This window comes from Diadema setosum, chromosome 5, assembly GCF_964275005.1.
Source record: "Diadema setosum chromosome 5, eeDiaSeto1, whole genome shotgun sequence".
NCBI classification, from domain to species: domain Eukaryota; kingdom Metazoa; phylum Echinodermata; class Echinoidea; order Diadematoida; family Diadematidae; genus Diadema; species Diadema setosum.
In genome coordinates, this window is record NC_092689.1 from 14,801,928 (window position 1) to 14,861,392 (window position 59,465).

Genomic DNA, 59,465 nt, shown 5'->3' on the forward strand with positions numbered 1-59,465 from the left:
AATATTCATTTCTGATCAGTTTTTCTGTTTGCGTTTGTTAAAGAAAACATTACTCTGCCAGGTAGGCAAACTCAACAAATTTGAGTCAGTCAACCTAAATTATATACATGTATATATATATATATATATATTTTTTTTTTTTTTGCTCCATTACAGAGAATCCTAAAACTGTAACTTGTTGTGGGTTTTGAGCTGGGCGGTCACATATTAATTATTATGATATCCTACAGTGCCTACAAAGTATATTGGTGGACTGAGGAGGGGATGAGAGATGCTATCAACTTCCTCTTTTGAGATAACATGCGATCCTTTGGCAACGCAAACAAATATTGTGCAAAGAAACCCCAAAGCAATATTATACTTCAACACTGCACTCAAATATGACACCAAGGCAGTCTCTCAAGATTACAAACAAAACAAAGTAACTGTAGTGGCATCAAATGATGTTCCATAAGACTGCTGGATTTGCCTTGTTTTTGTTTGTTGTTGTTGTTTTGTTTTTGTTTTTTTTTTGTGTTTTTTTTTTTTGACAAATACCACTTACATAGGGGAAAGGCCTTTCTTCATAAAGACAGTAATTCATATGATAATGCATAAAATTCACAATAACTCAACAAATTGTCAGCTACAAACCAAAAGGGTGTCTGTAACACACAAAGCCCTTTCAGTTACGAAGCACAAATTGCAAAAAAGGGATTATTTTGGGGCAGAGACAATGCCTACTTTACACACACTGCTGACCAGGAACACACGCATGAATGAGTCTGAATCTTTGTCTTTTATATCTTAACGAATATAAAAAACAAAAAAAAAACAGAAAAAGATGGACACATCTATAAATTAAACAGACAGTCTCAGCAGATGGCTGAGATATACATTACTTAACCCGCTTGCACCTGAAATAGCCAAATCCAAAATATGGGGGGGAAGTTTTACTTCCTCACTGCTCTCCTTGTTGCAGACATTGCATCAATCACATCATATTACATTCATATGAAGCTTGTCTTTTTGTCATCAAATGTATCACATTCCACGACCTCCCTCATCCTAGAATAACCAGTGCAAGGGTGCATACAGCAGTTATCGGCACGCACATCCATCTCAAGTGCCAGGAATACTACCAGTATGTCTCATCACTTTAAAGGCATAATTTACCATTTGCAGATGAAACAAAAACCCAGCATTAGTGCTTTAAAATAGTTCTAAAATGTGAGTTAGGGATAGAAACAACCACTGTCAAAATTTGAATCCGTTAAGTGTTGTGAAATACACAAAATGTGAACAATAGTCATAATAAAAATGTTTCTAGACTAAACCGTATACAGTTACGGTTTATTGAGGAAAACCCTGATATTGCATTATATTTTAGGTTTTATTGCAAATATTTCATATGGTAGGATGTTTTATGATACAACAGACCTACACATATGCATCAAATGTGATATCTTGAACATTTTTTAAATCACTGCTCCCAAAGGTAAACTGGACCTTTAAAGGACAAGTTTACCTTCATTAACATAAGGATTGAGAGAATGTAGCAATATTAGTAGAACACATCATTGAAAGTTTGAGGAAAATCGGACAATCCGTTCAAAAGTTATGAATTTTTAATGTTTTTGTGCAGTCACCGCTGGATGAGAAGACTACTGTACTGTATGATGTCACATGCGTACAACAATATAAGGAAAATATAAAGAGAATTTCACAAAATTTCATCTTTTGAAAAAAGTACACATTCCCTTGACTCGTTACTGACATATGTTATGGGTAATATTATTCCCATTGCCTTTAGAAAGAGGTAAGTCAAGTGCTCTTTTATTATGCGAAAAAAGTGAAAATATGTTGAATTTTCTTTATATTTTCTTTATACTGTTGTACTCATATGACATCACGAGCTAGAGTAGTCTCCTCATCCAGCGGTTCCAACACAAAAATTTTAAAAATTCATAACTTTTGCATCGATAATCCAATTTTCCTCAAACTTTCACTGATGTGTTCTACTAATATTGCTGCATTCTCTCAATCCTTATGTTTATGATGGTGAACTTGTCCTTTAACATCTTCATAAAACAAAATCTAATTTGCCAGAAGAGCCTACCAGCCATAGCATATAATCCGGCAATAATGATGATCAAAAGCCTTACAGTCTTACCTAATCATACAATATCAGAGATGAAGGCCAACAACATGCTTCCATGTTCGAATTTAAAGTTTATATGTTACCCTGATTTTAAATTCCTGAATTTCAGCAGATTTTAGCTAAGCATCGGATCAAGACTTTTCCAGGTCATATCTCTCCACTGTATCTGATATGATGGACATTACCAATATACAACTACTTGGAAATGCTAATGCAACACCATGGTAGAGCTAGCCTCAAACTCTGCATTAGTTTTCACACAGATTTCTCACAAATATCTATTGATTTCACATCACTGCTTTCAAATAAAATACAGTGTCATATATGTATGAGATGTTCCCAATTTGATAGCATTAAGTGCTGTCAGATGTATGTGGTATCTTACATCTTACCTATTTCTGTGATGGTCCTCTGCTTTTCAACATGTTTATCAATTTCCATATGATAAAACAAAAAGAAACAATATTAAAATGTAGATGCTAAAAAAAATTTATGCACTCACAATCTTCACAATGAAATTCATCACAGTTATATTTTCTATTACTGTCTCAACTTGGAGTCCAATATACAATAATCAAACCTGAGCAAGTGTTGCATTATGTCCTAAAATCAGACAAAAACAATTTCAAACTTTAGTAATAGGCTTAAGAAACATGCATTCTTTGAGTAATAGTTCAAGGGAACAGAGGCTAAACCAAACATATTAACCATCATGCAAATACATTATGATATTCAATTCAGTCAAATGTTGAATTGTTTAGAGAGGTCATCTGAACTTGCCTCAAAGAATTGTATCATCAAAACTTGAAGAATCTGCAAACAAAATTTCATTCACATTGGACGTATCTGCTGGTAATGCTGATTCAAAACATAAAAGAATATTTACTACAACTCTTGATGCATTTCAGTTGCCTTTAGTTAATCAACATAAATAAATTGCTCAGAATTAATCATTCTATTAGCTCTGCAGTAGAGAATTACAGTTTGCAAATTCATTACAGCTAAGATTTCTGTTCTAGATTTAAAACTCAAAACAAGCAGCCTGGAACTACAGTTTAGTTACCAGTATAAAGCCTATGACAAGGAAAGGGTACACTCCAAAGTTCATGCAATTATTGTACATTACAACTAACCACAAACACACACATACTTACACACAACATATACATTGATGGCAATGACTCCACACTAATAATGTTTATATCTCATTTATACACAGATATCACAATAAAACATTGTATACCAAAGCAATACACATCAGGCAGGAAGCAGCACATTGCTTTGGTTTAGCAGGATTAGTGTAAAAATATTTGTTTTTTTCTCTCTTTGAAGTGTATCACACTAATTAAGCATCTTCCATATCTGATAAAACAATTTTCACAGACAACACAGATTAGCACTTTGAAAGAAAATTCATCCACGATCATCTAATAAATACACTATGAAGTTGATATGAGGTATGAGGTATGGGGGTGCTCTGGACAGTCATGAAGCAATGGGTTGCTGTCAAGAGCAGTAACTTATCAATTAGACTGATGGGGCCTGTTTTAAATATCTGCCATGTTAAATACAATGTCAAATATACCTTCATCTGCCTGATAAGCACCATGACAAAGCTTCAGTATTACATTTCAACAGAACTTTGAATATTGCATAATCTTTAACGCTAAAAAAAAAACGGTCAGGAATGTCAACAGATTATCCGTAGAAAAGCACTAAAATAGATCACACATTGCAATCATGCAACTGCTGAGATCTTCACAGCGAATTCCATACGCTTAGCCTTTTTCAGCTTCCATGGCAACTTCATTTCAAAGATGTGTATATTTCATTTCTAATAAGCATAGAACTAACTCTTATCCAATGGGATGCTCCTTGGTGATCACTTGCCAGAAAACAAGTCTATCTAACAAATATAATCTCTTCAACAGTTCATCACAGGATAATCAAAACTAGGGGAAAAAAGAGTATTTGGCAAATTTACCACATAAACATGCAACACATCTTACTATAACACATAAAGAAAACATTTGAATAATAATAATAATTATAAGATTCACTGCACTGAAATTATTCTGTTATTCTGGTTTCAAATTTACAGCCAGCCATTTGACCTAAAAATTTGCAATAAATGAATGCAAGGCTTTTCAATCTAATTAACATATAACATTATGCAATGTTACTGAATATATGAAATGACTTCACATCAAATATATTCACAGAGTAAGTCATTCATTTATCCCTCTAAAATTTTCAAACTAATTATAGTTGATTTCTATATCAAAATCTTATTACAGGGCTATGTTCAAACAAGAGCTCCTGATTTTTTTCTCTCCTGCTACAAAATACTATCACATACGAGGACAATATAATCTATAAATCTTCTGACCACTTAGTATTGTGAAACACCAGTAAATCTATGACATATCCACTCACATAAACTGAGGCGATACACATCAACACAAGGTGAATACTGGCCAAAATGCAACTTTGCATAAATCTAAGCATCATCTAGATCCACAGCATACGGAGTACATACGCACAATTTGGAAACCACAACGACACATTTTGAAAAAGCATTCATGCAAATACAAAATATAAAACACTCTCTCTCTCTCTCTCTCTCTCTCTCTCTCTTTCTCTAACCATCCTTCTCTCTTTCGCTATCTCTCTCTCTTTCTCTGTCACTCCCCTCTGAAACTATGAAGAGAGCTGAGGTTGCACCATCTTTGACAATATTTCAGCGTAGAACGGTCCAAAGACTGATCGATTGTGGACGACAAGGCGGATGAAAGCCTTGGCAATGTCCACCAGCTGGCTCTGCACAGTGGTCAGCCCCGGCGGAATGTTGGCTGCTGGGTCGAAGCGCGAGGGAGCAGTGATGGCCGATACCAGATACCCTTGAAGTCTGGAGTCTGGAGGATTGGGGAAGAATGAAGTAATGTAAGGTTACTAGTGTTTTTTTCTGAATTGACCCATTTAAAGGTAGCCCTCTTTTTGGTTTCCCTTCTCACTTCTTCTTCAACTAAATCCCTAGACTAAATCCCGTGAAAAGTGGGTAGACAGAGGCACAGGTTCAATTTTTTGGCAAAACTCCATTTTGCGAAAGGTTGTGAGAGATGAAGGCATTGCGATGATATATCTTTCAATCTTCTTTAAACACTTCTAGCATCTTCTAATCAGATAAGTGGTGACAAACATGAACATTCCCAAGTTCAAGTTTCTTCACAACCAAGAATCCAAGTTATCATCACATCTTTGTTGCACTCTGTTTTGAGACGTCAAACAGCACACATTGTACAGTCAGTCTTTTGAACAGTATAACTACTCAGGTTGCTCATTCAGAAGATATTTCAGCATGTTATCTGTAGTATGTTCTCACAATTACTTCCACAGGAGAAGCTCACACACACACACACAGAGGCAGGCTTCTGGTCTAAGCTTCTCCCGCTTCTCCATGGATCAAGACACTCACCTAGAATGCTGTAGATGTGATTTTCTTTGTTGGCAAGAGCGCAGATCTGACTCTTCATCGCTTCCATCCGCAGGGGCTCAAACTCGGCGAAGCCATGCTCCTTGAGGCATTCGTTCACTTCCTTGCACGCCTGCTCAGCGACATTGTCGATGGCAGCGGCAAAATCTCTGGAAAAGCATAGATTGGAGTAATGAAAAATTAACAAAAGAAATGTGCAGCAGTCTGTTTTTCTTGCTCTTTACACAGGGAGGTTATTAAAAAGAAAAATAACAACAACTTAAAAATATGAAAATCTTCGCCACATGATGCTTCCGGTGTTGAAGACATATCCCACTTTACACTTTGTTTACATACAATAGGCAAGTGTTCATATTTGCACAATATGGATTGCATGGCTGTTAATGAACTCTCCTGAGGCCCTGCACTAACACACAGCTCACAGCTGCCACTGAAACAAGCCCAGAATAGACCATCTCAATACGCTGCCTTGAGGCATACTTCTTCCAGTTCAAGCACTGCGATATGCCTACTTTCTGAACATAATTGGCATCTGTACTACAGAACATAAGTTGATCTGTTGTTGCTATTTTTTGTTACATCCATTCATATTCATTTTTGTTCTTGCCCTCACTAACAGTGTCACTAACCTAACTTGTAGTGAGTTTGTTCTATAACACTGCCATCCCGGGGCCCTTTAACACATTTCACGATAAATGTAACTTGTAATGGCAGAAGCAACCAGAGTGATGAGTGACAATAATCAACTGCAAGCATTTAAGTTGTTCCATGTCAACAGCAGCATGATAAATGTACTCTCCAGAGTGACAGGCAGGCAGGTGCCAATCACATATATACATGCATTATCATTGTTGCCATGACAACATGAGAATTCTGGTCATAGTAAGAAGGGGACACTATGTCCTGGCACTGACCTGACCCCATCGAGGAGCACGAATAGGTTGTGTTTGAGCTGGCTTGGGAAGCCCTGTATGCCGGCCAGCAGACTGCCTGTGTTGGTGTACGTCACCAGGAGCACCGAGCCCACTAGCACCAGCTTGCGCGCCTGGGACCCCATCTCATGAAACCTGCCCTGGTCCATCAGCACTGTCTGTGTGGAGAGAGATTTGATAAGAGATATGGTAACCAGTCTGCCATACGCATTGTAAAGAGACGAGGTCACTCCTGAATAGCTCAATGTTGGCTAGCAGAATCACGATGCATGAAATCTCACTTCTGTCATGCCTTTGAAATACTTAAAATTGTACGCTAATGATTATAATTACCATACAGAAAATTGAAATTACTCCTCATACAGCTGTTCAAAGCTTTACAACAGTCAAACCTGTACAGAAGGGTCACTCAATGGTCCTTACAGAGATTACCTTTCTGTTAAAGATTCATAACAGCAGTATACACCAGTATACTATTATGCCTGCGAGCCCGCCTCGACCGACCTCTTCCATCTAGGTCCGCATTCTCCATACATAGCCCGCCTCTTCTCCGATCACGCCTCACTTCTGACGAAGGACAGTCAACCTGCCCGAAACGTCAAGTTCCTCGGTTCTCCTAGTTATTCTTATAACTAGACTTCTTGCTCTACTTTTACCAGCGCCTTTACTCATTGTTTCATTTCTCTTTCCTCTCTCTCTCTCTCTCTTACACTTTTGTCTGTTTCTACACTACTTATCTTTTCTTTTCTGTTCTCTTCTTTTTTCTTCTTTTTCTTTTTATTTCTTCCTTCCATACAACCCAACGGTCCTTTTCAGGACCACTAGTTTTAATTTACACATTTCTTTACAGGTTATTTCTCTTGCCTTCTCTCCTCAGGTCTACACTTTAACTTTATTTTAATTTCTTATTTTTGCATTTCTCCCACAGGAACCTTTTCAGGATTTAACTGTCATCGATTTCGTCTCCAATTTTTTTTTTTTCTTCTTCTCCTCCGCAGCATTTAATTCTAGGATCCACACTAGCTGTTCGCCGACTTCGTTCTCCTCTTGGTTTCATGAATCTTCACTGCTCTCCCCTATCTCCATGATTCTCCAGCATTCAACTCCTTCCTCTTCCTCTTCCCCTCTATTTCATCTTTCCTCTTCTAACGATGTCCGAACATCTTACTTGATTCTCACACTATTCTTCCTTACCACTCTCTGTGTTCCTTTCTCTACTGTCTCCACTAGTGCAACTTCAACTTCTAGCCCATTACTGTCTCCCACTCTTCACTTTTTGCCCTCCTCACAACCCCCATATGTCGCTTCCCTCTTCGTTTCTCCTCTTTCTAGGCTCTTCTGCCAAACAACGATCCGGTTAAGGACTACATACACATGGTGTCACCGCAAATCTTTCTTCCTAATTAACTTCACCATGCAAACCTTCAAACAACACATAACCGAGCTCTACGGGGAGCAAACGCAACGATCTTCTCGCCTACTTCAACGGAACCTAGTCAAACAATCTAAACTCTCCAATCATCTCACCTTTCTGAAAAGATGCCGAGATCACAGTATCATCCCTCCTGGTCTACAGCTGAAATCAACCATACAAACTCCACGTGCTCGACGTATTCTTCACCAAGCAGGCCTCTCCCTCACCAGAGAACGCATAGCCCACACTCGACAAGAACTTCACACAATCGATCAACAAATCAACACCTCACAAACACACTTGTCACAAACACTACATCCTGCTGACCTCCAGAAGATACAGACCTTCAACTCTCACACAGCAAGGACCACATTTCTTCGCACCAGAGAGAAGCAGATACGGAAGTTCAACACACTACATAACAGCCACACCCATACATACACACGAGACAAGCCGCCCGCCGCCCGTAACACCGTTGTCAATTTAAGCCAGCACAACCTCACACAAGCCGAACACAACGTGTTATCCCTTGGGCTTAACTTCGCAACACCACCCAAGAAGATTCCTTTCACAGAAATCATACAACAAACGGAACCCAAGCTCAGATACCTGAACAAAGCCGCAGCCGACAACATTAGACTCCTTGTTACTCAAGCTCTCTCCACAGCCAAGCCACCGCAGCCCAACCTCAACAAAGAAGAACGAACAGCGGTGAAGACTCTACAAAGCAACGCATCCATCCATATCATTCAAGCAGACAAAGGCAACGCCACGGTCGTCATGGACAAAACACAATACGAACAAAAGATACAAGACATCCTTCACACCCCAACATACACCGAACTGAAACGTGACCCGACTCCTGCCACCGAGAGGAAACTCAACGCCAAGCTCCTCGAACTTCATCGATCTAATGCCCTTCCTCAACAGCTTTATTTCAGACTCCGTGCCTCCTCCAGCAGATGTCCCATCCTCTTCGGGCAACCCAAAATTCACAAGCCATCAGTCCCTCTCCGCCCCATCATTTCTACACGAGGTTCCCCTTGCTACGAAACAGCCAAACACCTGTCAGACATTCTACAGCCACTCGTTGGCAACACAGAACACCACATTAACAATTCCAAACACTTCATTGACATTCTCTCTCAAACTACTATCAAGCCTACAGACACCCTCGTCAGCTTTGATGTAGAATCACTCTTCACCAGCGTTCCTGTCAACGAAGCCTGTGACATCATCAAACAACGTCTCATCGATGACCCTTCTCTTTCTTCCAGAACACAACTCACACCACAACAGATACACGACCTCCTCCTCACATGTCTCAATTCTACCTCCTTCCGATGGAGAGACACACACTACAAACAGCAACAAGGCGCAGCCATGGGCTCCCCCCTCTCACCGATCATTGCCAACATTTACATGGAACATTTCGAAAGTCACGCACTCGCCACGGCACAGCACAAACCTTCACTCTGGCTCCGGTATGTCGACGACATCTTCACCATCTGGCCACACCAAGCAGATCAACTGGACGACTTCCTCACACACCTCAACGAACAACATTCCAACATCTCATTCACAGTGGAAACGGAACACAATCATTCTCTCCCCTTCCTCGATGTTCTCGTCACAAAAACCAACTCTGGCACTTTCTCTCACCAGGTCTACCGCAAACCCACTCACACTGACAGATATCTTCACTACCGCTCCTTCCATCATCCAGCAGTCCGCCAGTCAGTACCGAACGCTCTCGTCCGACGTGCTCATCAAATCAGCGACAAAGAACATCTTCGACAAGAACTCGAACATATCACAGACACACTCACCACTATCAACCAATACCCCAAGCACAAAATCAACACTCAAGCACCTTCTCATCCCAACCAAGCAGGCAAGGAACAGCCCATCACAACTGTAAATCTTCCCTACCTCGGCGCCACCTCGCACAAACTACAACGCATCTTCAAGTCCGCCAACATCCAGGTCCGTCATACATCTTCCAACAAACTTCACAATTCATTGCACTCACACAAAGACAAGCACCCCAAACACAAACAACCAGGTGTCTACCGTATCCCATGCGAATGCGGCAAAGTCTACATAGGTGAAACAGGGAGATCGCTAGAGACCAGACTGAAAGAACACAAAACATGCTACAGACGTTCGGAATGGGAAAAGTCAGCCATCGTGAAACACGCTCAACAGTCGGAACATCGCATCAACTGGGAAGACAGCAAACTCATCACATCCATCAAAAACTGGAACACACGACGCATCAGAGAAGCCATAGAAATTCACACACACGACACTGTTACACAGGATACTGGACTCCAAATCAACAACATCTGGCTTCCTCTCATCAACAAACAATCAAACAGCAACAATGACAACAACAACACACTCTCTCCACAGCACATTCCCCCTTCTACTTCTTCCTCTCATATCTCTTCCCCCACCTTTTCACAACAGCGCCCACGACGTCAACCGCGCCTTCCACTCACGACCACACCCATCGCTGGTTCTAGAAGACGCCCTCACCGACACAATTCATCCACACCACCGGCTCCCACCCCATCTACTAACCCGGACTCCAATCTCCAGCCACGACCTACCAACAGCCAAGTTCGCCCTCACAGATGTACTCCGCCATCAACACACTCCAAGAACAATAGAACGCATCAACGACCGCAACACTCCACCAACAGCCGACGCTCAGCCCGCCTGCGAGCCCGCCTCGACCGACCTCTTCCATCTAGGTCCGCATTCTCCATACATAGCCCGCCTCTTCTCCGATCACGCCTCACTTCTGACGAAGGACAGTCAACCTGCCCGAAACGTCAAGTTCCTCGGTTCTCCTAGTTATTCTTATAACTAGACTTCTTGCTCTACTTTTACCAGCGCCTTTACTCATTGTTTCATTTCTCTTTCCTCTCTCTCTCTCTCTCTTACACTTTTGTCTGTTTCTACACTACTTATCTTTTCTTTTCTGTTCTCTTCTTTTTTCTTCTTTTTCTTTTTATTTCTTCCTTCCATACAACCCAACGGTCCTTTTCAGGACCACTAGTTTTAATTTACACATTTCTTTACAGGTTATTTCTCTTGCCTTCTCTCCTCAGGTCTACACTTTAACTTTATTTTAATTTTAATTTCTTATTTTTGCATTTCTCCCACAGGAACCTTTTCAGGATTTAACTGTCATCGATTTCGTCTCCAATTTTTTTTTCTTCTTCTCCTCCGCAGCATTTAATTCTAGGATCCACACTAGCTGTTCGCCGACTTCGTTCTCCTCTTGGTTTCATGAATCTTCACTGCTCTCCCCTATCTCCATGATTCTCCAGCATTCAACTCTTTCCTCTTCCTCTTCCCCTCTATTTCATCTTTCCTCTTCTAACGATGTCCGAACATCTTACTTGATTCTCACACTATTCTTCCTTACCACTCTCTGTGTTCCTTTCTCTACTGTCTCCACTAGTGCAACTTCAACTTCTAGCCCATTACTGTCTCCCACTCTTCACTTTTTGCCCTCCTCACAACCCCCATATGTCGCTTCCCTCTTCGTTTCTCCTCTTTCTAGGCTCTTCTGCCAAACAACGATCCGGTTAAGGACTACATACACATGGTGTCACCGCAAATCTTTCTTCCTAATTAACTTCACCATGCAAACCTTCAAACAACACATATGCAGATGTTATAAACTACACTGTGTATGAACATATGAGTACGAACACAATATGAACACGTGAGCACTAGTATTGTGTGTACAACTGTACATGTGTGAATTCAAGCAAACACATTTCTTATTGTCTACAAAATTGCAGTGTTCACTCAATTCTTCCCTACCTATCAATAAAGCCACAATCTGACCCCTTTGCACATTTTGTTGGCCTGTTTATTCATAGTGTATCGGTATCTTCTTGTTTACTTTGTACCTACAGCTGTGAAAAGATACTGGCATTGTGCACAATCAGAAACTGGTCAATGAAATACGATCAGATGGCTGCTGGCTACACTACACAGATGACCATTAGGTATGACCACTTTTGCATGGGTTTTTGCAGTGAGGGGAATTTGTATGGCTTTTATAGGACAGTGGAAACTCCATACTGTTGGTCACTACGATAGTTTTGACCACTTTTACAGAATAGTTTTCACTCCTTATTGATAATTCAAGATGTGATATGTGGCATGAAATATATTGCCCTTCGCAAAATGTCTGCTGTTTGAAGTAGCTTTCTGTGTAACTGGACCATATGGTTTTAAAGTCTTGTTCATTCCTGGTGCTAGATAATCACAGAGTTTAATACAATACCATTTCAAACTACAAAAATTACATCAATTTAAGATCTTCAAACTTAAATGAATGGGAGGAGTAAAATCATGCAAATTGCTTGTGGAAGACCATCCCACCTCTGGATAGGACAATGCATCGTCTGGATTTCTGTAGAGGAGGCTGACATAGGCATGGTTCAGGATGGTTCCGGGAGAGATCATGGGCCCACTGCCTGGACTGCTGCTGGTGGCGCCCTCTGGAGATGAAGACGAGGCAGTCTGCCACTCCTGATTCTGCCGCCTTCGCAGCTCTTGCTGCTCGTTCAATCTAGCCTGCAAGCTCTCTGCGGTCTGTTCCAGCCACTGGCGGGTGTACAGCAATCCATCTGTCGATGAAGAATTCAAGTAGAAGAGATATGCAAAAGGTTGCCTCATCAACAGCCATTGACATGGGGCCATCTGTGCCTTATCATCCTTGAAAGAGAACTGCCAATGAGATTACAACAGTATTTGACAACACAAACGTGATGTGTCATCACAGGGTCTAGGGCAATTACCCCCTGGGCAATTACCCCGGACCCTTCCTCTGGCCCTAATCCTAATCCCAATCCTGAACCTAATCCTAACCCTAACCCAAACTCCTAACCCTAAACCTAACCCTAATCTTTACTCTAACCTTACCACTAACAAGTATTTAGCCGGGGGGTAATTGCCCTCTGGGAGTAATTGCCCGGATACGGTCATCACAAAGTCATATAATGTCAAGAAGATAATTGTTTGGCTTTTGACCGACATAAATTTGTCAGATGCTAAGCTTTCAATTGATATATGATTTGCCCTACTTCATTACCAGAAAAATAATTCTAAAAAGAATACAAAGTTAGAAAACTGCAGAGGATATATTGTCAAAGTCGGCTTTATGCGCATTTTTCTTCCTTTTAAGATCTCCGGCTTTATACGGGTAAGATGATGACACACCACATATAAGGCATTGTGGTCGATACACTGATTGGAGATTAAGCATCTACAAAAGAAAATATTCTTCTCATTGAAGTGCACAACACACAAATGTAGGACATTAAAAAAATAAAAAATCTCTAATTCTAAAAGCCACCCATTTTTGGCTTTGTGTTTTTCATGACATACAAAATGCAATGATATTCATACACGTAACGATGCTTTGCTAAGGTTACACTTCAATACACAAGACCTAAATGATTACAGCTTAGATAATACACGTTTAAATCATAAAATGGCTTCAGTATGATCTAATTTCTCATCAAGTAGGAGCATATCCCCACTGTGTATAAGATGGTACAAACATAGTACAAACTGGAAAAACCACTACATACTCTTTATAAACTACATGGACTGATATGAGAATGTGGAACATTTTGTGCAGCTCAGCTGACTTGTTTTTAAACATCTTGGTCTCTCATAATCTTTATAATAAAATCATTACCTTCAAATATTGATAAAACATTGTCCTCTCTTGACACTTGCGAAAAGAAAGGAAAATTCATTTGGTAATCTACCAGATTTGCGGTCGATTAGTGGTCGGATTAGCTCAGTTTGATTCAATATTGCTCATCAGAGTCGAGATTTAACCTTGCTGAGTTTGCAGAAACTCCTGGAACTTCTTCCTCTCATACTCCACAGACTGCTGCTGGAGGTGTGGCCGAAGACTCTGGAGAGTAAAGTTTGCCATGTCCACCTTCATTAGGTCCAGGACTCGAAAGATCTCTCTGAATGGAGTGAGCGTCAGGATGATAAAAAATCATGATAATAATTCAACTCTAGAACACTTTCTAGCAAAGAGGCCTTACATACAGGTGTGTATATGTTTAGCTGTACTCTCCCCATTCCTTCACCCCTTCCCCACACTTCAATGCATACAATGTGTAAACCTCTCTTCTGTTACCCATATAAGTGGTATGTTATCATAAATTACCTGCTGAGTTTTCAATCGAGTTTTCTATGACAGATTTTCTTCGACAGATGAAATGAAAGTGCGAGTCGGCCACAACCACAATCTATGTATGAATGCTGCCTGTCCAAGTGTTTGAGGGGTAGCTTTGAGTAAAATGATAATCTCTGCACTATAATTTTGTGATAAACACTGTTTATGATGGTTAAAACACAGATAACTTACAATGATGGCAGACAACAAAAATGAAACAATGATATTTTACTCATGTGTTGCAGTTGTAAGTGTTTCGCACATTATAGATGCAGGTGCAGCTAATGAATACAGTCTTAGTGCAGCATTCACAGTGCTACATTCAAATCATTGGTTGCCTAGCTGCATATCTTCATGGTTCCTTGGCACACACACACTAATAGTTTATAACCTCTTGGGTAAACAACCATATTTATAGTCTTATAGAGAAATAGACCCGTAATTAATTCTTTTCACAAGTACAAAAGAGAGAGAAATTAACTGACTTTGAATTCACAGCCCCTGCTCTCACAGCTAGGCATCCACACCAAGACATCACATCATTTCTACACACCTGAAGAGTTCAACAGGCTCGGTCAGTGTTCCCAGCTTTGCGATCTCCTCGTCCCTGACCGGAGCACACAGCTTGGACATGATGGACACGACAAAGGAGGCCAGTCTGCTGACATCCAAGGCAGAATGCTCTGCCTCCTGTCTGATAAGGTCTAGGTCCATGGCTTCCAGAATCTGTGTCTTCAGCTTGTCATGGTGGGGGAGTAGTAGTGACAGCAGAATCTATTCACAGGAAGGAAAGAACATTATGAAAGGTTTGAAATGTTCGACCAACAAAACATCTTTGTGATTGCAAACAGCTGACACAATGGCACTTTGGGGTTCTCGATTTATCAATGAAAAATGAGTGAGAGCATATCAGGACAAATACTTCCAATGACAATTGCCCCCCCCCCCCCCCCCCCAATGCCAGTTAGTGATAGGGGATAGAGTAAAGATAAGCGCAAGGGTTAGAGTTAAGGTACGTTAGAATTTGAGTTAGGGTCAGGATTAGGTTCAGGATTAGGATTAGGGTTATGGTTAGGGTCAGGGGAAGGGTCTGGGGTAATTGTCTAGAGGGGTAATTGTCCTAAAACCAAGTGAAAGATAACATTATTGGGGAAAGTCAAAAGGATGACTTAATGTAGGATACAAGTTGTTGATAAAAGACATGACAGTCTTAAAAGATGGCACCAAGCAGGCACTCGTGGCTGGGTTATAAATGCTGCTTTCCAAACTTTGACAAGGAGTTTCAACTACACCACCCTGATCCTATACCTGATTCTTCTTGATCCTTGAGATTATGATACATTGATTAAATTGAGTTTGATAATGACAGTGATATGTGTCATACCAATGATGATATGCATCAAGATAAATGGACCTGTGCCAGTGAACTAAATATGAGCTACAGCACAAAGGGAGGTGTGGGAGAGAGAAAGAGAGTGAAAAAAATATAAATCTATAAATAGATCCCTGCAAATACTGCATGAAACCAGTAAACTTTACATGTGTTACACCCCAAATATGTGGTTTTGACAGGATGCATTAATAGGAAATAATGCTTACTTCTCTGATTTCTCCAATTAGTGTAACCGCATGGCCATATGATGGTGGATCCTCAGCCAGCTGAGCACTAAGGCTATCCCAGAATGCTTTGTGTATGACATCATGCACTTGTTTCACAATCCTACATACAGGAGAAGAACAGACAAGTTAAGTACTTTAAAAAAAAAAATCAATGTTACTTTATCCACAGTAAGAGAAAAAAGCAATCAACCAATCAGTGTGCCAGATTTCATTAAATTTGCACTTTTGACTGAACTGAAGCATATTTTACAATTGTAGATATCATAATTGGAAGATATTTGAAATCCATCAGCAATGCCAAATGAGACATAATTTGTGTACTGTGGTCAGCTCTTTTGCTTTACCATGATTTCTTTGTCCCGAAACATTGAACAAACAATGTCCCGTAATGGAGGCATACAATGACAGTTGGAGTATCTGTGCAGAAATGTTGCCTTTACATCTACATGTACCTTATTCTAAATGACGGATAATTCATTACTCTACCACACGTTTTCACCTTTCACAAATCAAGTGCCACACTTAACAATGAAGCAGTCCAAGCCTAGGTTCAAAAGACTGAAATTTGGTAGTATGAGAGTAACTGACAAATTTCGAATAATGTCACAAAGTTTCATGGAGTTTGCCTCATTATGGGAATCATGTCCAACATTATGAAAGCATGGTTTGAGTTCTGCTCAAGGAATTAAAAACCTTTCTATTGAAGGTGACCTGCACTAGCATATTCCATTCAACATGGACATATTTCTTTCTAATGCAAATGCTAATCCAAACTGGTGAAATACAAGGATTTTCTAAGCACCAACATATCCATTGCCATATATTTACTTATCAGCCAATACTACTGCAAGGTTCAACAAATAAAGTAAACTTGGAAATGAAATAAATCAAATTTATTTCCTGGTATCCCATCTCTACTGGACAGCAGGAAACAAGGTCATTTATCAAGTCCTTAATCTTGCTTATCCTCTCTGCTAACTAGTATTAAGACTTCAAATTGGAGGAAAACACACTGATATCCCCTACCTGCATGTATACTCTGTTGTCACTGCTGCTGAGGACACTGAAAATACTTCCTGCCTTCTTCACACTGTAAGAAGCTACATATTATTCTGTGGGCTTTGCAGGGTTCATGAAACAGATCTCTATTGTTTGTGTTTGATGGGTGAGTAGAGGGTATTATCTTCTTTGTTATCTGCATTTCTAGGCTATCTTGTAAATACATTGCAGCAGCACTGGAGTACACTTGACTATTATACTAGAATTAAGACATTAACTTCTGACACATTGTAAATCCTCACAGAATATTAGTGCACCAGATTCTCTTTCCTGCTTCTAATAATAGCTCTTGCAGTTCTTGATTGGCAAGACTTAATTAATCCTACCAACAACAGCAACAAAAACAACAAACCTGAAACTTCCCACAGGAGAAAATGATTGGATATGTTATAACATTCCTATTAAAAGGGAATGAAACCAAAATAAAGATGTGGATTGATTGAATGCAGCAATATCAGTAAGACACATCAGCAAAGGAGTAATTTAGACAATCCTTTCAAAAGTTAGGAATTTTTACAATTTTGGTGCAGCCACCCCTGGATGAGAAGACTGCAATATAATGTGATGTCACATGATATGGCAAATGACATAAAGAAGATATAAAGCAAATTCATTCTTTAAAAAAAGACAGGAAAAATTAATGGAAAGTACACATTCCCTCAACTTGTAACTGATATATTGAGGGCAATATCATCCCCCTGCTTTCTGAATGATATGTCTACTGCTCTTTCATTCAGCTAGAAAAGTGAATATATGCTGAATTTTCTTAAGATTTTCTTTATATTATTGTCAATAAATAACATTACAAAATGTTACAGTCATTCATCCAGCGATTGGTGGCACCAAAACTTTAAAAACTTCAATAAAATTTGTGAACAGATTGTCCAATTTTCCTCAAACTTTGCCAATGTGTCCTAATAATATTGCTGCATTCCCTCAATTCACATTATTGGATTTCATTCTCCTTTAGAGGAGATTGCCGCACACTTTCACCATACTTACGTATTTTTAGGAAGTTCTCTTGGAGATAGTTTAAAGTTTCCATCAACAACAATTTCATGTGCAAGGGCCATGTTTTTGACCAAACCAGCAGCTGTTATGAGCTCTTCAAAGGTCTTGTGCCTATGGGGTGATGCTGAGAAATAAATAAGCAATACATTATGATTTGAATATCTTCTCTAGATGCTCTTTTAGTCAGAATGATACATGAGAATCTCCTCATAATACATAGGAAGATTCAAGTAGAAAAAATAGTTAGAAAGCAGGTTTTGTAATGTCTGATATCAATTATTTGTAAGAACCCTCCCTTTTAAAACCACATCAAAATATTTTAAGAAGCAAAATTCCAGTCTCAACCATCTTAAAGTTTGACAATGATAGGTGATAACTGTCTTGGAGTTCTCTAGTACCATACTTTCTTTGGCTGAAGGCTCAAATGCACATTGCGATGTGGTATTCTGACTAAGCAAAGAAATGAGCATACCATTGAAATAAAATAGTGAATGTAGTAAAACCTTTAACATAGTGTATGGTGACATTTATGCTGAAATACATGTAAGGTTATCTTCTAGAATTTTCTGATTAGTGTAATACAATTGCAAATTACTACAATCCACAATATGCCCATGAAAATAAACCCATGCCCAACATCTTTATGTCACCATAGTTTTCAATCAATAGTGCTGTGATACTAAAATCAAGATAACATGAATATCCAAAATATCTAATTTTCTGCATGATTCAGGCTACACCCACCTTGTAAACCCGACAGGCCTCCATGGAACATAGGGCTCGGTGAGGGAGAGTGCTGTCTCTGTCTCTTCATCAGAACTTCCCCCTCCCCAGAAGAGTCCAGTGGGTCATTGCCTGACTGAGATGCCCCCTCTGGGCTTCCGTCGTCATTAGCTGCCTGCTCTGATTGTGGCTGGCTCTCCTTTGGCTCATCCTCCAGGGGCATTGTAGATTACAGTGTCTCCTGGGGTTGATACCACCAAATTCTTTTCCCTAAAATGAGCAGTTTATAGAAGTGTTGTTCCTGACTCCCGTTAACACAGTTCTTTCCAGTTTTCTGCCTTTTCTGCCTGATCACAGCTCAACCTGTAAATAAAGTTTTAAAGGGTAATTGAAAATATCTGCTTGATCTCCAAGATTTTGGTGACATTTGCATCATTGACATTGTTGCTGCCATTTTTATAGATAACACCTATCATCTATAGACATGGTGTATAAACATGACATGGTGCAACTATACACAGCCCAGTCGCGGTCGCTGTAAAAACGCGACCCACGGCGTCTGGTCTGGCTAAACATGTCGTGGTGAAGCTTTTAAATTTACTGGCACTAGATATAGAGTAACTACGGTAGTATGCAGCCGTGCAGCCGTTCGCGGCAGGTACAGCATACACGGTAATATACCGCTAAACACAGCACTGCACTGTTACATGCACACTACACATATACTAACACACTAGCAATCAACAAAAACTAACCGATAAAATGGGCACGATCTCTGACGAAAGTGAAATTTTTTCACCTAAATGACAACATATCGCATCCAAAATGAAATTTTCGGTACTTCTTAACATAACAGTTAAGAAACAATGGTCCAAGAAACTGGATTTTTTGTCGTTTTCTCGATGTTCATGGATTTTGAAAACATATCCTCACGTAAAATAGAACTTTCGCGAGCCGATGTGGGCCGCCATTTTTTTTGGAAAGTGGATGTACCATCGAAAAAAAAATGAGAAAAACACGAGAAAGACATCAACAACACCGCCAGAATTGCGATCTTGTTTGCGGCCAATGCATGTACGCCCGCTATTTTCACGTGCTTTCGCAATGGGAATTGGCGCTTACGCAATGTTCGCGAGACATGTGAAGGCGTTCAGCGAAAGATCGCGGAGCACACGCGTATTGCATAGGGATTGTACATCGTGCCGCAAGCAGAAATACTACGTCGCATATCGCCCTTATCGGCGAAAATTGTGCCGGGTTTTGCCCTGGTAAATCATGAAAACTGCGTTGGTCAGTGGTAAATTTCTTTTATGAAAACAATTGCGTTAATGAATAATCTTGTCTATGATATATGAAATGGTTGAAAATAATGTGCCTGATTTGTTTACAAGTTGGAAAAACCCTTAACAATGCTTAAACTGCCGCAAACGGGATATTTTACTCTAGTGCACTCCTGCCTGGTGTGGTAATTGGCAGCAGAAACAGACATAGAGTATAGGGTACCTAGTTTCAATGTACAAGTTAACCATCTATGCTCCAAGTTATAAGAAATTTGTGATGTATTTGGGCACCTTCACCAACTGACTAACTATTGTATTAATTAGATCTAGTCATCAAAGCATCTTATGGATTCATGCACCCGTCCACTAAGTTTACTGTGCACTCACCGCATCAATTCAATCACTCAACACGAATTCAAAGCTATGGGACTACACAGTTCTGGCGAAAAGACAATACGCCACTACAAAAATGCAACAATATGTCGAATTCTACGGCTCTGATTGAATACAGAAATAGTAATCTACTCTCAGATAATAAGTGGGTGAGGCAACTTACCATCTAGTGTGAAATAACTTCATAAAATACAAGGCAATGTCAAAACAGCGTAAAAAGTACGACATTAACGGCGTTAGTCTGCTTCGGTATGTCTTTTGTTGTTCTAGAAGCTACGTTTTTCTTCATTCGCGTTATGTTTATGGATCACCGCTAGCCTAGCCGTGTATGTGTCGCCGGCGCCTGTGATGCACAAAGACAGACAATGGAACCGATACCGGTAACTCCACCCTCGGTGATACATGCTCCGATGTTCTACTCATTTCCGACTTACCTGCGTCATTGAACATTCGCTTGCCAACTAGCTGTTCTTGTCTTTCCAATCGCCTTTGTTTACCATGTATAATGGGACCTACTTTACTTAGAATTTGTGTGTCTGTGTGGGTCGGAGATCAAAAGAAAGTCTGAAAGTTCGAAAGTTTATTACACGTATAGGACCCTACTGCAACAATTACTAAGTAACCCATTCTGTGTATCGGAGTTCATTATAAAATTAGAGACTTTGAGGTAATCCAATGATACACATAGTTACAAATAATGCTTTACACCATGTACAGAATAGCAAATGTAAGAAAACAAACATACAACAATGAGTGAAATATGATTGGAAAAATGGCGAAAATGGACTGAAGTATAAACATACGATAAAAGGGAAGTAAAGTATGAGGAGAGAGAGGGATAGAGAGAATAGAAGAGCTTAGAAGAGGCTAGGGAAAGGACGGGGGTATGGCGAGCTTCGGGATACAGCACACTGGAACCCTAAGTTCCCAAGTCAGATGGTCACTATATGCAGGTTGGAGTGTGTAGGTGTGTTTGCTCATTAGTGCATTGATAATTCCCGTAATTGCGCGAGGGGCGCCCATGATTCAGACATAAAAGAAAAAAAAAAGTTTCTATAATCGTTATAGCCTATATCCTTCAAGTTGTCGGTTTGGCCTTTCATGAGATCCAGGGATGATACTAGGTTTGTTATCCCGAAAGTTTGTAGAAATTCGAAAATGAAATAAGGTTCGCCATTCCGAAATTTCGTTATTCCGAAACATACAAAGTTGATTTCCTATATTTATCGAGGTTTCAAAATGAAATGAGTTTTCCTTTTAATCCAAAGTGAATAAAAATCAAAAGTGGCTTTTTCTTTTTCCCTTTGAGTCACCTCTTATGGTTATTTCTACCGCCAAGCATATATGGCTCATCCTGATGATGATAACGAGAATGGGGTGCCATACAGTGGACAAAGAGGAAAATACTACTTTTTCATCGATAACAATCACAGACTATACGTACGTCAAGTACACTGTAGGCCTATGTGCACTGTGTGTGTGTGTGTGTGTGTGTGTGTGTGTGTGTGTGTGTGTGTGTGTGTGTGTGTGTGTGTGTGTATGGGTGCGTGTCATGGGTGTCTGCATTGCGTGACCACATTATGCTCCCATTTTTTTTTAAGAAACACGGTGTTCTGTCAATATATGAGGTTTATTTCCGTTTCGGATTAACTATCGAACTTTATTTTCATTTCAGAATAATGAACCTTCGGAGCAACGAATATCATTTCATTTTTGGACAGATTAACCTTCGGAATGACGAACATTATTCCATTCTTGGATTAACGAATCTTTGGAATAACTAACTTTCGGAATAGCAAACTGTAGGCCTAAGTGAGAGTCAGAACCTCTAGATAGATGAATGCACAGATGACACAATGCAAAAGGGTTTGATTAAACTGGCGTCTACAGCCGCTGTTACCATGGTTATGGACATAACTTAAGTATTGCGAACTTGCAATAGGACATATTTTTATCATGTCATGAAAACCATAATTCTCACTGAAATAATGATCATCATTCCCCATTCTCTGTGCACCCCCCCCCCAAAAAAAAATAAATAAAGCTGGAATTTTTTTTTATCTGTGTATAGCATCCATTGGGGCTTCATTCAACATGATTCTGGTGTACGTTGTCATGTCGTTTTGCATTTCATTTCATTTCATTTCATTTCATTTCATTTCATTTCATTTCATTTCATTTCATTTCATTTCATTTCATTTCATTTCATTTCATTTCATTTCATTTCATTTCATTTCATTCCAAGATCCACGAATTACATTTGCTACAGATCAAACAAGAGTCATGATACAATTTGGAATATCCCTTGTCTACAGAACGAACATTACATAATAACTAAGGTTACAGAATGCATTACTACGATCAGTCTAGATATTTGAATTAAAAAAAAAAATTGTGAGGGGAAATCTAAGCCTACAGAGAGCAGATTCTTGCGGGGGTAGGTCCCTAGAAAAGTAACCATTTAAAGCTATAGTAGACACTTTCATCTTTCTCTTGAAGTAAGTTTATTATTTTTTTTTTCTCTGTCACATTTCAATCATTATTGTAATGTCGATTTCTTTAGTTTTTCACTTTTGATATCACATGTAACGTGATTGTACAAGCCATCAAAAATATCAAATCCAAGTGTCAGTATTCTGTAAGTGATAACCAACCACAAATTACTAAAACAGGGAAAGCGCAGTGTAATTGTGAATGCACGTTTTACATTCAATTCAATATTACCAATATCATTCCGTAATATCTGCAACATTCGTGAAGAGGGCTTTGAGTCGGGCATTTGTTAGTGTAGAGGCATTTGCCATAAAAGTGTATAAGTACATGTAGGTCCTTATGACCTCTGGCATTTTGCACCAAATTCTTTTATTGCACTGAGAGTACAAACCCGTTTAACTTCAAGTGAATGTTCTCTAAGTTAGATGCGCATTGTGCTTTTCTTGTTATTACTATCGGTAGGCCCTATTTCTTTTTTTTTTTTTCATTTATCAGTATCAGAGACTCCAACCCAAATCACCTTCTGATCTGGAGACTCTCCCGCCTGAAACCCCTAGCAAACGGGAGACTCCAAGTTGATGTATGCGAAGCGCGAAGTTCCTAGGGTTCTAGATGCTCTCTGGTGCTATCTAAGGCTTATTTTTTCAACATACAATAGCAATAAGTAAGAAATCCTTTCCAACGGGAGACGCAGAGCCAAGGCGGGAGAAATTAAATCTCAAGCGGGAGAACAGGAGATTTTGCAAAAATGGGTTTTCGGCGGGAGATCTCCCGTCGAAAACGGGAGAGTTGGAGTCTCTGCAGTATCACTATATCCCCCTCCCCCATGGTTACAAAGCTCCAAATCGCTCCCAGTAAAGTAGTTACTCATCATAGCAGCTGCGTACAGAAATAAAAAAGAAAGACAGACAGAAAGAAAGAAAGACAGAGAGACAGAGAAAGAAAGAGAGAAAGAATGAAAGAAAGAAAGAAAGAAAGAAAGAAAGAAAGAAAGAAAGAAAGAAAGAAAGAAAGAAAGAAAGATAGAAAGAAAAAAGAAAGAAAGAAGGCAGGAAAAAAGAAAGAAAGAAGAGAAAAAAAAAAAAAGGAAACGAAGAAAAGAAAAGAAAAGAAAACCGCCACCAGCGGTGTCTGTCAGTAAAGTCGACTTGATCAATGCGCTTTGCTATCCAAGCGCTTCCATCCATACTCTTGTACGTGAATATGCGCTGCGCTGCATGCAAAACGTGTACCTCGACGTGCGTTCGGCGACATTCTAACAGTTAGACTATGAGCAAATGGTAAGTCTTTAAACTGTTTACAATTTACCAGACCAGATGCAAAGTGATTTTTCGAAAAGCTGTTCGTTGCCCCTTGCATTTCCATGTGTCTAAATTGTGCTCTTTAACTAGAATATGTGATGGACAGTAGTTGTTGTGCCGAGGTTGCTTAGCGAATATTTTTCTTGTTCTTTCAGTCCCACACTATCTTTTCTCTGTGTGTATGTATAGACTCTTATTGAGGTCTGTTAGTGTTGTTTGGGTGTCCAACGCCAACGGCAACGCAGCATCGACACGCTCATAATAGATAGAAATCTACTTAAAATGTCTAACAATTTTCCTTAAATTGTACTCACATGTAAAGAAAATACTCTGAATTCACAATCGCGCATTGAACATGCGATTTTCGGTACACGGTCAAAGACTAGATAACTGCTTCGAACACTGTCGAACATGTGGGTTGATATTTTAATGTGCTCAGTTTTTGAAAATGAAACCATATTTTGTTTGGAATTTGAAACTAACACCATGAACACCACTAGAAATCTACCCTCTATTGACGATACGTGTGAAATGCACGTAGATCTTATCTAGCTTTTCCTATGTACCATTAATACTATAGTGACTGATAATCTACGATAGCATTGACTGTTTTGCTGTTGATTGTTGATCTTGTTTATTATCGGGTTTTTCACTGTTTATTGGACATCTTCAAATCCCCAGTGGAAGAAATTCAAGAATGCAAAACCATCACGCGTAGTCGTAACGCGCAATGCGATAGATAGTAGAGGGTTGTCAGTTTTAATATGTACAGTGTCGATGTGTTGGACACCTGTAAAGGCTACCTACCCAGCGCCAGCAGCCCATTAGTACATTGCACATCTAAAGTTAGACCGATGGTAGGCCTATCTGTCTCTTCATGAATGATCATGGTGGGCTTCTTATCTGATGTTGGGACATGTATGGTCAGTCCCTATTCAGACGTTTAAACGGGCTGACCATACATGTCCCACCGTGAAGAGACAGATACCAATTACAATGGTCAATGCTATCGGTTTAATCTAACGTTTGACAGAAAAATCTGTCTGTCTTGAGGAGCTTTTTTTTCAACACACCCCCCCCCCCTCCCCCATTTTTACGTTTTTCCTCCGTAAAATGAGGGGATTCCATGAAGCCAGATGTAGTCTCCATGGCGGGACATATCCCTAACGACAAGATACAAAACAATTTTTCGCCTTTTCGGTCAAATTGCATTTAATTTGATTCGGTCTAGGATAGCCAGCGCTGGCATTGATTGGCATTGTGCCCAGCTCCACTCCGCGATCCGCTAATCATCAGTTTTTTGCAACTTGTGCAGTGATGGAAATTGGAATTATTTAGTCAAAATAGACTTTGAGCATGTTGAGGGATAGATCTTTTGGCATTTCCAGTTCTCTCATCCACCAGGGTCTGGTACTGATTATTCTACATGTATATTCTAAAACAGGGTTTAAAAAAGAAAAACTCTTTCACTAAAAGTAAATGATTCTTAAAATCTTAACCCATTGAGGACGAATCCCAAGTATACTCAGGCGAGTGTCTATAGGACATGCATGTTTAAGCAAAATCAGTCCCTTCTCTAGATGGAATTACAAAGGATGTTACTACAAATTGGGACACTAATGTACTGTTGTACCCATGTGATTTTACCAACGTGTACTGATAAAATCAATGTAACTTGTTTTAGATATCTCAAATTCTACAGAACCAAAGTGCACCAGAATCACAGAATTTTATTTCTATTTCCAATCACTCACTTAAATTTGAACCAAATAATCGGTCATTGTGATGCATCGATATTGACTTGCATGTCATCGCTCTTCACAAGCTATCGCGGCAAATGCTGGCTGCTCAATCTGAACCTGAAGTTAGCTGTCTACTATCATGGGACGACTCTTTCAGGTAACCAGGAGAAGAAAAAAAAATCATACAAAATGATTATGGCAACTTAAATGAAGTTAAATGAGAAATACAGTTCCTAGATTGCACAAGATTACACACTGACAGACAGACAGACATACACACACAATAACCAACTTCTTTCAAATTGCCACAATAATTGCGCCTTGATTTTTAGCTCCTGCGTTGAGTCTGTACACATGATATTAGATGGCTAACTTCTGTTCTAGGTTGTGCAGGCATCGTACGCCGCAATCTCTCGCGAAGAATGAGTTTGTTTTGAGCCTACATCAATGAAGTCAACATCAATATTGATGCTTTCCAAAAGTGAATCAAATTCTAAATTCATATGACTGGTTGGAAATTGATTATTCAGTATATCCTGTGATTTTGTTGCAATTACGTAGGTTCAGTAGAATTTGAGATATCTTCGTGGATATGAAAGTGTATTAAAGGGAATCTCTCCCCTAAAATTTAAATTTGAGAGGTGTGAGAACATGTCCTAAGAACTCTAAAGATAATTCTATCCCATCACAAAAAAATGTCCCAAACTGTGAAATAATAATCAATTTTAATAAATGAGCACGCACTAGTGCGCGCTGCAATAGTAGCCAAATCTGAAAATAGTAGCCGCGTGTAGACCATCGGTGTGTCCATGTTTCCTTCGTTCACCTCCGTCTTCACACAGCTATATTGAATACTGTCTATCGGTATCGCCTCATCGAGCCTTATGCATCCGCATGAGTAGAGGCTGCCGCAGCTGCCTGATCAGTGGCCCGGCGCGGCGCGGTAGCACCAACCTAGCTGGACATAAACTTTGCGTGCGTTTGTGTGTTTTGAGAGTATGGTAGTACACTGATCCTACAGAAAATTATCGAACTACGCAATCGAATGCAGTTGATAATGCCAGAAGAATACTCTTAGATCAAGGTGCGTGTAGTTTTTGGCATTTTAGAGATTGCTCTATGTCTCTTTATATATTGCTTTATCTCTGTATGTGAGTAACGTTGCACTCTTATATTTCATAGGGATATTACCAGTACAATAACCTACAATGTCAGAAAACTAAATTTCTGTATACAGATACACTTTAAAGTCCAAGTGGGCTAATATGATGGCTAGACCGGCCTACAACTAAAATTGTAAATTCAGGAGAAACTCTAATTTGGTTGTCATATCTAAAATAATTGGATAATTAAGAACAGCAGTTTTAGTAGCATTAGTAGAAGTAGTAGTGGTAGCACCGCTACAATTGCTACCAGTTTATAAAACAGGACGACAACTCTCAAAATTTAATATGACAAAGTAATGTGCTGATGAATAATAATGGCAACTTGATGCTGATTTTTAATAAAAAACATACAGACATTGAACAGAAAGACAGTTTTATGCCCACCAGTCCAGCTGCTTGCTTAACCCGTTGAGGTCAAGTCTTGAGTATACTCGAGCAGACCTGTGTCTATGGGAAATATGTGTTGTAGCAAAATTATCCCGTCCTCAGCGGGTTAATGCAGTGATATAATTCCTAACTCATATCTGATATCTGCTCTTATTTTGTCAGGTAATCCAAAATGGACAGTGATGATGAAAAAGAAGCCTTTGAGATCACAGACTATGAGCTTGATAATGAATTCAATCCTAATCGGCCCCAAAGAAGACAGACCAAGAACCAGAGCATCTATGGTAAGTATGACCCCAGAATTGGGAAAGACTTCTTCATGTCCCCCACTCATTTTGCCACACCACTCTAGGAGTCCAGACTACACTACTACCCTACCCTTGTTAGCTTTCGGATGCACTCACTCACTCATATTTGGCAAGTGGTGGGTTTTTTTTTGGGGGGGGGGGGGCACTTAAAGGACAAGTTCACCTTCATTAACATAAGGATTGAGAGAATGTAGCAATATTAGTAGAACACAGCATTGAAGTTTGAGGAAAATCGGACAATCCGTTCAAAAGTTATGAATTTTTGAAGTTTTTGTGCAGTCACCGCTGGATGAGAAGACTACTGCAATGTATGATGTCACATGCGTACAACAATATAAGGAAAATATAAAGAGAATTTCACAAAATTTCATCTTTTGAAAAAAGTACACATTCCCTTGACTCGTTACTGACATATATTATGGGTAATATTATTCCCATTGCCTGTAGAAAGAGGCAAATCAAGTGCTCTTTTATTATGCGAAAAAAAAGTGAAAATATGTTGAATTTTCTTTACATTTTCTTTATACTGTTGTACTCATATGACATCACGAGCCTTAGTAGTCTCCTCATCCAGCGGTTCCAACACAAAAATTTTTAAAATTCATAACTTTTCCATCAATTGTCCAATTTTCCTCAAACTTTCACTGATGTGTTCTACTAATATTGCTGCATTCTCTCAATCCTTATGTTTATGAAGGTGAACTTGTCCTTTAAGGAAGTCTTGCCCAGAATTTGATATGACAGAGCTCTGAATCATCATATCTGTCTGCATTGCATACATTTGATCCTTGATCAGTAACTCTGATTGGAACAAAGTTAGAATGCAATCATAACTAATCAGATTTACAAGTAGGTGTACCATAGACAAGTGATTTCATGTATTTTGGATGTGTTGCATCCACATGTGACTCTATAATCTGCAGAAATGTAGTACAATCCTCTGGTTATCTCTTTCAAATATATCTAATGTGGGTAGATAGGTCTGTGTGCAATAAATGATCATTAAGTGATGGACAGTGATGAATACTTTGTACTGGAGAATATGAAAGTCAAGTCAATCCTCTTGGTTGAGTGCACACCCTGACATGCTTGGATGCATACAAAATGATGACTGATCATATCAGTGTAGAAGGTAGTAAGTAAAACAGAAACTCAAACACAAGTACCAGGTATATCCCTGATTGCTCTTTGGGAAGTGCCTTATTTTGATGTGTGAATGTTGGCAGTCCTGTACTTTTCAAAGGATATTGCCCTTATGTAGTTTTCAGCTTATTTCATGTGAAAAACAAAACAAAACAAACAAAAGGAGAAAGAATTATACCAGTTTTTTATATCATAGGGTGTATTCAGTTGACATTCAATAAAATCATAGAAATATAATGTTAACTGATGTGAGCTCACACCTTCTTGCTGACTTGTGCAGTGTCTCTCATGTTGATGAATGGTAGTAATCAGGACCATTTCTTCATGTCACTTTGTCTGTAGGTGTATGGGCCCGTGACAGTGATGAGGAGGAGGAACAGAGGGTGGGGCTAGGCGGAGGGTCCAGGAGGGGTGGATTTGACCCCCTGGGAGACATGGGCTTCATCAGTCGCGGGTTCAAGGGAGATAAGGATGATGAAGAGGTAAGTGGAGCAGAGGATTCTTGGAGGTGTTCCAAACATCAAAAGGTGACAAATTATTTAAATCCCCTTGCTAAAATTGGAGATGGAAAAAACCAACAACAACTAACCTAGCATTGGTACTTCAAAATAGTTCTAAAATGTGAGTTAGGGGTAGAAATAACCAAAATGGAAATGTCTGTTTGTATAATTATTGTTAAATATTGTTAAATGTACAAAATGTCAACAATAGTTTTATTAAAACTGTTCCTAGAATAAACCATCACTGTGACATTTTATTGAGAAAATTATTGATACCTCCTTATAATTGCAGCTTTATAATGATTTTTTTTTGTTCAGTAGGGTGTTTTGTGATGCAACTGAATTACGATTCGAACATTTTCTCTTTGATCACTACTCCCGATGTTGAATAGTGGCTTTAAGATTCTATTTTACACGGCAACTGGCTGAAATTCAGCAAAGGTGCAGTTCTGCATATTGACTTCCACTCAGGAACAACTATCCAAGACTTCACTGGAAATGAACATTTGTAGCATGCCTATGATGTCTTGAGTTGTGAAGGTTTCTAATATGCTAATATAGTCACATGGTTGTCATAGTTACAAAGTGATAAGTATGGAAGGTTCTCTTGGAAATGATAACATCCTTCATCCTGAGTTCGCCGTCTAACTTGGACTGCATCCTGAACATCTAAGAGAAACTATTTTTATTTTTTTTTCAAGAGCAGTTTCTCTTGAAAGAAGTGTTTTTACTTTTTTTTTAATCCTTAGTCGGGATGGAAGAAATGATCATGTGCAGAGGGGGCCCATGCATCTTCATTTCAAACTCGATGGAAAGATGTATTTTGGAATGCAGAAGTGATCAGAAATCTTATCCAAAATCTGTAATCCTGTCCATTCTGATGCATACAGTTATGCTTCACAGTGGTAAAATATCATGGGTCTGTATTTCTCCTTCTCCAGGGAAATGACAACGCCAATGATCCAGGCCCGTCGACCAGTAAGAGTGCCATGACGACTGCCGAGAAGCGTCATGCGAAGCTGATGAAAGCCGACAAAAATTTTGCGTCGTGGCAAAAACACACCAAGGGATTCGGAGAGAAACTTCTGCTTCAGGTATGGCCTCTTCCCAGACTTTACAGGATTTAAAGATTTTCTAGTGCCTTTTGTTAATCCACATGCATCTACTAAGAGTACAATTATGATGTTATGAATTCATATGCACATTATGCCCCTAAAGATGAAAAACAGCTGGATGAAAAACTCTATATACAATGATATGTATGTATTTTTTAGCATTTGTCCCTCAAGATGTTCTACATCGTCATAAGATACAGGTGCAATCATGGTATTATCCTGAATGCTTTGTGACTTATATGTCATCATTGCTCGTTGATATAACCATGTCTGTGTGCAGATTGTCTGTTCCAATGAATTTCAAATAGATATTATACAGTGCATTCCTGTTATAACGAACACAGTTATGACGAAATTCCGGGTACAACAAAGTAAATATTCAGACCGCCACATTATCCGCTCTATGTATTTCTATTGTTTATTTGTTCGGTTATAACGAAATTTCGATATAACGAAAGAAAACTGCAGGTCCTGAGCACTTCTTTGTAATGGGAGTTCACTGTATAATATAATCATGTATAATTCAAAACAGTAACACATATCAGTAGGCATTTTGTCAGACATACATTGTCGCAAAGCCAAATCAACATTCATACTTTATTTTTGTATGAATTCATATTTCAAGGGAGCTATTTCGCAGAAATTGCAGAATATTTTGCACATTTCTCGTATAATGTTCCCTAACTACATTTGCTTATTTCCTGCAAGCATACTAATGAACATTGTTTGTTCTACTTCTTTCAGATGGGATACATTCCAGGCAAAGGGTTGGGCAAGGCCAACCAGGGTATCGTGAGACCAGTTGAGGCAACCAAGCACAAAGGCAAAGGGGCCATCGGGCACGGCACGCCCCTCAGTCACGTGATCGTCTCGGATGATGAGGCCGACGAAGAGGAGATTGCCAAGAAGCTGGGACAACCCGTCCAGAAGAAGTCTGGGTCAAAGTGGAAGAAGACCGACGTAAGTCCAGCAAGGGGAAATCTGGCATCTTCTTTCCCATTGTGGATTTTAATCTCTGTGAACATTTGCCCATATTAGCTGAGCAGTACATTTGGAAATACAGCAGATATATCCGGTACACTTGGAGCAAATGATTGTGATTTTCACACTAATGCTGCCTAGGTTGTGTAACACTGACTCTCAAATAGTTCCCTAGATTTTAGTAGTATAAGTCAAAACATGCAAAAGAAATACGTGCCTAATCTATATTGTCAAAGTTATGGAACTTTTGCATGTGCATTAGATCTGATGTAACAAAGCTGAATACATCTCATGCCTTACAGTGCAGGAATCCTTGGTATTATGATATGACCCTGATGATCTTTTTTCTCCTTCACCCAATCTGTAGAATAAAAACCAGAAAAAGTATGTCTACAAGACAGTGGATGAGGTGAAGAAGGGTACGGTGGTGTCCAAGAAGCCAAAGGCGCTTCCAAACAAGCACATATCCAACGTGAAGGTCATCGACATGACGGGGCCGGAGCAGCGAGTCCTGTCGGGGTACGAGGAGATTGCCAGGGGTCACGACAAGCCCGAGGACACGTTTGAGTCGATCGAGGCGGGCAAGAAGGCCTTCGAGATGCCGGAGCTGATGCACAACCTCGATCTCCTGGTTGATATGGCTGAACAGAGGATCATCAAACATGACAGACAGTAAGCATTTTGACCCTACATGACATCAAGTGGTAGAAGTCGTAAGTCGTGCAGCTCCAGAGAGTCTTACACACGGTGTCCTTCACATCTCAGCTTGAAGCTAAAAATTGAAAATGTCATGGTGATATGATTCAAAAGTTTTGTTTACTCATCCTTGTACTGATACTGTCTTCTTATACAATTTATAGGAAATATGAAAATCTTGCCAAAGATAGTTAATAAACTTGAGCAAAGGGAATGGCTTTTTTGACACTGCATTCTGTTACTCTTTAATAAGTTGATGAAGAAAGCAAAAATCACCTGCCAATGTTAGTAGTAACCAGGTGATACTGCATCAATAAATCCTGAAATTGTAACATTATTTGAATCACTATTTTTCTGTACTGTACTGGATTTGTAGGACTTGAGAACTGTGGGATCGCTTTTGTGTGTAATACATTGCAAAAATGGAATGGCTTCTGCTAAAAGTAGCTTTGATGAGGAAATTCTTTTTTATCCTGTTGAAGATGAGTCCCAAGTATACTCAGGCATGCGTCTAGAAGAAATGCGTGTTGTAGCAAAATCAACAGGTTAACATAGGCTCTGAAGTTCTAGCCAGTTTGTCAGACAAATTTGCTCTCACCCAGTCAGATGCAAGGATTTCAGTAGCTTGTAACAGTTTGTCAAAAGAAATATCCGACAAAACTCTTCATGAAATACTCAACCTGATACACACATAAACAATGCAATTACTTTGTAGCACTTGTTTGTTAGTCACCGTCAGAGGGATGCCATCTCTGTAACGCAACAAGAACAACATGAACACAACATAAGCATCAGGCAAAATGGCCAAGAAATATGATGCCTTGCTTCTCGAATGGCCCACTCACACTCATTGCACACAAAATTCCACCTCTCTCCCAAAGCATTTAGTCCCGAGACACTTTGGGCATTGTTGCCAGTCTGACTAGATACCTCAGAGCTTGATTCACTCCTCTATATATAGTTGCTATGGCTTTGGTTGGACCCAGGTGCAAGCATGGTTAGCAGTGATAAAGGTCAGGTTATTGAGAACCAGTTTTCATGCCGATGACTGGCAGTGACATCACACTTTGGAACTCGATTCCTCTCCCTTGTTCCTCCAGACTCCACCACGAGGACGACATGATCGTCAACCTGCAGCATGAGAGGGAGAAGACGGGGAAGGTATTGGAGCAAGAGGAGGCCGTCATCAAGAGATTATCCACCGTGCTAGAGGTGGTGGAGAGGTGAGAGGGTCGTTTGAGGGATTAGATAATCCAGGAGACCTAGTGAGGGATAGGTTGGATTAAAGACCAGGTAGCGTTGGGATATCATGTAATGGGAATGCTAGCTCGACTCAGATATGGTCATGAATTGGTAACCCGTGAAAATACTGTATACGCAGTATAATTAGCGAGTATAATTTTTGGCAATTTTGCAAGTGGTTGAATTTGCGATCGTGGAGTACAGCAATGGAGGGAGAAATTGATATCGTTCACATGGCATTCGTGTAGGAATTTGATATCTTTACCTGTTGTTTAATTCACAAATAGCACCCGACTTGCAAAATTTGCAAAAATAAAACCCCCACAAAACATATGGCGTATACAGTAAGAAATTATGTACAGCTTTATCACTAATCTCTATGTAAGTACACACACTGCCAAAGAATCTCAACTGAAGTGGGACGTTACTGTTTAGCATACGCTTTGATGCACATATTTGCAGAGGGGCAATTCTATTGTGGCAGGCTTGAGCTGGTCATGGTTTACAATTGTACCCCAGTGGGCAGTGAATGAAGATCAATTCAATCGGATCAACCGGGTCTCCCCATGCTATTGGTTTTTTAAATACATATTGCTCCTGGTTGTAGATTTATCCAGAATGTGAGTCTTGCGTGCACTGCCTGTATGTATGTGTCAATGCAAGTGTATGTGCACACTTGTTCAGAATCTATACATATCATGCTTCCACCTATTGTGGTAATGGTAGGGTTTTTGTTCATTTAGTTTTTATGTAGAAAGTGTCCTCTTTACCGTACATTGTAGAGGTATATATGGAATAACGATAATTATGATAACACACAAGATTTACTTAGCACCATTATCTGTTTTGATTAAGTGCTCAAGGCACTTCATGACATAACAAAAGAAAAAAGGGAGAAACAAAAATAACAGAATTATAATTGCAGTTTTCTTGAGAAAATAACTCAGTAAATGTGCAAAAATAAAAGTGATCAACAGATCAATGAAAGTCAAGAAAGCTGATGTTTGGGTTTTCTCTGGAGCTAAAACTGAACATGTGTTCCCATTTGATGCTTGCTGCATATCATTGGTTACTAGGACCTTTTCTGTTTCCTTGTGTAGCTAGGCAGAGCAAGGCAGGCAGTGTATTCAGAGCTGAAACTGAACATGTCTTTCTCATTGATGCTTGCTACATGTCATAGATTAGTAAATGATTTGACAACGTAGGAACTCTGCTCTTTCCTTTTGTAGCTTGGCGGAGCGATCGCAGCCAGGTCACGAGAATCCAGCAACCCTGAATGACTTTGAGGAAACTCTACGACAGCTTCGAGAAGAGATGACAGAGGAGTGGAAGGCTTTCCAGTTGGTTGATCTGACAGTGGCGCTGGTCTTTCCCCTTGTATGTTGTATTCAGATTATCATCAAATACAACCTTTGCCTGCATATTGTATGTCAATGTCTTATGCAAAAGCCAGATCAGAGACTATGGTGGAAGTGCGTAGAACTGCTGTATCGATTCTGGACATCATTCCCCCCCCCCCCCTTCCCAAGCACAGAGAAATGTGGGGTATTTGGCAGTGCTGAATTTTGTTGAACTGAACCAGCAAAAGAGTTAGAGAACACACAAAATGTTTTTGGAGAATATAGAAATATCGGTATGTGAAGAAATGTGCTCACCCACCAAATTCACTGAAATTGCCTTAGTGTGCAAAATGTTGATGGCTTTAAAGTTTCCACATAGACAATAAGATACCCTTGCCTAAGTGATGCTCTTTGCAAATGGATGCTCATCATTCATAGTGAACCAAGGGAGTGGTAGCACACACTAGTTCTAGCATATACTGTATATGTCATATTTTTTGTGAGTATGATATTTTGCGAATTAGGATTACCAAGGCAATTACACGAGTGGTTGAGCTGCATTTGAAAACCACAGTATGATTGAATGAATAATAAGATATGTCTCTTATCGGGAGAAAAGTTATTGATTTTCCACCTTAGTGACACCATACAGCACATTTGTGTGATAGGAGGCAATAAATTTGTGAGTTGTTACTGTCGTGAATATCAGTTGGCCCTAGAAATTCACAAAATATGTTGCATATATGTTTGGATGAATGATATTATGTTTGAATGACCAGTTCACCTCAGTTCGTTCCATGCCATGTATAAGAAGTGAAGTTTGATATTGTCAGTATTTGAATTGCACCCCTTCACTGAAACATTCAGAACATCTATTCCAATATTCTTTTCAAGGGACAGAGTATTTTTCTCTTTTCAATGTGACATACACTTTGAGATGGTTTGCAGATGTCAACACAGCAGTCTTTTAGGATTGATGTACAAATATGATTAAATTGTGATAGGGTTACTCATCAGCTGGTGTTTTCCTCTGCAATGTAAATGCATAATATCTGTTGGACTCAAAGATACGAAGAGAGATCCAGAACTGGGATCCACTCAGCGACAGCAAGAAGCACGTGGAGCTCTTCCAGACCTGGAAGGACATCATCGATGCTCCGGACTGTCTGATGACCACGGCGGACTGCCCATCCATCACGGCGTACGAGAGGCTCGTCTGGGAGGAGTTGATGCCCTTCGTCAGACGGAGTATGACAGCGTGGAACGTACACGACTGTGATCCACCCATAGGTATGATTGTGGTGAATTTTAGTCACGAGTATACCCTATGTAAATGTCACTGTTTGATTTTGTTTTCCTTTTGAATGGTCTGTACAGAGCTTAGATTATAACACTATGAACACTAGAAGCCCGACTACAAGAAATTTCCATTTTGTGAGGGGTCTGAGTGAAAACTATCCTACAAGACAAAAGTGCTGATTTTGTGCAAAAATTATCTACCAAATGCAGGAGCTCCCATAGGTTTAGCACACAAATGCCCTGTTGTCTACTTGCAATTTAGACTTTTTTCTGATGGCCCCCAGTCCCCCATGCCAGCACAGAGCAACAACACGCGCATCTATTCTACGTCATCAGTCTAGTTGTTACTATACACATCTACAATACAGAGAGCTTCATAGGACTTATGCTATGGATAATTGTATAGTCTTTGCCATTATTCTTTGAACCCTTGCGTTCCTATATTGCAGTTAAATATTACATCTGTGATATTTTGTTGTCACTCAGAGTTTTTGGAGAACTGGTTACCACTAGTTCCACGTTGGATACTGAACAACATCCTGGACCAGCTGATCCTCCCCAAACTCCAGAGGGCAGTAGAGCAGTGGAATCCACTAACGGACATTGTTCCCATACACTCTTGGCTCCACCCATGGCTGCCGTTACTGGGTAAATATTGTGATGACAACAACTCCTCACACTTCATTATTTGTCTCAGAGTGTGGTAGCAGATATCATATGTGACCGGCGACAACGGTTTCAGGCAAAAGTCAGGAATTTTGAAAATTCACTTTTCATTGAATCATATTGCCCATCTCCAAAGCTTTCCATTGATATAAAACACTTGTATTCTCCAGCATCGTTAGTGGGCATAAAGAGCAAAATATAATGCACTTTTTAAGTTGTTAGCCTGACAAAATTACGAGAAAACGGGCTTTGAAGATTCACCTCTTTCTCAAACACAATGTCCGAACGGGGATGCGAGGTGAGAATCACCCGTCCGTACGATGGTGCCAATCGAGATTAAGCTCTGCCTCTAGCAACCGCAGTTGCTTCTGATTGGCTCACTGAGAGAGTCAAATTTCTCGGGCACCATTCTCGGAACTCGGCGTTGGGAGCCGACATACCCATAATGTGTTTCGCTCGGGTTTGTTTACCAGTACGTCTTTGAAGATGGCGGATACGATAATCGCATGTACTGAAGCGTAACGGTGTATGTGTGTATTGTGCATGCATTACCCAATCGCATCAACATGCCATGTCCGTGTGTAAACATAACTGAGCGGGTGGCGAATTCGTATCTACATTTTTGCAAATCGCATTTTAACTATGGTAACATTGATTTGTCTTTAAATAATTGGGGACGTTTCAAACTCAGAAAAATTGCTAGAGCTGGCAAAGAATCACGTTTCCTGTTTTGTTCTGTTTTTCAAGCCATGCATGTGGTGCACTGTGCGGTGGTGTTCATTATTTTAAAAAAAAACATACAAACAAACACAATTAGTTAGTTTTCAGGTGCAGTCTTGACATGTAGTATGTGAATATTGGTCATTTATGACCGCTCCTTTCCTCTCATCTAATGTCATTTGAGTCAACCTGCTGTCATAATATTTACTAAGAGTTGACAGTTTCGAGAATATTGTAAGTTTTCTTTTCACACAGTTATGTCATAATTTTGCAGCAATATTGATGGATGGGTTTGCGATCGCAGGTTGCACGATTTGTGTGGTGATTCGCGACTTCTGATGTGGTCAAACCATGTTCCCTTTGAATCTGTTTTCATGTTGAAAGCTAGCACTGCCGTTCACTTTTTGTTTCACCGCCGTTGTTGGACATTGCGGTAGTGAAGCGTGGATAGACAGCCAACCTAACAGCATGCACTACAGAGCGAGCATATCTATTGTAGCAAGCTGCAAGAACAATGGATCATAATGTATGCACGCGTGGACAAAACATGCCCGAAACGCTCGAGATGTGTCTCCGAAAGCCGAACTATGTAAATGCGTGCAATGCACCAGCCAATCGCATCCGAAACCCGGCAGCCCTGCGCCGTAGCAACACTGGGCATATTGGCGCGGCGTTCGAAAGAAGCTCGAAACTGACGAGTGCGATCCAACATAGGGTGTTTAAAATTCCATTTTCGACAGGAAAAACTTAATCTTATGATATGAAATTTGGCGTAGACATAGAAAACATACCAAAGATTTGATTTCTGCAAAAAACCAAAATCAACAAAAATAATGGTCAAAATCTTTGTACCCCGCCTGGAGGGAATTTGCTCTTGCGACTTTTGCCTGAAACGGTTGTCGCGGGTCACATATGTCTTTTCTATGTGTGTATCCTATGTACATGTATGCCAATTTATGTAAACTTTTGTTTGACGATACAACACACATCCCCACTACTGTAAACAAAGAAATTTTCGCGGTACATTAATTTTTGCATATTTCGCGCTACTGGCTAGTGCAAATTCTAAAACCAGCGAAAATATCTTAACAGTTTTCTCTGCACATTTTGAATAGGCTGACAATTGTGCACCATGAATTCAAGAACCCGCAAATATGTTTTTTAGCCACTCAGGGGGTAGAAATAAATCATGCGAGAAGATTGATGTTTACAGTAATCATGAATATGAGGATGTACAAAGTTATAGAAATTATGCCTTTTTGGAGTTGTAAAACTTTTGATATGTCTTTATCCTCATAATCTCTCTGTAAGGTGAGAAATTGGCTCCACTCTACGTTCCCATCCGCCAAAAGTTTGGCTCTGCCCTCAGAGACTGGCACCCAAGCGACAGCTCGGCCAAGACGATCCTGTTGCCGTGGAAACAGGTGTTTTCCAAGGGTACCATGGACGTCTTTGTCATGCGGCACATCTCTCCAAAGCTTGCCATGTGCCTCCAGCAGTTCGTCATCAACCCATACCAGCAGCATTTAGGTAATTGACATTGATTCTCAGAATTGTGGGGGTTGTTCCCCCCCCCCTTTTTTGCAACTAATCAATTACTTTGAATGTATAAACTTTTATTTTATTGCCTTTCCAGTGGTATGCACAACCTGACTTTTTTTCAATTTTGAAGCATGTAAATGTAATGCAAATCAATGTGGGATGAAGCAGTAATGATGATAGACCTATATCATAAGTACAGATTTAGGAATTTGATGGTTGTAGGTATTCTATAATTTCCCTGACATGATTAAGTATCAACTATGTAATGCCAGTAGGGATCAAATTCAGTTGAAAGTTCCTTTAGTAATTCAACAATTTAAAACTAAATTACTTAACAATTTAAAAGTTGGTGCTTTCTATTTCACATGTGAACTTCTATCTTGAGTAAAATTATTACAGTAACACACAGAACTCTATGTAAGTTAGGTGTTATATTGGGGCAGTCAGACTGGCAAAAGATCAAGAAGTTTAAGATCACAGAATCTTTGCAATCTTTTGTCGTCCAGTCACACTGGCAGAAGATCGAAAAATTTGGTGGGGGTAGCACAGGAGGAATATCCCTAGTTGGAGTGGGAAGTTTCACAAGAACTTTTGTGGGAAGTTTTGTGGGAAGTTTGCGGTCATTCTGGCAAAACTTTGAGATCTTAAAGATTGCAGTCTTCAAATTTTAGATCTTTTGCCAATTTGACCGTGCTTATGGTTTCTGAATTTAGAGCCCTTTGAGTGGGTGATGGCCTGGGAGGACTTCATGCCCCGCCCGACGTTTGTCAAGCTCTTCGAGACCAACTTCTTCCCTAAGTGGCTGCAGGTCCTCTGCTCCTGGCTGAACAACAACCCAAACTACCAGGAGGTGGGGCGCTGGTACACCGGCTGGAAGAAGATGTTCCCCGACTACATGCACTCGGAACCTGCCGTCAAATGTACGTATGCTCCATGTTTAGAGCCTGTGTGTGGAGTTTGGAAACACTCAAGGAAAAAGAAAATGTTGGAAGCAGGCAATGGGAACATCAACACAAATGCAAAACCAAACGAAAACAAAAACAAGAATACAGTTAGATGCTGTTAGTAGTTGAGTTCTGTGCAGCTTATTATGGTAGTCACATATGACATTGCATGGAACATGCAAGCAAGCAAAATTTTTGTAGTAACATCAATATGGAATCTTAATTTTGATTGTAACCACTTGAGTGGTATCATTAGTCTTTCGTACATGTCATTACAGTATAGTCTCAAATATCCATATTCATTTTGATAGATATTTGTTGTTGTTGTTGTTGTTTCTTTAGTCTGATATTGGTCTAATTTTGAATGTTATAAATGCTGGTGTACCAAATCTGTATCCCCATGTACTGAGGTATGTGTTCTTCTGAATCAAATTTTCAGCCTACTTCAACCAGGCACTTGAAGTGATGAACAGAGCAGTGAGTGGATCAGGTCCAATCCAGACACCCCTCATCACACCCAGTACCGCACCACCACCTCCACCACCCATGGGAGCCCCGCCCCTACCCACGCAATCCTCTTCAGCATGGGCCAGCGAGGTATTTAAAGAAATCAACATGATAAATGTCCGCATAATCTGTCATGATGTGCTCAATCTGTATCATGGGTAGTCAATTATAGCTGGTTTAAAATGCATAGCATGTCTGATATAATTGGCATGAAGTGATTCATGCATATATGCTTTTAGCTTTTGTGTAATCTCTTCTGATGAATATTCAAACATTTATCACAGTGGATTCAGCTGCAATGCCATATATGTCTCTGGTATTAACAGTTTCATGAATTTTGTAGTAAACTGATTTACAGTCCACAAATACAGAGATAATCTCAGAGTATTTTTTTTTTTCTTTTTAATTTTTTTTTTGCTTGTGCTTTCTCTCTTTCTTCAGTGCACATAAAAGAAAAGTATCTCCACAGTTATACTCATTGTCATATCATCGTCCAGTCAGACATAATAGATGAACACACACTGCATTTCCAGATTTGCTTGAAATTGTGTACCATGGTAATCTTCGTTTTTCCAGTCAGAGTAAGGGGGAATGCAGTTCTTCTGTTCTCTATTTCTTGTCAGTGTATGTATGACTGAAAATACTTCTACATTGAAAATGTTCCTTTTGTCCTTACAGGCACAGATGGCAAGAAGTGCTACTACCAGTATTCCGACCACATTTAAGGACCTTGTAGAAAGAAAGGTAAAGTGTGAATACAGGCACCATAAAATTTGCATTATTATCTCATACTTTCCCTGTTATGTGTTGTTGTCTTTGTTTTTTCAGCTTTGCCTTGTACAGTCACACCTGTCTATAGTGGCCACCTGCCGTATATAACCTTAAAAACAATTCCCTCTGTGAAAAGTGAAAAAAATGAAAAAAATTTTGTGCTGTCTTGAAAATTAATGATTTTGAGATGTGAGATCTTGTCACCCCAGGGATGATATGACTTCAGCAAAAATTTATAATTCATCATGAAATTTGTTACGAAAATCTGCTCACATTAGAAACTAGTTTCTGGTGTGGGATAAATTCTTGTATAACGTAAGACATTCCTGCACTAAATGCCAAAACAGAATCCCACATGTACTATTGTAGTTGATTGGTTGAATCTGTGGTGATCTCAAATCTCCTGTCTCAATTTTTTCCAACAGGCTGCTGAGAATGGTATCCTGTTTGTGCCGACGCAGCGGAGACACGAGGGCAAAACCATCTACTCGTTCGGCCATCTCGCCATGTTCATCGACAGAGGGGTGCCGTTCGTGCAGCAGGGCGCCAAGTGGACGCCCATGTCGATATACGAGATGATCAAGCAGGTGCAAGGGCTTTGATACAGAGGAGAGAAAGAGAAAGCGGGCATTAGATGGAGAACAAACTCGAAATGACGATATCAGATGCATCGATCACATGTCTGCTATGGAAGTGTTCAGTAGAATACAAACGTATGGTGGTCTTCCAAGGTGAAGCGCTTTGCTCAGTATCTACGCATTGTGGTTTTCCTGGAGGATGTAGGTTCAAACCTGCAGTGACAGTCTGAAACAACATTGTTTATGGCCAGAGTGTTGATGATGAAGAGCAGATGTGGAACATAGTGTAGGGGGGCCGAATGGGGGCGAATGAGAGAGAAATATGGAGAAGGGCGAGATGATGTGAAGACGGTGTGGGTGTGTATGTGTGTCTATGATGGAGATGGTTATACGGCACGCAGGTTTGGGTGGGAGGTCGTGCAGTCAATAAAGACAAACACTCGACAGGAGTCCTGTGAACAGCAAGCAGAGAGGTCCCTGCCACATGGGGGCGCCCCTCTGTTGCTGATGTCTCTACATACTCTAGTAATTACTACATCCCCACAACTCTTCCCCGCTTAGAGGTCATCGTCCCTGATGACCATTTATGTAAGTATATATGTACGTACACATACATGTACTTTATGGGATAACTATGGATGCGAAGTTACTCCACTTGTAGGCCTAAGTACCTCATATATTTAACACTTCAAGAAACAATGCTGCTTCCTACAATAAAGGAACATTGTTAAACCAACTGAACATAAGCTAAATGCTTTAACTTTGGGCTTTCACAATAACTATACATCCATCTGGTTGCAAAACCGAGTCCCACTTTATATAATATACCACTATGATCCTGTAATTTGAATGCATGCAAATTTGCATTCATAAGTCCTAACCATACTCTGGACTTCAGCAGTCACAACAAAATTCATGAATAACAAATGCAATAACTACGCATTAAAACAATAGCCAACGTAATGTTATCCAAACTGGATAAACTTCACAAACGAATAAAACTTCTTAGGGAGATCAACTCCTCCCAAAAGTCTGCCATCTTCAAGCGACCCTTGAAGCCATGCCGCCTTCTCGCTGTTCGCATCCGGAACTGATGCCGTCGAACATACGACTGCGCACCACGGTGAGCGCCCTGCTTCACTTCCTCGCTTAAGCTCAGATCACGTGGGAAGTGTCCATTCCTTCCAAACAGGAGGCTTGCTAACAGCACAGCGCTTACACTTGGCGCACCATTGTTTCACCGACTCCTCCATCCCATGCCAGAAGAACCTGTCTCCAACCAGCCGATAGGTACGTCTGAACCCGAAATGCCCTGCCTCGTCATGAAACCGGGTGATAGCCTTCTCTTGAATGCTCTGCGGGGCAATGACCTGCAGGTGCTCTGTGCCATCGTTCGGGCGGCGCCTCCTCCGCAAAAGAACACCATTTCGGAGGAACAGCCTCTTCCAGTCTCGCAGGAGAGCCAGACTTCCCGGTAAACAACTGTCCTTCTCCTCACGCGAGGGTGGTGTACCCCTTGACACAAAGGAGCGCACTTGATTGACAAGATCATCCCTCTCTTGAGCCTCCTGCAGATACTCAGCTGAGAACCCAGGCATGCACGCTTCTCCACCTAGACGTCTCTCCTCAATGCAGGTACTCAAAACAACTGATATATCTGTTCATTGAGAAACTAAGTCAAACTGGGCATGGATTGTGTCACTACTCACAATCATCTGTCCTTCTCCCTCAGGAGGATCCAGACGGGATAGGGCATCGGGGCTTGGTTCTGCTTACCCGGCCTGTGTCTCTGCCTGATCGGTGGTGCACCACCAGTCTCTATGCGATGAGTGATACGGTCAGTGTAACCAAAGTCCATGTCACCATGAGAAAAGGCATCATGATGCTTTTCAAGAAGGCCCTGTAGCTTGCCACACTGCTCCTGACTCAAAGACGTCCAATCTACGTCAACGGCGGTAGAATCTCTTTGGTTGTTTGCCTTATCCTGATCCTCCACATCATCTCTTTAGTTGTTCTCGTTGCACAGGGCTACAGAGAAAGTCCCATTCTGTACATCGACCAAGCATGGAGCAACAGACACTCTGGGGAAAACATTACCGCAATGTTCAGGCTCGAGAACTGCCTCATAGGACCCGCTGACTCCCCGACTCTGAGACTCCACAACTACCATCTGCCTAGCCAAGAGTACACGAGGGGAATCCGGCCTCAAATATGCCTTGCCCACTGCATCCTCCCTCTGCCGGGTATGAATAGCTTGTAGTGCCTCTTGCCATACTGGATCTGGGTTAGGCCAGAGTATCTTGTTCATGTGTTCCTGCCCGACACCTACTAACAGACCCCAAACCTCCTGCAGTACGTTCATTCCTAGTATCCCTTGCACGGAACTCTGACCACGCCTCATGGCCATGTCATCTTTCAACACCAAGACAATCCTGGCTGCGATCGGATGTCCCAAGACCTTGACATCGACCTCAAAACACCCCACATATGGGATATCATCCCCACTTGCTGAGACCAAGGAGAAGGACACTGGGACGTCCTTCATCTGAATACCCGCCGGTTCTAACCTTTCTTTGAAGTACGTCTCTCCTATGGTAGTTACTTGGGAGCCAGGATCCAGGAGACAGGGCACGGTGACTCCCCCAAACTCAACGTCAACCGAATAGCACTCTCCAATGGCCCTGGACACAAACCTGTCATCTCCTCTAGTACTGTTGGGGACCACCTCCACCTCTGACATACGTCCGACTGAGGCACCTGATCCATGTGGTCCTGCGGAGGGACTCCCTTGTCTGGTGGTTCCACCACCTGCATGATCGGGTGGACTCACATTCTTCTGGGTATTTGGGGTATGGGATGCCTGGGGGACTTCCTGTCTACTGGAATCGGGTTGATGTCTAGGCAGGTCTTGCCTTTGTGAACTTCCCCTCTGCTCTGCAAAATCAGGATGACCCCAATTCCTATCTGGTCCTCCCTGGAGGTATGTCATTCCTGTTCTCGGGGAAAATCCTGGCCTCTACTGTCTCTGCCATTGGTCCAATGTGGATTGGGAGAGTAATTCCTGTTCCTGTACAACTCGTTGAAATGAGGCGCACCAGGCTGTGGAAATCCACACTGCCAACTCTGATCAGCAGGCCGAAACTGTGTTCCACCATAGTCTCTACTGGGACAGTCTCTAGTAAAGTGCCCTAAGTTCCCACATGAAAAGCAGGCACCTCTCGGCTGTCTCACACGAGGGTTCCACGTTCGCGCAGCTGGTGGTGCCGAGGGGGCCATAGGCATCGCATCTCGGATGGCTTGTACTATCTTGTCACCCATCTCCTGAATTGTCAAGAGGACGTCTGATGGTTGAGTTGGGTGCTCGTCCCCCTGTCGATCCCTACAAGCACTTCGCAGGACAGGGTCCTCTAATCCTTCAATGAACTGTTCGACTAGGATCCCGTTGGGGTCAGCGTACAGCTTGGCCTCACGACCACACAAATTGTTGAATCTCCGTTCTAGATCTACCACAAAATCTCGAAGTGGTTCCCCTCTCCTCTGCTTTCGCTCCAGAAAAAGCCGCTGCAGCTCACCCAGATTTTGCACACCTGCATACGAATCTCTCAGAAATTGCAATATTTCCTCCGCTTGCTTCCCCTCTTTGATCAGGGCCCTCACCTCCATCTTTGGCACTCCTCGAATGTAGTCTAGCAAGTAGGAAGCCCGTTCCTCCTCCGGTACCCCAGAGCGGGAAAAGGCTGACTTCATGCCGAAAATATACTCCTCTGCATCTCCCGCCTTCCCATCGAACACTGGCATTTTCCTCTCGGGCGCCATCACCAGTTTTGGGGGCCTGATCGTCAGTTCCCTGATCTGCGTCTTCAGGTCCGACAGCTCCTGGTCTACGTCATTTTGATCTGCCGCTGGAGTGGAGGGCGAGTACACCACCCTGTCGTCCCAGATATGTCGGCCGGATATGTCCCTGTATGGCAGCTGTCCTTCTCTTCCTTCCATCCTCTGCCATGTAGACAAGGCCATTTGCACGAGGATGTACCGCTTGTAGCACTTCCAGCAAGAGATGACCTTCCTTCTCCAAAGGATATTCTGTGACATCCCCTGGGCTATCTTCAATCTGTAAAAATAACATCTTTGCCATATCCTGAATATATATCAATGTATCACAAATATCCCAAGCCAGACAGCTTTTGCTTAAACCATATGCTCACAAGCTAAAACAATGCAATATGTCTCAAATATCCACTCACATTGCAAAGAAAAAACTACTAAGGCATCAGTGTGTATTAAGGAATACACCCAAAAACACTATTGAAATCAGCATATACAAGTAAATGCCAAATATCTCTGAAATACAACTAAAGTTCCCAAAAGATTATAGAGTCCTATCTGAGAAGGGTCAGTAATAAAGGAAACCAGCTCTATAACCAAATCCTAATGAGTGGTGTCCAACATTAACACTCCACTGAATGGAAAGGACCCTATAATACACCTTGAAAAATATGTTCCAATACACTTATATCGCTGGTTGCATTTAAATACAGGCACAAATACCAACATCAAAGCAGTACAACACTACCTCATGACCTACTGCAGTAATACACAATGTATTAAAAAATAGCAAACCTGCCCAAAACATGACAGGTCTAACTTCAATAGCCCTTCACAGTATAATCACTACAGTCAGTCCCACATTCATAAAAAATCCCCTGTGTATACTCGCGTTGTCTGCAATACTCTGTACACTCCGTATCAGTACCATACCAAATAGTTTAAATCTCAAAACTGACACTACAAAACTGAGTCCATCGACCAATTACCTATTTACCCTTGCCCTTAAATCCGGTAATAACTCTATCCACACATGATAGGGCAAAACTGTATGTAAATCACACAAAAACGTCTACTAGCTCAGCAGGTTACATCAACCTCCAATCACACCATGTCCCTTCTCCATGAAAGGCGATAAAAACTACCTAAACAGGCTATCTACCAGTCCAAACAGGGATAATATCAATTACATCATCCCTTCTAGTATCTAATAATGTCGGACTGCACCAGTTAAAATTCTCATCCGTCTACTCGAAATTGCCTGTCTGCCGCTACTTCATCCACTGCAGCTGAACTTCGAGTCCTCTACATCACCACCTCGTCATCCGCAAACAGTCCTGCAGCTACCTGGAACCACCTCCTGTCCATCTCTGGATCCCCTTCACAACCAGTTCTTCCTGTCTACCCGTCCTAGACGCCCAGGAGCACATCACCACCCAATCTTCAGAAAGGACCCCACTGGAACTCCCCCTTTATGTCCTATACTTCGCGCTGCATTTTTCACTAAGCCGTCTAGGAGCATCCAGGCCGCATTAACTCAGCCCAAGTCCTCTCAGCAGTGACTTCCAACTATGCTGTATCCTCCCATCCCATCCTCGTCGCCAGTTGTAGGGGGCCGAATGGGGGCGAATGAGAGAGAAATATGGAGAAGGGCGAGATGATGTGAAGACGGTGTGGGTGTGTATGTGTGTCTATGATGGAGATGGTTATACGGCACGCGGGTTCGGGTGGGAGGTCGTGCAGTCAATAAAGACAAACACTCGACAGAAGTCCTGTGAACAGCAAGCAGAGAGGTGCCTGCCACATGGGGGCGCCCCTCTGTTGCTGATGTCTCTACATACTCTAGTAATTACTACATCCCCGCAATAGTACATTTGAATACAGTGGAGTTATGCTCCCCAACGAAGCAATTTTCAGTGGTTGACCCCGACGCACCTGCTGAAAATATTCAGTCTGAAATATCTCTCTGTGAAGAATGGCCTTTTGAAACACTGGTGAAACATCGATTAAAAATCAACTAAAATCCATCCTCCTCGTGTTTCACGTGTTCTATCAGGAGCTGGAGGGTGTGGTTCATCAGGGAGAGTCCCCTCTGAAAAGCTTTCTTGTTGAAAGGCTGGTGAATTCTGCTGCACTTCCTGCCAGGTGACATGCACACAGAGCTAGCTAACCCTAAGATCTGAATTACTGTATATGCGGAATATTTGGCGAGGTTTTTATTTTGGTGAATTTTGCGAGTCAGGTGATATTCGCAAAATTAAAGACACACGAAAATATTGATTCTGATCCCCATGTGAAAGTGCTGTAGGTGTGTACACTTCTCCATTCAGTACACGACTCCACGATCGCGAATTTAACCACTCGCGAAATCGTCAGGAACTCTTGATTCGTGAAAATTTAGACTCGTGAAATATACGGCGTATACAGTATACAGTCAGCCTTGCTTAAGTTAATGTTGCATAAGTCGAATAATTGCCTAATTCAAAGGTCTTTTCAAGTCTTCTTCTCTTTCTTTTCTATTGATTTTAATCCTTCATAAGTCAAATTTTCTCCAAGTTGAAGCTATTTCTTCAATCCAAATAGAGTCGACTTAGGCAAGGTTGACTGTACCTTTTAATCCATTGAAGACTAGTCCTGATCACACTTAGGGATATATTTGTAACAGCAAAATCAGCTCATGCTCACCAGGTTAAACCGGTTCTATCCAACTTCATCCTTCTTTTGGTTTGAAAGTCAGAGGGAGACATCCTTGAGTGATTGTGAGCAGAATTCTTTTACGTGAAATGCAAAGTACTCAAGAGGTACCCGATAGGGAGTTTCAGTATGAAAGGGGTATTAGTCTCATGATATCAGCTGGAAGAAAAGTGAGATATGGCATGTGTCGAGTGACTGTACGTATACCTCCTAATTACTTTGATCATGATTTTTATAGAAGAAACATTGTACCTGTACGTATGACTTCTCCGTTAATTTTCATGTATGTGATCAATGACCAAGCCATTATGAATTTGTGATCATGGGGAATATAGTGTAATGGAGGTTCTACATGTTTCACAACTAAAAGTTAAGAAGAAGTATTGGCCATCTTCTACAGGTTCTTATACTTCCAGTGAATTTAACTGACAATGAATTCTGGTGTCTGCCTTGAAGAGATCTGTGATCAATGTAAGTTACAACTAATACCATTACCATAGCAACAAATTTGATGCTTACACCAGACCAGTCAAAACCAAGTTGTTGTCATGGTAACTGCATATTTCCTGTTGAGTGCAATTGTTAACTGCTCCATGAAGTACCCCCAACCCTCGATACATTCTTGTCTTTATTTTCTATTTCTTTCACTTTAATGCACCTAATGTATGAACAGAAAGTGAATTCTCTGGATGTTACATTTTAGCTTTGAAGCAAATGCCATTGGCTGAGAACCAGAAGGGTTTTATCTCAATTTGAGCATTTGAGAGTATTGAGTTATTGGTATTGTGTTGTTGAGCTTGATCTCCTCTTTATTATGGTATCGATTATAGATTATTTTCATCTGCAGTAAAGCGTTCAAAACTAAAACCACAAGGACGCTATTTTACCTTATATTTGGAACAATAAATGTGCCCTCTTTTGATTAAATAATAATTTAATGAAAATTGATTGTTTCATTTTTATACCCCCGCCAGACGAAGTTTGAAGGGGGTATATAGGAATCAGCGGACGGTCGGGCGGTCGGGCGGTCGGTCCGTTGCAAATCTTGCGTCGCGAACTACTTCCTCAGTTTTCAACCGATTCCCATAAAACTTGGCACAGATGTGTGCCTTGGGTTGTAGATGTGCAAGACGTATTTTTTGACAGTACCCAAAAGTACGTTGCCATGGTAACGGCATATTATGGGCAAAAATGGGTACAAATCTTGCGTCGCGAACTCCTCCCACAGTTTTCGATCAATTTTTATGAAATTAGGTACAGATGTTCATCTGAATATGTTAATGTGCAAGACACATATTTCCGCAGTGGCTAAAAGTGTGTTGCCATGGTAACGGCATGTTATTTGTAAAATATAGGGCAAAATGCTTCATGGCAAAACTGCTTCATCAGTGTTCTTCCAATTCTCATGGAATTCATATTGAATGTTTGTCTTAGGATATAGGTCAGCATGACACATTTCTTGACAGTGACAAAAAGTATGTTGCCATGGTAACAGCTCACATATCATGAGCCGAAATGATGGAAAATTTTGTGTTGCAAACTACTTCCTCAGTTTTTGCCCAATTTCCATGAAACTTGGTACAGATGTGTGCCTTTGGGTGTAGATGTGCAAGACGTATTTTTTGACAGTACCCAAAAGTACGTTGCCATGGTAATGGCATATTATGGGCAAAAATGGGTACAAATCTTGCGTCGCGAACTCCTCCCACAGTTTTTGATCAATTTTTATGAAATTAGGTACAGATGTTCATCTGAATATGTTAATGTGCAAGACATATATTTCCGCAGTGGCAAAAAGTGCGTTGCCATGGTAACGGCATGTTATTGGTAAAATATAGGGCAAAATGCTCCATGGCAAAACTGCTTCATCAGTGTTCTTCCAATTCTCATGGAATTCATATTGAATGTTTGTCTTAGGATCTAGGTCAGCATGACACATTTCTTGACAGTGACAAAAAGTATGTTGCCATGGTAACAGCTCACATATTATGAGCCAAAATGATGGAAAATTTTGTCTTGCAAACTACTTCCTCAGTTTTTGCCCAATTTCCATGAAACTTGGTACAGATATGTGCCTTGGGTTGTAGATGTGCAAGACGCATTTTTCGACAGTACCCGAAAGTACGTTGCCATGGTAACGGCATATTAATGGCAGAAGATCAAGGAAAGATCTTGCGGATTTAACTACTTCCTCAGTTTTTTGACCAAAGCTTATGAAATGTTGTTTTGACCAAAGCTTATGAAATGTTCTTTGGCGGGGGTATAACCAGTCGCTGTAGCGACATTTCTAGTTATCTCTGCTCAAGTCTTCGAACATGATAGTGCCTGTATGGTTCTCAGCTGACGATGTCATGATACAAATGCAGTTTAATTGAATAAATGATCCTCTTAAGCTGCAGTGAGCCGATTACTTTTGCAAGACTACCCTGTGGTGATATGCAAATAAGGAAAACTTCCTGTCATAAGCAGAACGCATGTAAGGATTTTATCATCGTTCCCCTTATCATCAGCCACTTGATAAAAGTCCTGCATATCCCATCGACAAAGCTTATACTTCCTGTGAATTTTAGCTCCTGTTCATGGTTGCATTTACCAGACTTGATATAGCCCAGCAGACTTCAGAGCGCAATATGTGGGCATCTGGCAATTTATCATACAAGCGTCCCTAATATGGGCAATGTTGCTACCTTGAGATGCAAGTACCATACCATACAAGTGTTCCCTGACACCTCTTTTAGCCCTCTCTGTGCCAGGGAATTTAGAAAGTGTGTACAATCTGTGGATTTTTCACTCAAAGCACACAAAGGGTTCAGTCTCCCTGGTTTTGATGTGTGAATGTAGGCAGCCTTCCATCATGATGACAGTGCATTATTGGAAATTTGAGAGAAGATATTATATGGCATTGTGTTAAATCCGGCAAGGAATGATCCAGAAGAATACTGCAGCAAGAAAAAATCTTGATTTTGAAATCAACTTATCTCTGAAGAAATCATATGACAGCTAGGATTATCATGATTTTTTTTTTTTTTTTAAATAAGAGAAGGGTTGCTAGTAAAATCATCAAGTGCTTTTCGTATCTTCCGTCCTTGGTGCGCTGTGAGAGAGAGACAAAGAATTTCTTGACCTCGGGCTGGAAAAAAAAAAGTTTGTCTGTGACAACTCTTTATGACATTTACAAAGATCAACCTTGTTGATGACCAGCAAAGATAAAAAAAAAAATAAAAATACAAATATCGCATTTTGCAAAACATGTTTGTCATGCTTTTGATGGTTACATTTTTATAACCTTTCATTGTCTATCTATACATTCAGTTCACAAGGGATGAAGACTTTGGCAGAGGCGGCTGGTGGCAATGTTTGTTTGGAGACCATTGTTTGTGTATGTTTTTGTAAAGAGATGAACAGTTTTATCTCAAATGAAAATAAACCCAGAAATAAAATTTTTAAAAAGACCTGTTTTGAAAATGAATCTTTCATTTTATCTACAATGTTGTGCAGTGGGAAAAAAAAATAGTATTGAGTTTGTATATGGCATGATGGATGTATGATTGAATGTTTAAAGGAAACTTATTCCTGTTCTAGATGATGAAGGGTATGGCACAGATGTTGTTAGAGAAACAGGAACAGATTTTACCGATATCCACACTGAGGATTTGCTCTTCCTACAATTACCGGTATCTGAAATCTCAGTTTCTCCTTTCCCCCGTCTTTACTTCTCCTTATCATTTCTATTTTCATTATATTTCTATCATGTTAACATATTAATGATGATGATATTAATGATGATGGTGATGATGATGGCGATGATGATGATGATCATAACAGTGATGATAATGATGATAATAATAATAGTAATAATAATAATAATAATAATAATAATAATAATAATAATAATAATAATAATAATAAAGGTTATCATCATTATCATTATTGTTATTATTGTTATCATCATCATTATCATCATCATCATTATCATTATTACTACTACTACTGCTGCTGCTGCTGCTACATAAACTACAGAGATGTGAGAGTTGAGAGTTAAATCTGAATTCAGATTTTTTTTATTGTGCCCAAAACCCACTTTTCAGACTTTTTTTGTGAAAGTCCTCTCACACTCGTGATACCATCATCTTATTTATTATCATCATCATTATCATCATGGTCATCATCACCATCACCCCCATTATCATCCACAGCTATTTCATAGCAGGTTATAATTGCATTTGTTTTTTATTTGTTTGGAGATTCATGTCTAGGCATGGTTCTTTGAGAAATTCGTGGCAATCTGTGTAAATCTCCTTACCACCCACGTAATCAATCCCATATCCATATTTCTGCCTCTGGATGCATTTTGCCTAATCCACCTATGCGGACACTACCCACCGGTTTACCTACTATGCTCAACAGGATATCTGATAAGCCTTGTAAAGCTTCAGTACATGTATTGTCGTTCTTGAAAAAAAAAAATGTCTTGATTTTAGAGCTCTGATGTGACTTTTACAGAATAAGTGGTCTAAATCATGCAGCTGATGTAAACACGCTCGTTCCAAGTGTATTAGTTGTCATTTGCATTTAAAGGAAACCTTAGAGGGACTGTACAGTACTGGTTGAGGTGGGGATTCATGTTTTGAACATTCCTAAGTGAGATGAGAAACCTCTTATAAAATATGGAAGAGCATGTAATTTTAAGAAGGATTCAACGTTTATTTGATGAAAATTGTTTTTCAAATGGCCGAGATATCCAAAAAAGTGATAATAATAAAAGGCGACAGGCCACGCCTTTTATTAGGATCTCTTTGTTTCACCTTGTTTTTGGATATCTCAGTCATTTCAAAACCGATTTTCATCAAATAAACTTTTGATACCCATTAGAATTGCATGCTCTCTGACATCTCATAGAGTGGTTTCTGCAGTGGCGTTTCTAGGGGGGGGGGGGGGGGGGGGCACGCGCCCCGGGCGCCACTCCTTGGGGGCGCAAAAAACGAAAAAAAAAAAAACGAAGAAGAAGAAGAAAAAAAGAAAAAAAGAAAAAAAACGAAAAAAACGAAGAAGAAGAAGAAGAAAAGAAAAAAGAAAAGAAGAAGAAGAAGAAGAAGAAGAAGAAGAAAAAAAAAAGAAAAGAAGAAGAAGAAGAAGAAGAAGAAGAAGAAGAAGAAGAAAAAAAAAAAAAAAAACTCGCCCGGAAAAAAAAAAGGGGGGGGGGGAGGAGGGAGAATGGTCGGGGGGGGGGGGGCAGAAAACCAAATCAAACAAGATAAAAACAAAACATGATGATGACGCGGACAAAATGACAATGTTTATTGTGTTCACATAAGAATTCCACGTTCTGTAAGCTGAAATACAAAAATTTTCGGCTCAATCGCTACGCTTGCTCGCCAAAATTTATATTAAAAAAAAAGAAGACAAGAACAAAACGTGATGATGACGCGGACAAAATGACAATGTCTATTGTGTTCACACATGTCATTTTATATTTAGCAGGCAAAATGTTTCACGGAGCAGCGGCTGCAATTCGATCGCCAAGATTATTGGATCAAAAGAAGGCGCCAACGGTTTCGAACATACGGGTAGGGGGGGGGGGCGCAAAAAACCCTAAATCAAACAAGATAAGAACAAAACGTAATGATGACGCGGAAAAATAGAAATTTCGGCCCACTAGCTCGTACTGATATAGAGTATTTTTTCAAGTCCTCAGTTTGTTGGTATAAATCGTTATAATATAAGGCAGTCACTATATCTTGATTAGAATTGTAAGATTTAATAAGCAAAAAATGACAAGAGCTCCATGTTTTGTAAGCTGAAATACAAAATTTTCGGCTCGCTCGCTGCGCTCGCTCGCCAAAATTTATCAAAAAAAAAAAAATAATAAGAGAAGAAGATAAGAACAAAACGTGACGATGACGCGGACACAATGACAATGTCTATTGTGTTCACACATGTCATTTTATAACAGGAAAAATGTTACACGGTGCAGCGGTTGCAATTTCATTCGTTCTGAAGCGATCGCCGATTTAATCAAAAGAGGACGCCAACGGTTTCTAACATACGAAAGGGGGGGGGGGGCACAAAAAAAATTTAAAAAGATAAGAACAAAACGTGATGATGACGCGGAAATATACAAATTTCGGTATTTTTTCAAGTCCTCAGTTTGTTGGTATTAATCGTTATCTACAAGGTCGTCACTATATCTTGATTAGAATTGTAAGATTTAATAAGCAAAAAAAAATGACAAGAATTTCATGTTTTGTAAGCTGAAATACACAAATTTTCGGCTCGCTCGCTGCGCTCGCTCGCCAAAATTTATATGAAAAAGAAGGTAAGAACAAAACGTGATGATGACGCGGAATTATATAAATTTCGGCTGACTCGCGCGTACTAATTTAGAGCATTTTTTTTAAGTCCTCAGTTTGTCGGTTTAAATCGTTATCTATAAGGCCGTCACTATATCTTGATTAGAATTGTAAGATTTGATAAACAAAAAATGACAAGAATTCCATGTTTTGTAAGCTGAAATGCACAAATTTTCCGCTCTCTCGCTGCGCTCGCTCGCCAAAATTTATCAAAATTCATTACATTTAAATCACCCTCAAAAAGACACCTTTTAGTGCTTGAAAAAGCATATCACGTGGACTTTGTTTAAAGTCCCTACCGGGATGGGGTTGGGGTTGAACACTTTTTCAGAAATTAGGGGCGCAATTTTCGCGCTTGCCCCGGGCGCCGTTTTCCCTAGATACGCCACTGGGTTTCTGAATATCTCGCAAAACGTTAAAAGCTAAATCCTCACCTCAACCAGAACTGTACACACCCTTTAACCCAAATATAAAATGTGGATTGCATGAAAGCAGCAATATTAGTAGAACACAGCGAAATTGGAGGAAAATCGGACAAGCGATTCAAGAGTTATTGCCGTGGTCACTGGATAAAAAGAATACTACAGTTCATGACGTCATGTAAGGACAAAAATATAGAGGAATTATAAAGAAAATTCAACATATATAAAAACATTTCTGTCATCACCCGCCCCTCCCCCCTCAAAAAAAGAAAGAAAGAAGAAAAAACAATCCATGCTTTATTTTATACCTTTCCCATAATCTAAGACAGAGATTAAGCACGATCTAAAGTTTACCACCTTTAAAGCACAAATCAACTTATTTATCATTGGTTAACCTTGTATGTGTTGGATTAAATTCTCGCTATAAGATCTGACCAAGCATTATTTAAAAACGAGTAATAACAATTTGCGAATTTCATGGATGATGCCCTATCAAATCATCTGAAAATGTGTCTAATCGTAATATCAGAATCATGAGTATAAAGCTCATGAATTCCTAATGCTTCCGGTAGGCTGCATGTTTTAGGTGGATTAGTCGGAAGTTAGTTGCCCACCATTGCCACAAAGCGATTGGAATCGCCGTGGGTTTTTCTTAGAAAGAGATGTCGAACTGTAATGGGAATACCAAAATCTGTTTGGTGATAACGTGTAGAGAAGAGCGGTTGTCATGGTAGCAGGATATTTGCGCTTTGCATTAAAATTATAACATTAATATTTTAGCCAGTTATGCTTGACCTCACAGTTCTTCATCAAAGTGATGTCACCTTTGTATCCTGAAGAAAAAGAAAATAAAATATGCTGCTGGTAAGCCAGCAGGAACGCACAAAATTGTTAGGAGTGAGAATAGGATCCGCCGAAATAACAGCGGAAATTCCTGTGTGGTGCGAAGTAGAGGCGAACTTCGCACGCTATTATTAAGCGAACTCGCACGAATTCTACAAATCACAGAATTTATTCATGATGCGATAGAGCAAACACTTTTGGGGGAAATACCATCGTGAATTCATCAAATTGACGAGGAAGCGAGAAAGAAAGATATGAAGGGAAGAAAGTTAAAAGGAAGAGAAAATTGTGTGCAGTATCTAAGATTCTTCTTGCATATAATTGTTACTTTGGAGCCAGGCGGACGCGAAGAAGGAAAAAAATATATATATATATTTTTATAGGACTTGACATCAGCGGTGCATGGCCCGGCGGCCCGGGGCCACGAAAATTGATGTCGGGTCACCAAATTTCAATAAAGGCTATCTTTTGGTGGCCCAAGCTGAAATAAAAAATAATATAACATTTTCCCTTTCTCTCCCCTTTTCTACTATCTCTCTCTCTCTCCCTCTACAAATATCTTCTTCTTTCTTCCTCTCCTTCTATTATTTTTCTTTATTTTCTACCGGCATTCACTGTTTTCTTTTGTTTACATTGGCCTAGTATTCAGTGAGTGGTCGTGTAGGATCGTGGTTAAGATAACATTGACTGTTCCCACACTTAAGAGATGGTAGATCCTGTAGGATTTTATGCAGTACCCGTTGGACTTTCACTTTTACAATGTACAAAACGATATAGTGGGAGCTTATTCGTCGTTTTGAAATAACTTTTATCATGATGCCTTGTCTCTATCACAATATTGAACACCCGTGGACTGGTAGTCACGATGCCATGCATGGTATATGTAATATACAGTAAAATGTCACAATAAACGTTTTATCACAAGGTTTCATTGTATATCAATCTATACCACGAGGCCGGGGAAAGGTCGTTCATAAGACGTCACGTCTCCGCCTACTGTCAGATTATCATATTGATAATAATTGAGGTCAGAGAGGTGGACAGGAGAAGAAGTAGAGAGAAAGATCGACGATAAGAGAGAGGATAAAGGCAAATAATTAGAAGAAGAAGAAGAAGAAGAAGAAGAAGAAGAAGAAGAAGAAGAAGAAGACGAAGAAGAAGAAGAAGAAAAGGAGAAGAAGAATGATGGAAACCAAAGATTCAGTTGTCATATGTGTTTGTTTGTACTTTCAATTTGTTCGCGTATACCTCTAAGATGATTTTTCTCGGTAAGCTCTTGCACAGCTTGTTTAGCAGTGCCAGAGTACTCATAGATTTGTGGTTGTTATTGTTGATATTACTGTTGGTGGGATGGAGGAAGGTAGTGATATTCAAACGTCCAATCTTCATAATACGATTTTTTTTTTCTTCTTCAGATTGAGCGACGATATAGTGGAATGCGTAAATGTTCACATAGATTGCTTGATAGAACTAAACAGAGATGATCCATTTAGGCTTAAATATAATTACTCACAACACTAAGACAGAGCTCCCGTAGCTGTCACCATGGACGGTCCATGCTGTCACCCAGCAGTGGGATAACAAGCAACTTGTAAAGTGGTAAAAATTGAGAGATTATTAAGTTATTAAGCAGTTTGTCTTTTATATTTCATTTTATCTGCCATCATTAACCCAGTCTTGATGGCAACGATAGTGTTTAATTCCGATGCCACCTATAAATTATGAGGAATGACACTTGATCTGCAAGTTTAGATAGGCCTATATACGCAATCCTTCAATCGCAAATGAATTTTATGAATTTGAATCCTTCAATCATTGTGAAATATATGAAACAGAATGTATACTAGTATAGCCTATAGTGAAAATATCGTCTTCCCAATAAAGTGCATTGACCCTATCCTGGTCTCCATTAATTGAATTTTTTACTATTGTGAGCGCATTATTGTATGAATTATACAAAACCATATAGGAAGAAACAAAATATAAGACAAACAATGTGGCGAAGACGGCGACTGGAATGTTGTTTGGGGTAATGGGCGTGATTTTATGTGGGAAATTTCTATATGGCATGCCGAAAGAAGGAAATCAATAATAGAATACTTGCTTTGTAATCTGCTTTCGCAACTTGGGCAAAGAAACAATTACCGCTGAAAAGGAAGTGGAGTTGATCATATATTATGATTTGTTCATTTTTCATGGATGAAAATGTGTGTTTCTGCACATCCTATCAAGTCTGGTGGTGACAGAATGACTGATTGTTACTATAATGTAGGCCTACGTTGCACTGTGCATACCCAACTCCCACGGAGTTACCATTCACAATGTCCGCGATTAGTATAGACAGGCACCAACACATTTCATGTTTAGTAATAGTTTAATGAGCATATATCTTTACGTTCCGTGTCTGCCTGTTACCGTGGTCGAGTCACCACAATAACCAATGTATAGCATCAATCATAAAACCAAAGAACCAAAGAAATTTAATCCTTGCGGTGGTTTTAACCGCAGACAATTTTGTATACCATGATCCTGCTGCTGGAATTTTTTTTTCTGTTAAAGAGAAGTATAATAGAACTTAATTATGTTTTCTTGCAATTAGTGGTCATCTGCTGGTACTGATGAGAATGGCTATTTAAGGAAAATGAAGGAATATTTACATGCATAGTGACCAATTGGGAAGCCAGTGTAATTAATTGGTTGTGCCGGGTAGAGGCGGATCTCGTTTCCGACGGAAAAACGTGCATGTTGATAAATAACAGAGTCGTTGTCAAAGCGATGTGTGCATGGATAGTTTTCCGTAGATAGTAGATTGGTTGAAACAATCATGCCACATCTAATATATCTAGGGATTTTCCGCAATGAACATTCAAAGAAAATTATTTCTATTCAATATGTTTAGATATTAACTTAGTCTAATTTCAAATATATGGTAATATGGTCCTGGTCCCCTTGATAAGCCTGTGTATTTTAAGTTGTATATATTAAGTATTACGCAGATATTACGTATAATATCAGAGCCTTGAAAAAAATATTTGGTAACAATATTTTAGGATTCTGATATATACGTCTCAATATAGATAAAGCTCAAGTATTCGCAATTCTTTCGAAAGATAAATCGTGAAGCCTGCCTGACAAAGAACAACAACTATCTATATAATTCAAGCGTTCCTTTGCAGGTTGAATAATCCCGAGTTCAGTATTGTTGATACGTAAACAAACGGTCACAATACAGCTCTTATCGAATCACGCCCAGGGCCGAATTTGTGCGGAAACGCAAATTAGTATAGTGTGTGCAATTCTGATACGATTGGTAGCAACTTCCGGCGACTTCAATATACGTCATTGATTGCGATTACTCAAACGCAGGAAATTACTTCCGGCTGTCCTTCTCCCCCCCCCCCCTTTTTGGCTCTTTCTGTCATAACTATTATGTAGTTATCCGTTTGAACATCTGAACACACAGACGCAAGGCACACACACAATTTTCTTTTTCTTCGTAGCCCCTTTGTCTCCATTTTGCTCAATAAAGTGATATCGGAGAAACAATTTCTGTCACTGTTAATGTAGAGTATGAAGAGGGCACAAATATGGAT

The 59,465-nt window shown here is 40.1% G+C and overlaps 3 protein-coding genes across 3 annotated transcripts; 1 reads left to right on the plus strand and 2 right to left on the minus strand.

Moving 5' to 3' along the window:
- Positions 1 to 4,778: 4,778 nt before the first annotated feature.
- Positions 4,779 to 18,974, minus strand: LOC140228604 (T-complex protein 11-like protein 1). The gene is made up of 9 exons (XM_072308839.1): positions 18,646 to 18,974; positions 17,893 to 18,025; positions 15,811 to 15,931; positions 14,765 to 14,985; positions 13,860 to 13,996; positions 12,390 to 12,637; positions 6,548 to 6,723; positions 5,616 to 5,782; positions 4,779 to 5,055 (listed from the first exon to the last, which is right to left on the minus strand). Exons 1-9 carry the CDS (start codon positions 18,845 to 18,847, stop codon positions 4,841 to 4,843), a joined length of 1,620 nt encoding a protein of 539 aa, XP_072164940.1. The 5' UTR covers positions 18,848 to 18,974; the 3' UTR covers positions 4,779 to 4,840.
- A 4,914-nt stretch (positions 18,975 to 23,888) lies between these two features.
- LOC140229124 (tuftelin-interacting protein 11-like) lies at positions 23,889 to 41,900 on the plus strand. The gene is made up of 15 exons (XM_072309391.1): positions 23,889 to 24,070; positions 27,549 to 27,670; positions 29,180 to 29,319; positions 30,279 to 30,431; positions 31,197 to 31,412; positions 31,801 to 32,105; positions 33,230 to 33,352; positions 34,601 to 34,748; positions 35,779 to 36,001; positions 36,497 to 36,658; positions 38,708 to 38,926; positions 39,652 to 39,858; positions 40,322 to 40,479; positions 41,068 to 41,133; positions 41,586 to 41,900. The coding sequence occupies exons 2-15, from the start codon at positions 27,559 to 27,561 to the stop codon at positions 41,760 to 41,762; spliced, it is 2,409 nt and encodes an 802-aa protein (XP_072165492.1). The 5' UTR covers positions 23,889 to 24,070; positions 27,549 to 27,558; the 3' UTR covers positions 41,763 to 41,900.
- A 998-nt stretch (positions 41,901 to 42,898) lies between these two features.
- LOC140228544 (uncharacterized) lies at positions 42,899 to 43,336 on the minus strand. The gene has a single exon (XM_072308777.1). It carries the CDS (start codon positions 43,334 to 43,336, stop codon positions 42,899 to 42,901), a length of 438 nt encoding a protein of 145 aa, XP_072164878.1.
- Positions 43,337 to 59,465: the final 16,129 nt, after the last annotated feature.

Coding starts and splice junctions, on each gene's coding strand:
- LOC140228604 (XM_072308839.1), bottom strand. CDS start 18,847: ATGCCCCTGGAGGATGAGCCAAAGGAGAGCCAGCCACAATCAGAGCAG. Junction 13,997..14,764: donor GAGCCTGTTGAACTCTTCAG/GTGTGTAGAAAT, acceptor CACTCCATTCAG/AGAGATCTTTCGAGTCCTGG. Junction 6,724..12,389: donor ATGCATTGTCCTATCCAGAG/GTGGGATGGTCT, acceptor CTCTCCACACAG/ACAGTGCTGATGGACCAGGG.
- LOC140229124 (XM_072309391.1), top strand. CDS start 27,559: ATGGACAGTGATGATGAAAAAGAAGCCTTTGAGATCACAGACTATGAG. Junction 34,749..35,778: donor TGGCGCTGGTCTTTCCCCTT/GTATGTTGTATT, acceptor TTGGACTCAAAG/ATACGAAGAGAGATCCAGAA. Junction 36,659..38,707: donor CCCATGGCTGCCGTTACTGG/GTAAATATTGTG, acceptor TCTCTCTGTAAG/GTGAGAAATTGGCTCCACTC.
- LOC140228544 (XM_072308777.1), bottom strand. CDS start 43,336: ATGCCTGGGTTCTCAGCTGAGTATCTGCAGGAGGCTCAAGAGAGGGAT.